At 38.1% G+C, this 72,089-nt stretch overlaps 4 protein-coding genes across 5 annotated transcripts in view; 3 read left to right on the plus strand and 1 right to left on the minus strand.

Moving 5' to 3' along the window:
- The window catches only part of sgpp2 (sphingosine-1-phosphate phosphatase 2), an 11,170-nt gene extending 7,552 nt beyond the window's left edge, over positions 1 to 3,618 (minus strand). The window contains exons 1-2 of the mRNA XM_067365700.1: positions 3,339 to 3,618; positions 2,622 to 2,783 (exon numbers count right to left, since the gene is read on the minus strand). Of these exons, the coding sequence (XP_067221801.1) occupies positions 2,622 to 2,783; positions 3,339 to 3,584 (408 nt within the window). The 5' untranslated portion in view covers positions 3,585 to 3,618. The remainder of the gene's footprint in view (positions 1 to 2,621; positions 2,784 to 3,338) is intronic.
- On the plus strand, positions 3,583 to 8,007 carry LOC137005221 (RING finger protein 228). Its single transcript, XM_067366037.1, has 2 exons — positions 3,583 to 3,670; positions 7,112 to 8,007. The coding sequence occupies exons 1-2, from the start codon at positions 3,583 to 3,585 to the stop codon at positions 7,888 to 7,890; spliced, it is 867 nt and encodes a 288-aa protein (XP_067222138.1). The 3' UTR covers positions 7,891 to 8,007.
- Positions 8,008 to 17,947: 9,940 nt separating this feature from the next.
- pax3b (paired box 3b) lies at positions 17,948 to 41,939 on the plus strand. Of its 2 annotated transcripts, none has more exons than XM_067364655.1 (9): positions 17,948 to 18,227; positions 19,020 to 19,255; positions 19,427 to 19,553; positions 20,024 to 20,179; positions 33,319 to 33,518; positions 33,598 to 33,763; positions 33,855 to 34,045; positions 40,250 to 40,495; positions 41,155 to 41,939. In XM_067364655.1, exons 1-9 carry the CDS (start codon positions 18,143 to 18,145, stop codon positions 41,170 to 41,172), a joined length of 1,425 nt encoding a protein of 474 aa, XP_067220756.1. In that variant the 5' UTR covers positions 17,948 to 18,142; the 3' UTR covers positions 41,173 to 41,939. The 2 variants fall into 2 exon arrangements, with proteins under 2 accessions (XP_067220756.1, XP_067220755.1); XM_067364654.1 differs by having other exon boundaries at positions 40,250 to 40,490.
- An 8,178-nt stretch (positions 41,940 to 50,117) lies between these two features.
- Positions 50,118 to 51,464, plus strand: LOC137005101 (uncharacterized). Its single transcript, XM_067365884.1, has 3 exons — positions 50,118 to 50,231; positions 50,420 to 50,544; positions 50,709 to 51,464. Exons 1-3 carry the CDS (start codon positions 50,229 to 50,231, stop codon positions 51,313 to 51,315), a joined length of 735 nt encoding a protein of 244 aa, XP_067221985.1. The 5' UTR covers positions 50,118 to 50,228; the 3' UTR covers positions 51,316 to 51,464.
- The last annotated feature ends 20,625 nt before the right edge of the window (positions 51,465 to 72,089 follow it).

A 72,089-nucleotide genomic window follows, 5' to 3' on the forward strand; every position in this document is an offset into this window, starting at 1 on the left:
ATATTAAAGCACACTAGTGTTAAAAACAGTGCCATTTTTTCCAATATTTTGTTGAATATTGACAAATTTATCCACAAATTATGCTTTTTTCACTCAAAAACAAGATCAATGAGGCCGACGATCGATCAGTTACAGAAAGAAATACAAAACCTGTCCTAACTGAAAGCAAACAAGTTGATAGAAAGATTGAATCCAATATTCTCTGATAATACAGCATTAAGAGAGATTTACAAGCCATTTTTAAAAGGCTGGTCTTTTTTTGACCTTGAACACAAAAGATGCTAGAGGGTTTTAACACAGCATAAAAGTCAATTTTAGGTAAAATTTCAGGCACTGTATCGTGTTTTTTTTTTTTTTTTTTTTTTTTTTTTTAATAGTTTTTAATGGTGCTTGCCATAGGCAAAGCTCCATTCTTATTATTGCTCATACTTATTATTATAATTATTTTTCTGGACAAAAGTTTGGCGCGCTACTCCTCCCACAGTTTTTGTCCTAGACCAATGAATCAGGTGTCAAATCGACCGGCTTATTGAGGAGACCTGTGCTATGACTTTTATAAGCGATCGGGTGTACGATGTTCGTCCAGCGGGCGAAAAAGTAGCGAAAAAAATCCCATAGACTTTGCATTGCGACAAATTTTGACGAGTTATTGCTCCGAGTGAGAATTTCGTAGAAACATGTGGGTTACCACGTTTGAAGAGGCTAGCAAGCTCTGTCAGGCCATACCTCAAAACTGGGTGTAAGTTGTACCCCTGGGGCGCAAGAGCTGCCCAAAGTTGCCCCATAGACATACTATGGTGAAGCCGTGCCCATGAACCAGGAAGTACTGTGTTTTTCCTACTATGGGAAATTACATAGGGATTTTGTATTGAACATAACTCTGGATCACAATGTCTTAGAGACAAGGGGGTGGGCTCATTTTACTCAGGCAACCAATCAGTCTCTCAGGATCATTGTGAAGCTATCAAGCCACGCCCTAGCAACCATATAGAGCACCATAGCAACAAGTTCCATAGACTTCCATTGAAAAAGATCAAATGAATATCTTTGGATAGGAGTGTCATAGAAACATGAGGGTGGGCTCATTTGACTCGGGGCAGCAAACGGCCAATCACGAATCACCTTCAACACTTCATAGCCACGCCCTAGCAACCATTTAGAGCACCCTAGCAACCCAAAGCATAGAGGGGATATCTTCAAATCTGAATATCATACAGGCATGGGGGTTGGTTTATATCATTCATACTGGCAAGCAGCCTTTGATGTATCATCATTGGCAGCTGCCAAGCCACTCCCTAGCAACCAAACAGAGTACCCTAGCAACCGTTTTTCAAGATGTATATCTCTGCATCAGAACATCGTACAGACATGGGGGTTGGTTTATATTGTCAAGCAGCCTTTGGAGTATCATCATTGGCAGCTGCCAAGCCACTCCCTAGCAACCAAACAGAGTACCCTAGCAACTGTTTAGCAAGACCTATATCTCTGCATCAGAGCATCATAGAGACATGGCGGTTGGCTCTTTTGACTCATGCTAGCAATCTGGACTTCCAACATGATACACATGCTAGCAGTGAATAGCTACATGCTAATAGTGATTAGCTTAGGGTTTAAACATGACACAAACTAGTGAAAATGTGTTAGCATGATGATAGTAGCATGCTAATCATGTTAGCAAACATGCTAATCATGTTAGCATGTTGTTAACATTATGCTAACATGGTTAGCATCTTGCTAAAAACATGTTAACAGTATGCTACGGGTGTTAACATCATGGTGGCAACATGCTAATCATGTTAGCATGTTGCTAGCATTATGCTAACATGATTAGCATCTTGGTAAACACATCCTAGCAATATGCTAAGGGTGTTAGCATCATGCTACCATCATGCTAATCAAGAGTGCCGAGTTTTGCCACTGCAAGCACCATTCACATTTTCTTCAGGAAATGTACATTCTAGTTTAGTATTACTATTTAGCTTTTTTTAAAATGTGTATATAGTTTTTATTATTATTGTTTTTTTTGGTATTTAAAGTTACACTAAACAAAACATAAATATGTTGCTTTGGCAACTAGCTAAAATAAAATAAGTTCAAGTTTTTCAGTTAAATGCTTTAATGGTTCAGGTTTTAGTTCACAATAATAACCCTGGTTCAGTAGTGTCAGGAGTTGCAAAACAACTCCAAATGAAGCTTCTTTGAATGTTACTTTGAAAACATGAATAACTTCACCTCTCATGTTAAATTTAGTTCATTATAAATAGCTACATTGATTCCAGAGGTGAACCAATCAAATGCAGTTTGATGCTGTTGCTGTGGAAACTATATGTAAACAGCATGAATATGGAACCTATATGGAAATAGCATAAAGTGATCAGGAACACTGAGAAAATGAGCAAGAGAAATGATGTGCGTTATACTATGTGGTTTCAGCCGTCCAATTCAAATGTTGTCAAGGACATTTTATTTCTATTGTGTATAAAGTCTATGCACACAATATCATTTTAATCACAGGGCGTGTATGTGTGTGTGTGTGTGTGTGTGTGTGTGTGTGTGTGTGTGTGTGTGTGTGTGTGTGTGTGTGTGTGTGTGTGTGTGTGTGTGTGTTCTCAGCCACTCACAGCCCACACATTGACGAGTCTCCTGCACAGGAAGGGGTCGAGGTTCCAGTGGATGCAGGGCAGGAAGGTGATGTAAAAGACCTCATGCCCCAAAGTGGCCGACGTCACAAACAGGAAGTAGAAAATCCAATTCCTCACCTCATAATGAGGTCTGGGATGCTCCTGTACACAGAGGAATCAAATAAACTGCTTCATCACATCAACAAACCACAAACAGGAATCACAAGCAGTTCGTAGCTGACCTCAATATTTAAGACGGAAATATAAAACTTTATTTTTAAATATTGTTTTAATATTTTGAGGGCTGTAGCAACATTTTTATCTGTGCACCATCAAATATCAAACAAAAGTTTAACTTTTTCATAGTTCACTCAAATTATGAAAATCCAAAATTTGAATCCACACTAACAACTGATATGGTATAAGCATTATTATTTGTTAAATCGTGTTATTAATGCAAGGTATGTCATAAAGATTTGAATGCAGATGTTTAATTTAAGTGATCTACCTTTCAGTTCATATTAGAAACAAAAATGTATTTTGAAAAACATGGTGAGATCAATGTGCTCAATAAACTTCTGATTTTCTAAACCAACCAGAGAAACAGGAAAATCTTGTCTGGCATTTGGTTTTTAAACACACTGTCCTTGAATTAGGAGAGACTCAAGTTTTCAATTCAGCTGAATGAAGAGCGTCTTTTAAATCTGATTTACTTACTTTGATTTCATATTGTGAACTGCATTTATAGTTGGAGTTACTGTCTTGAGCGCGTGACGTCCCGTTCGCCACCTGCTCCGCTTTGCGCCGGTGGATCGTGACCGGACCGTCCTTAAGGGATCCATTCCCGTTTATGCATCCGTTCTGAGGAGTAAACGAGCGAGTCTCTCTCAGAACCAGGCCGCAGCACCGCTGGAAGCCGACCACCAGCTCGGGGCTGTTCAGGTACGAGATGACCCCCCACATGGCCGCGCGAAGTTTGAGCTCTGGCACGCGCGCGCGCTACCGCACCCAGCCCAGCCCGCGTTCACAGGTGTGTTTAACAGCTGCAGGTGACTGAGCGTGAAAGTGTGCTGACGTAGAAGCTTATGGCTATTTTGATTGGCTGACATGTTTACACATGGAAAATGACCTGTCACAGGTTAGTCACTCCTGCCATGTCATTTTCTTTCCCACCCACCTTCATTTTCTCCTGCCCACATATAACACAAATCTCATCTCAGCACTTTTGGTGAATGGCTACGCTTGTCATTTCATCTGAATATCAACAAATGTGAGATTTAGTCAGTTTTGAGGTTAATTGATCTAATGTTGTGCTCCTGGAGAACAGTGTTATGACATTGTATTATGTTGAAAATCAAAGTTTTTTTATTGTGTCTATTTGTTAATGAGGGATTTGTGGACACATGAATGTTTTTAGTTTTGTGGAGTCAAATTAAAAGTTATTATTTTGAAGAAAAAATATATAATTAGACCCTTGGGGTAAGATGGGCCACCAGAATTGATCCGAGTGGCATGTTGCTAGTGTTATTATTTTTTTAATTTAATACTTTGTATTGTAATCAGTGGGGTTATTATTCAGTATTTCCATGAATTTGAAGTACAATTCTGAGTTACATACATTGATCAGGCATAACATTATGACATTCTGCTGCTCACGTGTCCACTGTTGGCTCTTTCGGCGGTGGACAGGGGTCAGCATGGGCACCCTGATTGATCTGCAGCTATGCAGCCCCAAACTGCGATGCACTGTGTATTCTGACACCTTTCTATCAGAACCAGCATTAACTTCTTGAGCAATTTGAGCTACAGTAGTTCGTCTGTTGGATCGGACCACACGGGCCAGCCTTTGCTCCCCATATGCATCAATGATCTTGGCCGTCCATGACCCTGTCACCAGTTCACCACTGTTTCTTCCTTGGGCCACTTTTGATAGATACTGACCACTGCAGACCAGGAACATCCCACAAGAGCTGCAGTTTTGGAGATGCTCTGATCCAGTCGTCTAGTCATCACAGTTTGGCCCTTGTTAAACTCACTCAAATCCTTATTCTTGCCCATTTGTCTATCACATCAACTTTGAGGACAAAATATTCACTTGCTGCCTAATATATCCACTAACAGCTGTGGTGAAGAGATAATTAGTGTTATTCACTTCACCTGTCAGTGCTCATAATGTTATGCCTCATTTGTGTATCTTCAATTAAAATATGGACAATTAAATATGTAAATATTCATAAGCATGAGCAGAATCATTTTACCTTTCAGAAAAATCTCTTTTAGGCTACTGAGATTCTGCTTTGTTTGTCATTTGTTATTCATTTATTCAACTAAATTGTCAAAATTTAATTTGAAATAAAATAGTATTATATTTGGTAAATTGTTTCATTACTGGATGAATCAGTGTTTTTGGACGAATCTTTTGAATGAATGATTCAATGACAATTACACGTTTTAACAGTCACTTGTCGCCACCTAGTGGCATAAGATGTAATTGAAACAACCCTTATTTGAAGCCCAAGTTAGTTTCAAACGGCGGTTTGCTCTTTTTTTTTTATTGCTATCGTAGACAAAAGTGTTTATATCTTAATTTTAAACTTTGATAATTTGATATTTGTAACAGAAATAATATAGTGTGGTTCAAAACTACTCTTTGGCTCAGCACGGCAGCACGAATTGAGATTGCGATCTTTTTATGATTAATCGTGCAGCTCTAATATATATATATATATATATATATATATATATATATATATATATACAGTGGCAAGAAAAAGTATGTGAACCCCTTGCAGAATCTGTGAAAATGGGAATAATTTTAATAAAATAAGAGAGATCATACAAAATGCATGTTATTTTTTGTTTAGTACTGTCCTGAGGAAGATATTTTACATAAAAGATGTTTGCATTTAGTTCACAAGACAAAACAATAGCTGAATTTATTAAAATAACCCCATTCATAAGTGTGAACCATTGATTCTCAATACTGTGTGTGGTTACCTGATGATCTACGACTGTTTTTGTGTTTTGTGATGGTTGTTCATGAGTCTCTTGTTTGTCCTGAGCAGTTAAACTGAGCTCTGTTCTTCAGAAAAATCCTCCAGCTCCTGCAGATTCATGCAGTTTTCAAGCATTTTTGCATATTTGAACCCTTTCCAGCAGTGACTGTATGATTTTGAGATTCATCTTTTCACACTGAGGACAACTGAGGGACTCAAACACAACTATTAAAAAAGGTTCAAACATTCACTGATGCTCCAGAAGGAAACACGATGCATTAAGAGCCGAGGGGTGAAAACTTTTGAATTCAAATATCAAGGTAAATTGTACTTAATTTTTCTGCTTGGAAACATGCAAGTATCTTCTGTTGCTTCCGAAGGGCAGTACTAAATGAAAAACAACGATATTTAAACAAAATAAGAAAAATTGTGACATCTTCATCCTGTTCAAAAGTTTTCACCCCCCGGCTCTTAATGCATCGTGTTTCCTTCTGGAGCATCAGTGAATGTTTGAACCTTTTTTAATAGTTGTGCTTGAGTCCCTCAGTTGTCCTCAGTGTGAAAAGATGAATCTCAAAATCATACAGCCACTGCTGGAAAGGGTTCAAATATGCAAAAATGCTTGAAAACTGATGAATCTGCAGGAGCTGGAGGATTTTTCTGAAGAACAGAGCTCAGTTTAACTGCTCAGAACAAACAAGAGACTCATGAACAACCATCACAAAAACACAAAAACAGTCGTGGATCATCAGGTAACCACACACAGTATTGAGAATCAATGGTTCACACTTATGAATGGGGTCATTTTAATAAATTCAGCTATTGTTTTGTCTTGTGAACTAAATGTAAACATTTGGAAAATGTAAACATTGAAAAAAAAAAAAAAGAGAGAAAAGAGAGAACATGTTTATTTGATTGAATGGAGGGTGTATGTGAACTGTGAATGAATGAACCTGAAATAGTGGGCAAGTCACCTGTTTCTGGGTTATTAGTTTCCATGACAACAACTTGAGCAAACAGGTAAATGACTCACAATGGGGAATAATCACGGTTAAATGACCAGCTTTCATTTCCAGTCAGGAATGTTTTATTGGAAGAAAACCCAGAGACAGCAAAAAAGGAGTTAAATCTACTGACGTAAACAGCATCCTTTAGCAGAAATGCTCGTGCCGTTTGACCCAGACGCGTGTCTGATGCTTTGATTGAGGTGCGATTCCCGCGTCCCGCATCTTTCCGGGCTCGGCGGGGTCGCAGCCACACATCGGTTCTGGATGAGAGGCGGCATTACATCACCTCCCTTCCGCACTGGAACGATACGGTTAATTATTCAGGCTACTCAGCGTGCTCGGAGACTAAAAGAACCGTTCTAAAAAAAGGCCTTACACAAAAATGTCCGGGTTTAACGGGAGCACGGGCTTTCGCTGACAGGATAAAGAGAAGAAAAGGCGGCTCGCGTGACTGCCTCGCGCCCATTGTGTCGAGGATGTGAGGCAGCGCGAGATGCCATGGCAGCGGATGCAGCAGCTAACGGGTCGGAGCCGCCTGGTCTCCCGGCACCAAAGGCGTTTCCCTACGAGGAGTACGAGTGCAAAATCTGCTACAACTATTTCGACCTCGACCGTCGCGCGCCCAAGATCTTGGAGTGTCTGCACACCTTCTGCGAGGAGTGTCTGCACGCGCTGCAGCTGTGCGAGGAGCGGCCGTGGCGCATCAGCTGCCCCGTGTGCCGCCACCGCACGCCCGTACCGGACTATCGGATCCAGAACCTGCCCAACAACACCAAGGTCACAGAGGACTTCCCTCTGTACATCGACTCGGACCCCGTGCCTCAAGATGCTCTGCCGCCCCACCCGCCTCCGCTGCACCCAGCGCTCGTGGCGCTCAGGCGCGAGGAGGACGCGTCCGCGGCGTCCATGGCGGGTCACGCGACACCATCCACCACGACGGTCTCCACCGCGACCACACTGTCCCAGGACTCAGTCTCGCGCTATGAGAGCTGTCGCAACTGCAGGCGGCTCGCGCTGACCACCGGATGCGTGTGCGTCATCTTCTCCTTGCTGTCCATGCTCGTGCTGCTCTTCATGGGCCTCATATTTGTGCACAGCCACGGCGGGCCGCCCTCGCCCGCGGGGCCACTCTGTCTGTCGGTCGCGAGCATCCTCGCCATGGTGTCGGCGATGGTAACGTGGCTGCTCTACTGGCTCAAAGACAGACCGGAGCACGAGACGGGCCGCTCCTCTGCCACCACTAATGCGACCCGGAGAAACGCGTGACAGAAGATCTGCATCGTATGACAAGCCCTTTCAGCTTTTATTCCTTAATAGGCAACCAAATAGTACCTTTTTAAGTTAGTATCAGTATCTTTTATACTAGTAGGCAGTATAATTACAGTAAATCCCAACAGTTTTCACTAAGAAATTGCTAGTAAATTAATTAAGCATTGAATTACACATGAAATTTTGACGTAGAAAGACTGAAATAGTATTTTCTTGTAAAACACTCCAATATTTTTTGTTTTTATTTACAACTTTGAAAAATAATTTTTTACAGTAGGCTATACTTACTAGTAACATTTCTTATCTCACTATTACAATTGTTTATATTTGTGTAGAATAGCTACATCAAGGTCCTTTTAGTTAACGTTAGTTTATGCATTAACTAACCATGAGCAATACATTTTTACAGTATTTATTAATATTTGTTAACATTAGTTCATAAAAATGCACCTGTTGTTAGTTCATGCTAGCTTAGGTCCATTAAAAATGGTAACACTTTACAATAAGGTTCATTTGTAAACAATAGATAATGTATTAACTAACATGAACTAACAATGAGCAATACATTTGTTACTGTATTTATTATTCTTTGTTAATAAAAATCCAGCTGTTCATTGTTTGTTCATGTTAGTGCATTAACTAATGTAAACAACTTTTGATTTTAATAATGTATTAATAAATGTTAAAATAAATTCTGTATAAGTATTGTTCATTAACTAAATTAATGAAACCTTATTGTAAAGTGTTACCAAAAACATTATCAGAAACAACTTTAGATTTTAACAATGCATTAGTAAATGTAGAAATGAACATTTACGAAGATTAATAAATGCTTTAGATGTTTTTTTTTTTCATTCTTAGTTCATGTTAACTAATGTAGTTAACTAATGTTAACAAATCGAACCTTACTTTAAAAGGTTACTAAAAATTCACATTGGCTTCTGTTCAGTTAGTACTAGGAAAACTGGAAAATATACTAGTTACCACTTGAATAGCACACTTCAATAACTAAAGAAGGACTAGTATTTATTTAATGAGTTACTGCGGGATCACTTACCAGTACAGGCCGTCGTTTCCCTACGAGGAGTACGAGTGCTAGTATTTCGGCCCAAAGTCTTGCCGTGCAAGGATTGTCTGCACACGCGAGTAGCTGTGGCACATCAGATACCGTTCGTACCAAACTACTGGATACTTAACCTGCCCGACGACGTCCACTACAACCACACTGTCCCAGAACAGCTGAAACAGGCGTTTATGTGTGCATTACCCTCTCCTTCCTGTCCATTCTTGTGCTACTCTTCATGGGCCTTATATTCGTGCACAGCCACCTGTAGATTGTCTGCTAGGACACCTTAAGAAGAACTGACTTCATGCATCCACTAATACACCAGTTGGTTAAACATTATTGCAAAAATGGTTCTGTGAAAAACTGTGCAGCATTGATGCAGTGACATTCAGACTTTGGTTTTAGAGCCACAATATACAGTGGGGTTCAAAGGTCTATGGAACACAAGTGAAAATGCCTCTATTTTGTATGATTTTATAATTTAACATTTTCATTACTTAAAGGTTTTGTATTTGGCAGATGCTACAATTTAATGGTCCACTTTAGACATTCTACTAACTAAGAGTAACTTTGCAACTACATGTCAACTAACTCTCATTAGATTTTAGTAGACTGCTTGCTTAACATCTGCTAACTTTATTTTGATGCTCTCCCAACAGACATTCTGCCGACTATAAGTAATTTTGCAACTGCGTAAACTTATTCTACTAACCCGAACTCTTAAGGACCATTCACACCGAAGATGATAACTATAACAATAAAGATATTGTTCTAAAAATAGTTCTAAATATAAAAGAATAGCAGAGCTCACACTACAACTGTAACGATAACAGCACAAAGAAACAATATTGTTGGAATCACTTTCAGAACAATTTTTTTTCCAGCTGATGAACGATAAAAAACAGTCAATCGGAATCCATCCTGCTTTAAAGAGCTCAAGCATTTAAAGCAGCAGACGAAAAAACTGCAGCACACGCTTTGAATAAACAGAAAATTGTCATCCGCTTGTGTGGACGCTGATAGTTATCGTTATAGTTATCTATCTCAATCTCAAGAGACCTGTTTCAAATAAACAGTCGGACAGACAAAAAACATTGTGCAATGCGACTGCAATTACCTTATCTCAGTTATATTTTCAATGTTAACTCATATTTCATCCCTCAGTCCCTCAGCTAAAATGAAATGATACTAAAAAAACACCAGTAGGTGGCGGCAAATCATTGTCTTAATGAATTAGTCATTGAATCATTCAGTCAAATGATTTGTCTAAAATGGCTGATTCGTTCAGGCATAAAGCAGAAGTGACTGAGTGAGTCATTGAATCATTCATTAGAATGATTTGTTCAAAAAAGCAGATTCATTCAGTAAGGAAACTGAAACATGTTGCTCAGAGACAGAATGGCTCTACTGTTTGAAACTATTTTTGTCACCAAAATAGAAGAATAGTGTCTAAAATGTAATCACCCAGTAACCTTACTTGTTTATTGAATTGTTGTATAAAATCAACATCACATTTGCAAACGTGCTGATATTCGGGAAAACAGCACTTTTGCTTGTGTTGTTAATATTGTTAATTAAATATGAAAAACAAAAACTTACATGGAGAATTTTTGTGCTATATCTTGGTTTTTGGAGGCATTTTTATTAATTTTGGTGGCATTTTTGCCCCAAGCCCCCCTTAATTTTCGCCCTGGTGTTTGTGCCTTGGTTAGGGCGGGGCTCTTTTTGAACACGAGTGCTGGCCTCTTCTGTTGCGAGGCCCGTTTCAAGTGAAACAAGTGAAACATAACAAAGGCTGCTAATGCAGTCTACTAACAGTCTACTAATACTCTAATGAGTTTTAGTTGAAATGTAGTTGCAGAGTAACTTATAGTTAGTAGAATGTCTATAATTGACTATGGAAATCCAAATATTATTATCCAAATTATCCAAAGCATCTTAGATTACATTGCTATCCATTTTATTAGTTGATAATACTTTCCTTGGGAATTGAACCATGACCATGGCGTTGCTGACATGCTCTACTGTATAAGCAACAGAGATGAACTACTTGATTTATATTATCAGCAAAAGTGAGCACAAAGTTTAATCGAAAAATTGGTCAGTGTCACAAATCCGCTTAGTGACCTAGAATTAGCACAGCATTTTTAATATTTCTTCTCTATAACCTTTTTTTTTCTCTCCAAATCTTTTTGTTTACGTCACATTTTCAGTGTGGTCTCAGACTTTTGGACCCAATTTCATCACAGCAAGTGAGATGTACATTTGACATTTTATTTATTGAAAATCCACTACTAAAATCTGGTAGATAAGTAACATTTCTGTGAATCGGCCAAGCAGATACAGTTATCGGACGATAATCTCAAAATCGCCACTGGGTGTTGTCATCAACTCGCTTTATCCGTCTTTGAAAAAAGTAGGCCTCTTTGTTCTTATGGATCAATAGCTTTACTATGGAAATTGTGAATTTTATACCACCTCTTTGTTCTCGCTTCACCTATGCATCGATCACGGTGAAACCGTGTTATTTGACGACTAACTGACAATCTCTTTTTGCTATCGTCTGTGTGCTTTTAATGTGCGTAGCATCACAATGCATTTACCTTAGTACTCACTTTATCAAGTCAGTCATCTGATTTTTGTACCACAAAAACCTGTGATGCGCAGTACCAATGTACCTAGTTTAGAAGAAAACAAGCTGCATGATGTTAAACAAAAACTAGATACTTGGAAAAGCCTTCTTCGCTTGACAAAAGCTTCCTTGTTAATCAAATCAGTAGCTACTGCCGATTTCCCATTTATACATTACGCAATGACAAATCAGTCGTTTATAAAGGGTATTTGATATGATGATGATATTTCATGTAAAAAGTGTTGGTGAAAAGCTCTATCTCTGTGTAAGATGTGTTAGAAAAGACGTGCACAGTGGATGAAGCAACCAGGAATCTGACACCTGAGGAGCAGCTAGAGTTTTGCGGTGTCCTTGCAGTGACAGGATGCAGCTATTGAGAAATCAATGATAAAGACTCACACACTGGGACTGCAGCCAAGAGGTGCTTTCGAGTGTTTACTGGCCCACTTATGAAATTTTGCATCTCTCCCATAGGTCATTTGTCTTGACACAAACTGATATATTCATCCAGGTAACTGTGGCTTGTTAACTTCTGTGTAAAACACATTCTAACTAGCCAGCTTTGGCATTATATAGCCCTACTGAATATCGTTCTGATCGTTTTAGACTTAATGGTTTTATGAGGACGATAAACGACACTTGATGCCCTAAACATCGGTATTTATTTATATTAAGTGCGACCACGTTTACCGTTGCTCGCAAAATTGCGGAGTCCACGCGATTGTTTCGCGTGAGGGCGAAAATGTTAAATTCGCTCGTTCAAACTGCCACCAGAAAGCTGCTCGGTTTCAAGATGACTTCTGTGTGAGCTGTGCTTCAGACATCTTTCTTTGTGATATTGACACTTAAATTTTTTTTTTTTTCCCACGCGAAATTTCGCTAGTGTGACCGCACCTTTAAAGTTAACGCCATCCACTTTAGGATAGTAAACAAATCATATTCTCTTTAAGGGGAAAGTTTACCCAAAAAATACAATTCTACCACTTACTCACCCTCATGTTATTCCTGAATCCTGTCACTTTATCTGTGGAACACAAAAGGACAAATACTAAAAAACTTTAAAGCTCCAAAAAGGACAACAACAAACATGAGGGTGGGTAGCTAAATAATTTTCATTGAACTATTTCTTTAAATTAGCTCTTATGTGCCTTTCCTTTTTATTTATTTTTTTATTTATTGAAGGAATAGAACACTTTAATAGGAATTACCAAGTGAATTTTATATAAACTTACTCTTTGATATTCGATAAAGTTGTGCTGTTGTTGTAGGCAAATGTGATGGATCAAACCAGGTCTGCCCTCTGCTGGTGGACAAGTGTAGTGATGCAGTCATTTGTGTGTAGTAATATGAGGTTTTGCTTACATTTTTTGTAAGGAAGGTTTATAAAATGAATTTGGTGGGTATTTGAATTATTGCAGCAGTGATTTAGACGTGCAAAGGTTATGTTCTTGAGTGTTAAAGAAGTAAACAGTCGTTAGCTGCTGTAAACTGTGCTGTTCAATTCAACACTTGTACAGGAAGTAGTGTAGTGCAGTAATGTTATGTAGTCACCAGCTTCTCAGCTCCTCCTGCCATTCTATTGGGCAATATAGGCTTTACACAATGACCTTGATTTACTTCTTTTACTGACTTTTAATCCCTACTGAGAAGACAAAACTACTCATTGTTCAAAAGTTGGGGGTCAGTAAGTTATTTATTTATTGTGAAAGAAAAAGTAATACTTTTATCCAGCAAGGATGCATTAAATTGATCAAATGTGAGAGTAAAGACATTTTAATGTTACATAGATATCTATTACAAATATATGCTGTTCTTGAACATTATATTAATCAAAGAATCCTGAAAAAATGCAACAAATCAGCATTCAAATTATTTCTGAAGGATCATGTGACACTGAAGACTGGAGTAATGATGCTGAAATGAATCACAGGAATAAATTGCATTTTAAAATATATTCAAATAGAAAACAGTTTCACAATATTACTGTTTTTACTGTATTTTTGATTAAATAAATGCACCCTTGGTGAACATGAGAGACTTTTTTTCAAAAACAAATCTCACCAACCCCAAACTTTTGAACAGTAGAATAAGATAATGATAAACCGCTGGTTAGTGCTGGTCTATCTGGAAAAATTCAGAGTTTTTGTGAAGCTGGTGGACCAAGAATGTCTTGCTAGTTAAGAAGCCTGGAAGGGACACATCAGCATCCCATAACTGGGAACCAAAACTCAATCCATGCTGGTCTTTGCTCTTATACTCTGTCCTGGTCCAGATGCTTCATTGATGTAAGCCTGAAAAGGAAACAGAATTGAAGTTTGCGTAAACTTGGTCTCACTGACTAACCAAAATGAGGACCAAACTGTAAAGAATGATATTGATGATCAAAATGTATAAAATGAATTTCCATACTATCGAGTGTGAGCTCCCCTCGTTCTCATGGTACCGCTATCGCTGTGACTGTCTGAACCATCAGGCCCGATGTGCACTCATAATATATGTCCGTTTGTCCTGCACACACTGGCCCAGTGACTGCACAGCACTTACCTGAACCCAGTGTTACTGCCTGGGACGACTATACTTCCCTTAATGCACTCCAGCCCTCTTAGTAACACTACGTAGGGTCATGGGCTTTGTACACAGCCCTTATATACTCTGTGATATGTTTATTAGAGATTAGAAAATGTGTGTTTTTACTATTAAGCCTCAATAATTGTTGTGAAACCTGTTTGAATTGTATTTGCACATTGAAATCGTTCTGTTTACATACAAGAACTCACCTCTCGGTTGGCTAATAAATGAGAAAAATGAAGAAAATTGATGTTGTCTTGAAAATGATTTTATTTTATATAGATATTGTGAAATTTCTGCATGTGTGTGCATGTATATAAATTAAACATTTTATTCCCAGTAACATTTACATGTTACGTCGGTATATAGGTAACATTGTCATACATGTAACATTTACATGTTACTGTAAATAAAATATTGAACCTTTTCTTTGTCATGTAAACAAAGGATAAAATTGATGTGTTTTTAGACAACTATTCACCAGCGTAACTTTATTCAATACATTGAGGAGTGTTGGGGAAAGTTTCAAAGTAATGCATTACAATATTGCGTTACTCCCAAAAAGTAACTAATTGAGTTACTCAGTTGCTTTCTATGGAAAGTAATGTGTTACATTACGTTTGCAATTCTTTTTCTCATCTGGGCTGGGTTTGCATGTTTGTTTCATAATAACAAAAAAAATTGTAAAGGCCCTTTCACGTGAAAAGTTTCACACGAAATGTTTCTGCCGCAAGATAATAAACTTCAACACTCTTACTTCAGCAATGACAAATAAATAGATAAAATAGCAAATAAAAATGCTGATATTTTTATGAAGTAATTTTTTGCTTATTAGTATGGCTGAAGTGGATCACTGAAGGTCAAAAACAAAGACATTGTTTTACCATCTGGTGCTGTTTGGTCATTTTTGACCAAAATTTTTTATTTATTTATTTATTTATTTTTTTTTTAGAATTTTTTTTACTTCATCGGAATGCCACAAAACTTGGTAAAGGTTTTGGCATTTGCTGTTCGTGGTCAAAAATGACTGCATTGGAAATGAATGGGAGACTAATTTCATCTAGTGGAAATATTTACTGCGCCCAAACAAAATCTTACTGAAAGCTCATTTTTTGAGATATCAACTTCAAATTTGGAACACATATTGTTTAGATTTATGGCTTTGATTTTAGAGTAAAAGGTGTTTTGGAAAAAATATATTTCATATACAAATTGAAAATTGTATTTTTGTGCATTTTTCATAACAATAAATGTACAATTTTATAACTTATTTCAAGTTCACTTTTTAAAACTTTTTCACTTCACAAATAATCTGTCAAGCGTCATCTTTAAAAAGAGACCAAACTTCAGTCTGTGCTCCAAAGCATTCAAGATTTATGACCGCTGAAGCTGGAAATTTCATTTTCAGGTCCACGCTCAAAAAGTGAATAAATGGATTATAACTACTGCATAAATAAAACTTAGTACCATAAAATCCCCTGAAAATACAAAATGAATAAAAAATATATATATCAAACTAAAATGTAGTGCAACCATTTCATTGAAATAAAAAAACTGTCATCTTTGACTGACACACGAACAATACCAGAGGGTTAATAAAGTGAGATAGAATACATAACGTATATTTGTGTATTTAACATTGAATTATTGCAGGTTTACGTAATATTCGGAATTTGCATTTCAATGTTTTTATTCATTTTAAGGAAGAATGAATCTGTTTTGTGCAAGTGAGATGAGTAAATGCATGTTCACATTTAGTCTAGAACTTCAATAACCATCATGTCGCACACAATGCCTCTGCACTTTAGATTTCTCTCAACATTACCAGTAACACCAGTTACATAATCAGATTTCGAGTAATCTGATTATGTAACTTGTGTTATTGGTTATGTGTAACCCCCAACACTGACAGTGATGTTGACCTGTATCTTGTTTCAATGAATGATAAATGTTTCCAGTACCTGGCTAAATGTCTCAGTAGGGTATCTCAACGACGTTGCCCTCCATGCTGCGTTCCCTATAAGCCTGGAGCTTCGGGATGCTTGTGGCAGTAAATGCAGGACAGATGATTTTATTCTAAAGTTGTCTTTGGGGAGGATTTACGTTTTCTCTCAGTGAACCCCATCTAATTGAGGTTAATAGGGTGGTGACCTTCCCTAGGCTGGACAAGACAGATCACAAGACAAATGACACAAACAACATATGCACTGTTCAAGAAGTTCATTGTATGGTCAAATGGTATGTGTGTACATTCTTGTACAGGTTTATACTTTTTTCATTCATTTTTGACCAGCATAGTCACATCAGGATGTTGTATAGGTTGATCTCAGTATACATAAAACTATTCAGATTTCTTTGTCTTTCATTATACAAACTATCTAACTCTAAAACCGATTCAAATTATTTTGACACTATTTGCTAAGAGAATATTGATATTTGACCCTTGATAATATAACTAATTAAGCTCTCATCAGAGCGCACTTCTGCTCGAGATCTTTTGTCCAAAAATGGATTCGACACGCGGATCCGGTGTTTCAAAAGGCTGAAACATTCATCATATATCCCTGCCTGTTCCCCACGCTCTCCTTTCCAACCAGTCACCTTAATTCTGTTTTTGACGTTTAATGCTGAATAAACCCTTAAAAAGAACCCAACATGTATTATAATGAAATAAAGATTTAGCCTACTTTTTTTATATAGGACTATATATCATATTAATTTATTAGACTTTTCCAAAAGAATGTAAAAAATAAAATGCACAGTGTTATTTATGTTTCAAACATTCTCCTACGAATCCGTTTGGTTCTATTTGGAACCTTCATATTTTCAGAGACAAAGAAACGTCATGACGTTCTATGAATTCTCCACGTTTAGGGAATTTCTGTTCTGCTTCATGTAGAAATATATGATGATTTACAGCAGATATAACAGATATATATAAAAATATATGAATCTGACAGGAAAATAGTGCAAAGGGAATAATGCAATTAATGCATCGAATAGAAACTCATTTACAAACACGCATTCATTGTTAACTTCTCCATTAAATAGTAGGGTCGGTGTCCCCAGGGTCCAGGCTATTTGGCGTTGATTTAACTTTTTAAGTAAGAGAGAATAATCGAGTGTTTTGCACGTGAAAGGACCCCCGTTTCCCAGCGTGTTTCCCTCCCGCGTGCGCCCCATTGTCCCCGCGCGCAGGCAGAAAGAAAACATTTGAAGTTTCTTTTTAGTCCAACAAAAGAGCCACATGTCATTGAAGTCAGTGTGTGTGTGTGTGTGTGTGTGTGTGTGTGAGTGTCAGAACTGAGAGAGTTAAATCACTGAGTCAATCATCTTAAGTAAATAACTTATTTTGTTCATTTAAATGGCTTCAATTCCTGTCAAGTTTCTATCTTTGATTTGGCATTGTAGGCTACTGCCACTAAACACGTTATATATAGACCTAAACATGTTTTTTTTTTTTTAAGTAGCTTAATATTTTTCACTATAATTTAGCCATAAACCTACATATTAGCATTAGCTAAGTCGGTAACACATGTCAGTTGATGAAATATCTTCGATGTCCACATCTGAACGCTCATGAAAGCAAAAGTGTACTTCTTCGACCAATCAGCTCTCGCTTACGGGATCCTGTGGGCCAATCAGAACGCGCTGTTCGAGTAATAGACAAGGAGGTCTCTGCAAACTCAGAAATGTCTCAGTAGTTTGAGAACTCGCGCTCATCCTAAACGTCTGCTGATAACAATAACGCGGCGGTTATAATTCCCCTCATATAATGAGAACAACAACGAAGGAGCACAAATGAAGAGAGATTGCATCTGACTGACAACTTTTCCTTTCATAATCTACTTTCTATTTTCCTTGAGGGATACAAAAAGACAATCGGAGATAATATTTTTTGATCGTGGAATATTTACATGCATTTTCTAAGCCCTGGTGGTTTGTCTGAAGCGCACTTTTAGTCAACGCGCTGCCCTGGAGCTATGAGCGGCTTGGCAGGGACCGTTCCCAGGATGATGCGTCCATCTCTCCCTCAAAACTATCCCCGCAGTGGCTTCCCTATGGAGGGTAAAATATATTAGGCTACTTTAAAAATATACACATTAAAATATTTTAATTTAATAGCACAAATGTGAGGCCAAATGTAGACTACACTTATTTTGGAATTTGGTTTGCAAGAGTGCCGAAAAAGTTGATGTTATTTTCTTAAAATTTAGCCATGTAAACTAATGCTAACATACAATATTAAAAGTCTATATTGTATTATTTAATTATAGAAAACTAATATGAAATAAAAAAATATATGTTCTTTGGTGGTTAATTGGATTAGAAAAACCTTCTTATTAAGAAACAACAACTATTTCACTGTGTTTGGTGCTTGAGGTTCAAAGTGCTTGATTTTAGATTAGGTTCAGATCAATGTGTTGGTTTCTCTTTTTCTAAAAAAACATAAATGTTCTACTGTAAAAGCTAAAGTTCAGGCTATGAAGATGTTTATTCGGAATCCTTGTTTTTATTTGTTTTCATCGCTAACAACAGATTTGTTTCCATTTAACTCTTCCGCATGATTCCTGACATTTCTAAATTATAACTAAATTCAAAATAGCATTGAAAACTGGAGATTGGAGAACTTTGAGCTTTTGCACTTTAAAGCAGCGACTACACTGATGTTTTAAGGCAACACGATTTATGTCAAGGAATTAAATTCAAATTCAAGGAGCCTACCTTACCCCTTCCTTAAGATCACTTCACTTGTTTAGGTAGCCTATAAATAAACGCACCATGATTTTTTCATTCTTTTATGTTTCTACTTCGATGACTGTCTCTCCACTGACATCATTTGAGTTTGCTTCAATGCAGTTTCAACTCCGATGGGTCAGGGTCGAGTCAACCAGCTTGGAGGAGTTTTCATCAACGGCCGGCCTCTACCGAACCACATTCGGCATAAGATAGTGGAGATGGCCCATCACGGGATCCGGCCCTGCGTGATATCCCGCCAGCTCAGAGTCTCTCACGGATGCGTCTCCAAAATCCTGTGTCGATATCAGGAGACTGGATCCATCCGGCCTGGAGCCATCGGCGGGAGTAAATCCAAGGTGAGGCCCTGAAGTGCGGATTCATCTATCGCAGGCGTGCAGGAATTTTGTGAGCAAACTCAAAGCAACAGGTCGACCGAAAGCGCTGACTGTCTGCTGACATTATGAATGTGAAATATTTTGAACTGAATCAGGAACCTTGTTGACTGATTTTTATATTATTTTTAACAGACTACATCTCCAGATGTGGAGAAGCGCGTTGAGGAATATAAACGGGAAAATCCCGGAATATTCAGTTGGGAAATTCGGGATAAATTGCTCAAAGAGGGAATTTGTGACCGGAACAACGTACCATCAGGTAGGCTATGAGATAAACATAATAAAATACACGAAGGATAGTATGCGAAGTAGGCTATTTGATATGTTTTTTTTTTGTTTTTTTTTTAATTTATTTTTTATTAATTTTAATAGCCTATAGATTTTATTTCCCCAAGCTGTCAATATCTTAAATAGCCTAAACAAAAACACTATTTTATAATTTTTTAACAATTTTCTTGTGATATGTATAATCTATAGATAATACAGAGATAAACAATGACAACATTTATTTTTTGTCGGTGCATATGCTCGAACACGATTTCTGTTCGCGCGCTTACAAGCCCTGAAGTTAGAGTGTTTTCAACCAAAAATCTTTAATCACGCACATTATTAATTTGTTATCTAACTTTTGTGGTTATATGAAGAGTTTGTGAGCGTTGTTAAAATGTTTACTTCTATATAAAAAGAAAACATAAAAGCACTTACACATTTGGTTCGACTCTTATTCAGTGAGTTCATTAAGCCGCATCATGAGAGGCCGAAACGGCGCGAGAGGCGACGAGGAAGAGGAGGATGAAGAGGATGAAGAGGACATCGAAAAGCGCGAGCAGGAAGAACACGCCCGCAAGAGCGGACACAGTATCGAGGGGATTCTAGCAGACAGATGTGAGTGGATCCTACAAACTCTTTATAGCCTCTTTATTTACCCAAAAATGAAAATTCTGTCATAATTTACTCACCTTCATGTCGTTACAAACCCTTAATACTTTCGTTCATCTTCGGAACACAAACGAAGCTATTTGTAATGAAATCTGAGAGATTTTTGTCCCTTCATTGACAGTCTATCACAGCTACACATTTACACTTCAAAAAATTCATAAAGAGATCGTAAAACTAATCCATATGAATTGAGCAGTCCAGTCCAAATTTTCTGAAGAGACTCTATTGCTTTATATGATGAACAGACTGAATTTAGGCTTTTATTCACATGTAAACATTGATCAACGAACATAAACAGAAGCTCAACTGAACATGCTTGATGCGCGAGAAACCTCATTGGTTCCCGCAGAAGCTCAAACATGCTTATTTACCATAACTGATGTGGGAGATGAATGTTTATATGTGAATATAAACTTTTACCAACAGACAGATTTCAGACAGAACTGGCAGAATCATAATTGATCTGGAGTTGCTGGAAAGATGTGCCTCTAACAAATTGAATAAGAATGATATTTATTATATTTAATAAATGGCTTGAACAGTTTATGGCCTAATGGGGATTCTGACTTATTCCCATAACTTGGCAATGCAACGGAAGAATAAAATTACAATACCAGTCTAAAGTTTTTATTTGTTTGTTTTTTGTTTTTTATGTGCTTGAGCATGCTTGAAAAGTTTTGTTCATTTTTTTTTTAAATAGACAGACACAAGTGTCCAAAATACACGTGAAACACTTTAATAGTGTTAAAAGCATTCCAGAATGCTCCTCATGAAGTTAGTTGAGAGAATGTCCAGGTGGATTCTATACAATTTCATTCCTTGAACAATGCATAATTCACATTTCCATTTGTGTTGTTTCATAGTATTTATGACTTTACTAAAATGTGGAACATATTCATAATAAGCATTAAATAGTTCAAACATTTGATTGGTAGTGTATATAAAAAGCAGACATTTAAATAACAGAAATGTGTATTCATTTGTAATAATTCTTATAATTAATTAAATAATTAATTTCTTAAATTAGTTAAATTAAGTAGGTAATAATTCATAAGTTGGGCATGTCAGAGGGGAGTGGGATACTGAAACCACAAAATGAGTTAAACATTGGAAATCTTGAAAGAGAAGGTTTAATTCTGTAATGACAATGAGGATCTTAGCTGAAGTTCTGCATTTCACTTAAAATGATAAAATATAAAATCTATATATACTAAAAAAAAGGGTTGTATTTGAAAAAAAAAACACAAAAAAAAACAAAATGGTCATAATTTACTCACCCTCATGTCATTGCAAACTTATGACTTTTGTCTTCTGTGGAACTCTGAAGGAGAAATGATTTATCATAAACAGGCTATTAAAATATGACAACATATGAATTGTTAAGAGGACAGGACAGCTGTACCATTTACTGTGCAAAGAGGCCTCAGATAAAAGTTGATGAAAAATAGTGTAAAAGAGTCTATTTTTGCCTTCTCGCTGCCTATTGGCCAACAGCTGAAGTAAGTGACTGATGTTTTGCTGTTCCATAATGATATTTAATGAGCTAACAGCCTGTCCCTGCGTGACTAATTAAGGTGAACGTTATTTGACTGCCACCAATGCCCTGCTAACACCACTTCAGCTCCCTAAATAATACTGATTGGGATGCAGTGTCACACTTAATGGCGACGGGAGTTTATTAAAGACTATTTCGGTCAATAGGGACCAGTGTTCTCCTCGGCTGTTCCTTCATGGCCCGGAGCGTCAGTCACAATGGGGGCGAGCCTCTCGTCATGCGCACTGCCACAAAGCCCGTCCGTCACGCTCTGCCCGTCTCGCGAGTTGCCCGAGCCGATTAAATCAGGCTCTTTATTTGAACTTCACTTTCATCTAGCCAATGAGTCAAACACGCCTTGCTCTTTTTCTCCTCCATCCTCCTCATGCCCCGTTCTACCTCTCTTGGCCTGCGGCACATTTTCGGTTTAATATCTGTGGGCCGTTGTCTGTCCGTTCCATTCCCACCATCGCCCCTCCTTCTCTGGGAGACACAGACAGGCAAGTTGAGTTCAGTATTTACACCCTTCTTTTGAACAGATGACAGCTTGATTCCTGAACCCTTTCCTTCATACTGTCTCCATATTTCATCTTAAAGACTCAAAGATGTTGGCGTGAGATTTCATAAGTTTGAAGCTTATGAAATCTCACTGTTTTCCATCCTCAATAAAACAAAAAAGAACGTTCTGCTAACCTTCCTATTAAGTTTAATACTTATGAATGTTCAAAAACTACTCTTTTTTTTTTGGATTATGTGGTTATGTGAACATTAAAGGTAAAGTTCACCTTAAAATTAAAATGTTGTCATCATTTACCCTCAAGTTGTTTTAAACCTGTACAAGTGTCTTTCCTCTGTCGATACAAGATGTAATATAAGTCTCTGGTGTCTCCAGAATGTGTCTGTGAAGTTTCAGCTCAAAATACCCCACAGATCATTTATTATATCTTGTCAAATTTGCCCCAATTGGGTGTGAGCAAAAACATGGTGTTTCTGTGTGTCCCTTTAAATGCAAATGAGCTGCTGCTCCCTGCCCCCGTTCCAGAAGAGGGCGGAGCTTTAACAGCTCAACAACAACAAAACTGGAGAATCTCACACAGCCAAAATGAGGATTGTCAGTAACGGTGTTCAGCCTTACATTGTTCAAACCGGAGTCGACACTGATGGAGAGACTCAGGAAGAAGTTACAACTTTTAGACGTTTCTGAATGGTTAGTGGATAAATTTATGTAGTTGCTGTGGAGTTGATTCAACTCATCCACTAGCATGTGCCGTCATGTTTATCTTTTGTGCAAAACCCATATGGACCCGATTATAGCACTTAAACATGGAAAAACTCAGATTTTCATGATATGTCCCCTTTTAAAGAATGTTGGTAACCCGACAGTTGTCACTAGCCATTGACTTCCATATTATTTTTGGAAGTCAATGGCTACCATCAACTGTCTGGATGCTGACATTCTTCAAAATATCTTCTTTTGTGTTCAATAGAAGAAAGAACTTCATATAGGCTTGGAAAAACTTGAGGCTGACTAAGTGATGACAGAATTTTCATTTTTGGGTGAACTGTCCATTTAAGGAATGTTCCGTTTCATGTCCCATTTTGATTGTTCCATTTTGCAAAAATTCTGCGAATGTTACTTTTGAATGTTCTTGGAACCATCTAGTAACGTTTAAAAAAGTGCAACTAAAATGTTTCAGAAAAATGCTCCATGAATTATGTTAATAATGTTTTGATTACATTATTTATGACCAGATAACTTGGAACGAAAGTTCTATTAACATTACTGGAAGAATGTTTGTTCATAACTTTGAGTGAACCTTGCCAGAACATTAACTCTGTTTGCTGGGATAAATTATTGTGTTGTAGATGCATTTAAACATGCCCAGAAAAGAAAATGCTACCGCAAAATGCATTTTAAAAAGTCAAAAATGATAGACGCTCCTATAATACGCACATATGCACACGCCGCCAAGCATATGCGCATGCACATGCAAACACATGCATGGATGCACACACGTACACATGCATTCACAAATAGTGCCAACTGGCCCAATGCGGGATGGTTTGTGTGGCACCATGGAGTGTGCAGTCAGCGGCTCGTAATTTACTCTGAAAGCCAAAGCAAACACAAACACATGCACACAAGAACAAAAACACAAATGCTCCACCAGGAAGCTAAAAAAGGAAACTTCGTCAATACCAAATCTGCTAGACAAAGCCTGGCTTGAAAGTTGAAAACAGCACTGAAATGTGACGTTTATTTTGTTTTGAGTACTTAAGAAGTGGTTGCTAGACAGTTGCTATGGTGTTCTGTGTGGTCCACCTGTGTACAAACAACATAATGCAATACTATATAGCAAATCTTGGCTGCATGGTTATCGCACAGCTCTACATATATGCCCAGGTTCACAGTCAAGGCTTAAACCTATTCCCAGACTAAGATGCATGTTTGAGCTGTTTTATTTGACAGCAACTCTAATACATCTGAAAATATGTCAGAGCCATTGTTTTGTCTCAAGATGCTGTTTTTTTAAAGGCACGTTTATAAAAGATACGTAAATGTCCTAATTTAACTAAAGCCTAATCCTGGATTAATCTAATCCCTGTCTGTGAAACCAGGCCATAAAGTTATATTATATCTATATAATATAATATCCACTATACTCGTATGGGGTGATATATACTATATAGCAAATCTGTACCTGATTTATTTATTTTTTGTTTATTTTGTTGCAAAATTATATTATTGCCCAGCTCTTAATATAAAGTTATATATATATATATATATATCCATAAAGATATTAAGATATTATAAATATTACCATCATGATTTCCTGTAAATCTGCTTTGAAACAATGTGCATTGTAAAAAACAAAACAAAAAAACAAACAAACAAAACCCCCCCCCCCCCCGCTATATACAGTACAGTCCAAAAGATTTTTAATGTTTTTAAAAGAAGTTTCATCTGCTCACCAAGGCTACATTTATTTAATTAAAAATACAGTAAAAACAGTAATATTGTGAAATATTGTTACAATTTAAAATAACTGTTTTCTATTTGAATATATTTCACAAAGTAATTTATTCCTGTGATCAAAGCTGAATTTTCAGCATCGTTACTCCAGTCTTCAGTGTCACATGATCCTTCAGAAATCATTCTGATATGCTGATCTGCTGCTCAAGAAACATTTAATGTGTACAATTGTACAAAATATTTGTGTACAATATTTTTTTTCATTTTTGTTTATCTGAAATCTAATCTTTTGTAACATTATAAATGTCTTTACTGCCACTTTTGATTGATTTAATGCATCCTTGCTTAATAAAAGTATTAATTTCTTTAATTTCTTTTCAAAAAATAAAAATAAAAATTCTTACTGACCCCAAACTTTTGAACGGTAGTGTATAATGCTACAGAAGCTTTGTATTTCAGATAAATGCTGTTCTTTTGAACTTTCTATTCATCAAGGAATCCTGAAAAAAAAAGTACACAACTGTTTTCAACATTGAAAATAATCATAAATGTTTCTTGAGCAGCAGATCAGCATATTAGAATGATTTCTGAAGGATCATGTGACACTGAAGACTGGGGTAACGATGCTGAAAATTCAGCTTTGATCACAGGAATAAATTACTTTGTCAAATATATTTAAATAGTACACAGTTATTTTAAATTGTTATAATATTTCACAATATTACTGTTTTTTATTGTATTTTTAATTAAATAAATGTAGCCTTGGTGAGCAGACGAAACTTCTTTTAAAAACATTAAAAATCTTAGTGGTTCCAAACTTTTGGACTGTACTGTATATAAAAAAATTTACCACCACACATCTAAGGTGTCCAGGCTGGGTGGTTTCTAAGGTGTTCTGGATGGTGCTAGATAGAATCTAAGTGGTTGCTAAGGAATCTTCAATGGGATTTTTTTTAGTCTGATCAGAAAGGAAAGGCTGAAGCTGTAGCTTGAAATCTCTAGGAGAAGTTACAGGTGAAAAATTTGGTCTTGGGTTAGGAATAAGAAACAACAAGTGAAATGATAGAGTACAGAGTAACATTTTTATCTTATATAAATTATTATAGCATACACTGATTCTTTCTCTGATCAAAAGAGAGACAGACAGTGAACGGAGTACAGTGGGATGGACAATGTGGGGAAACCCCCAAACAAAACTGTCTCCATTGTGTCCAGTGTCAGGGTCAGCAGACTTAGGAATCCGTGTCTGCTTGTGTTCAGACCCTGAAGCCAAAATTACAGTGTGTGTGTGTGTGACTTATAACACAGCACGAAAACAACAGAGTTCAGGATGGCTGCTATTATTGAATAGTTGATAACTGAACCTATAGGACTTATTAAATACGAATCAATTCACCCAAAACTTGTTTAGGTAGTAAAATCTTATAGGCGACAGTCAGCAAACACTTGTCTGAATATGTGTTTTCAATTGTTAAACAGAGCAGTCTGAGGTCACTGGTGTTTGACCTCCAGGGAGCAAAGGTTGCATTGGTGTATGTTTAGAGAGGCAGGTGACTACTTCCTTTATCAGAAATCGAATAATTCCCTACTAAATAGTATGTCAAAAGAGCAGTATGCCTAAATACATAGAATTAGAAAAACAGTTGGCAAAAAGTCTCTTGATGTCCTACTATTTCCGGCGAGGTTCTGAAGTGCACATTTGACGGACACTTTACTATCCGACGAGGCCAATTCAATTCAAATTCCCTACTCGGTACGTGGTTTCGGAGGCAGGAACTATGTTTGCGATAGCATACTAATCTTACACCATGTGCAAATTTTTATTATCAATTTTGAAAACAGTTCAAAAGAACAGCATTTATTTGAAATAGAAACCTTTTGTAACATTATAAATGTTTTTACTGTCGATTTTGATAGATTTTTCTCAATATCCATCCTTGCTTTTGAACGGTAGTCAATGCATTTCTACACAAACTTGGATTCAAAATGCAAAATAATCATCTGTAACTGATAACTTTATGCGAGTCAGCAAATTAAACGTGCTATGCGATGAGGCCACAGCATGCTCCATACTACTGTTTGAAATGTTTATAGTTGCGTACACACTAACTTCTTTCACAAAAGTCACACAGCCAAAAAAGCAAAGAAAAAGAGGCTAAACAGACGAAGAGCACATTTGGCGCAGAGCTGAAACGTGTGGTTGTTTGAGGGCAGCTGCGAGGGTCACAGTTGCTCTTTAGCAAGTCAAGTCCTCCCTCTGTTTCTCTCTGTTCCTAAACGCTGGGGGGCAGATGGGCCCACGAGCTGTCACTCATCCTTTCTGTCTCCGGCATCTGTTAGTTCTCTATGTACTGCTTAATGTAGTCGGGCAGTCACTCAGCCAACCTCGGCGCTGAAAAGGACCCGCCTCGCTCTCCCCTCTTCGAGACGCTGCATTTGTTCCCAAGCTTTCTTTTGTTCCCCTCTTTGTCTTTCTTGTTTGGCTGTTTTTGATGGCGAGGGGGCATGTCATTGGCTCAATTAGCCCTCTTCATTACCTGCCCCCAAGAGAATCAGAACACACACCAAAACACAAACTCAGAGTGCTGCACACGCACATATGGTTTTGTCTTGGACTTCTGCCGCTTGGCCCAGTCCAAAGCTAAGCGCAATACTGAAAAGAAAAGAGATTTTCTTCCTCAGTATTTTTGTCTTGTTTTCCATTACAAAAATCTAAACATTCTTAAAGCGATAGTTCACCCAAAAATGAAAATTCTGTCATCATTTTCTCACCCTCAAGTTGTTCCAAACCTGTTTGAGTTTATTTGTTCCGTTGAACACAGAAGAAGATATTTTGAAGAATGTTGGAAACCAAACAGTTGGTGGCATGCATAGTAGGAAAAAAGTCAATGACTACCGTCAACTGTCTGATTACCAAACATTCGTCTGTGTTCAACAGAACGAAGAAACTCAAACAGGTTTGGAACAACTTGAGGGTGAGTAAATGATGACAGAATTTTCATTTTTGGGTGAACTATCCCTTTAAATCAAGATACATTTACTTTTAAAGGGTTTAGTCCGCCCAAAAATGGAAATTATCCCATAATTTACTCACCCTCAAGCCATCCTTGGTGTATATGACTTTCTTCTTTCAGATGAACATCTGAGTTATGTTAAGAAAATATTCTGGCTCTTCCAAGCTTTATAATCTGAGTCAATACTAACCATGATTTTGAAGCCCAAAAAAGCACATCCATCCATCATAAAAGTAATCCATATGGCTCCAGGGACTTAATAAAGGCCTTCTGAAGTGAAGCGATATGGTTTTTGTAAAAAAATATGTGTATGATGTAGGATGTAGTAGTAGTGTTCAAACAAATAGGCCTGGGCAACAAACTCAAGCTCCTCCGACATTTCTCTTTAAAAATTCTCGTTTTAAACTTCTAATTCAAGACCGGTGTTTTGTTTTGCTCTATCCTCTGTGCTTCCGCGGAAGCTAGTGATTACAGTTTATAAAGTTATAAATATGGATATTTTTCCAAAATGCATCGCTTCACTTCAGAAGGCCTTTATTAACCCCCTGGGCCCGGTTTTCAAAAGGTTTAATCCGGATAAAATTGATCCGGATTTAGTAATCCTTTTTTTGCGATCCGTGATCACGTAATCCATCTTACTTTTGGAGCCAGTTTTTTAAAGCAACATCGGATTGGATAAATCTGATCCGGATAGGAACTTTTCAGGATCACCAAATCTGGATTTCCAGTGCTCTACGGAGACCCTAAAGGGACATGTTGATAGAAAGAATATGGGTTTTGAATTAAATATATTTTTGTTGGATATTTACAGCTGTTTAGAGATTGTTTTATGGCACCAAAATTTATTTTTACTTTAGAGTAGGTTACCGAAAGGCAAAAATGTAGACTAATGTCTGCATTTAATTTATTACTTTAACAGTTAAACTAATCAAGATAAAAATGTGTATGTATATTACATGATAAAAATGTATTTTTTGACTAGTTTTTAAGTTTTACTACATTTTCCTCCTGGAATCCACCTTGAAATCCTACCCCCTGTTGGGATCAGGATAACCCTGTTTTTTTGGATCAAAGTGATCCAAATCCTACAAAAAAGTTCTGAAAAACCCAAACTAAAGGTTTGATCCGGATCAAAACCAAGATTGGATTACGTGATCTAATCCGATTATGTAATTTCTTTTGAAAAACACATTTTCAAGATTTGATCCAATCCGTTATCCAAAATCCTAGTGGATTACTTTTGAAAAACCGGGCCCTGGAGTCATATGGATTACTCTAATGATGGATGGATGTGCTTTTTTGGGATTCAAAATCTTACTATTCACTAGGGGGCCATTCACACAGAGCACGTTTTTCTATTCCAATGAACTACTTTTACATTGTTTTTCTATGTAAACACGTAAAAGCTGGACGTGAATGACCGTTAAGCTCACATCTTTTGCGTCTTGCGTACGAGCGCTGTGTTTTTAAGACGCCGTGTCAAGTTAGAAGAATTTCAACTTTTACACGCAGCGCCGCTCATCAATGTCAGTTCCAAAACAGTGGACCAATCAGAAGAACTCCGAGGCGGGGCAAGCGTTGCGAGCTTCTGTTTACAGTAGCAAGTTGGCGTGGCAACTGTTTTATTTGTTCGTTATTGCATCACCTCTCAAAAGTGCGTCTTGAGACCCTTGCGCTCTGTGCTGTGCAGACGCAAAGACGCGTTCTGTGTGAACAAGCCCTAACATTATAAAGCTTGGAAGAGTCAGGATATTTTAACTTTGATTGTGTTTGACTGAAAGAAGATAGCCATGTACTCTTAGGATGGCTTGAGGGTGAGTAAATTATGGGATAATTTTCATTTTTGGTTGAACTAACCCTTTAAGTCTTATGTTTTTATAAAAGTTTAAAAAAAAAAGATTTTTTTTCTGCTGGATATGCTCTCACCATACCGCAGTATTAACAAAACTTCTTAGTTGGATTTTGTGTACATGAACGCACAAGGTATATGTGCCTGGGGTGATATTTCGCCTCCAAATATTGAATTTAAGCAACGAGGGCCCAGAGCTGAAAAGAAACTTTGGAGATGCTTTTAGTGACCGCACCGTTTACATAGCGGAGAGCTAAAATATCTAAGCAAGACCTTAAAACACATACTCATGTGCACTACACACTAACTTTACATGCCAAAGACCTAAAAACACACACACACATACAAAGGCACACGCACTCTGTGTATTTACAGAAGGCAGAATATCTCTAGATTGTCCAGTGGTTCCATTTCCATGACGTTTGGGTTTTGGTTCTGTGTGTTTAGACGCTTGCGGTCTGTATTCTTCTGCCTCAATTAAACCTGTGTTTACTGTTTGCTCTTTCCTTCTGTTGATTCTTGTTCAGTCAGCAGAAATATAAAAATGCAAGTGCTTAAGTATTTGCAACCAGATGATCAGATGTCAAACATTTTAACACCATTTTACTTGTGTTCCGATCCTGTATTTTCTTTCTTTTCCACACATCTGTCAAGCTTCTAAAATGACAAAAAGCACCATAGAAGTATAATTAAAGCAGTCTATGTAACTTGTGCACTGTATTTCAAGTCTTACAATAGATTAGTGTGAGAAAGCGATCAAAATTTAAGTCGTTATTCACTGATAATCTTCCCTTCCAGTGTCAAATCTCATTTGAGATGGCATTTTTCCAATTTACCACATTGCAATCACTACATGACATGAGAAAGCTGTTTGATATTGATAATGTCTAGAGCATATTTATATAGACAAACATAATAAAAATGAAATTAAAAACAGCACAGAAGAACACAGCCTGTTTGATCACCACCTAGTGCTGCTTTTTTGTGGAGCTTATTAACTGAAAATGTGGCAACATCTAACTTATGTAACTTTATGACTTTGAGAACTTTGATGAACTTAAACCATTTAAGGCAATCGGTTTCCTCAAATCATTTAAGTAGCTATATAGTTGTTAAGACTTTTATTTGTTACCTGAATTCAAACTGAATGAGTCGAATAAACTTAAAATCTTTAAGTTGAGTTTACTAAACTAACACTAAAATTTAAGAGAATTTAACTCAATGTATATGAGTTTACAGTACTCATGCTTATTGGTTTTAAAACTTAAATGGTTTAAAGGGTTAGTTCACCCAAAAATGAATAATAATGTCATTAATTACTCACCCGTAAGACCTTCGTTTATCTTCGGAACACAAATTAAGTTATTTTTGATGAAATCCGATGGCTCAGCTCTATAGACAGCAAATCCATTGAACTTCTCAAGATCAAGAAAGGTTTTAAAACATATTTAAAACAGTTCATGTGAGTTCAGTGGTTCAATATTAATATTATAAAGTGATGAGAAAACCTTTTGTGTGCCAAAAAACAAAATAACGACTTTTCAATGATATCTAGTGATGGCCAATTTCAAAGTACTGCTTCGAATCAGTGATTCGATGTGATTTCAGCTGTTTGGCATTTTGACATGCGATCCGAATCACTGATTCGAAGCAAAAGAGTCAAAGCAGTGTTTTGACATCGAACTTGAAAAGTCGTTATGTTTTCGTTTGCTACACTGCTCCTGTTGCTGTTGATTATTGCTGCTGTAGAGCAAGTATGGACTTGCTACTGCTAAAAGATACACAGAAACACTACTGTGAGCATGTAAGATATGCTGCTGCTACATAAATAAATGTACATAAATCCCATAGCAGATCTAGGCAGGTGGAGCTGGGGACGTGGAGGGGTTCAGAGGAACTCTGATAGGGAGCTGCAGGACTAGCTTACAGCAAACAATGAATCAGACTGTTTAAATGTTGAGCAAGCAATTTCCTCAAGGCATATGCCATGTGGTAATGATGTGAGTGCTTGCAGATTGCCTGTAAAGGATCTATCAGCCTGTGCCAGAGGTTCATGACTGAACTAGATATTCTCGCTAGATTTGCAAGTGCACAGAAAACCTATATAAGACTCATTGTTCAGCTCTCATAGAATGGTTCAGAATTAGATTTGAATGGTTTTTTGATCTTTAAATTTGATCTGCAACCAGATCTGAATTTCCAGGTGCTTCTTCGCTTTTTGTGAATGGGTTTTTGAAGAGAATTAGCACTTGAACTACTCCTGCCCACCCCTTTCACTTTTTGCCCCCCCACACACCCACCTTTGGCCTTCTGTATGCCCCTTCCACCCCCTCCAGGGCAGGTGACGGCCTCCGCTGAGAGCCCTGGCCGTCGCGACGGATTCCACAGATGGAGCGTGCAAATCAATCCAACAAAGACTGAAGGGAAGAGAGAATGAGAGAGAGATTCACTAATAGCTCAATGTCTGTAGAATATAAATTAAATAAATATGAATCTCCTTTAATTCCAGCCCCATGAATATATAGTTACCAGCTTCTCCTTTTGGCATGTTTTTGTGAAGTCATTCCAGGCTGATGAACAGTTTTCCACATGGTTCAGTGTTCCCTCTACCAAATCCCTGTGAAATTGTAGGAATTTCCCATAGTACTCAAAGAGTCCTCAGGTACAATGGCTGATTTCTGTTTGAAACAAGAAAAACAATTCCACTTTAACTTTTTTTTAAGAAATGTATCGTGTTTTGATTCAATATGTTTTTCAGTTATAGTTTCTTCTTTTTTTCCATTTAATAATCTGATCATCCAGAACATTGCTTCTTCCTTTTCTAGTCCACTGTTCTGAAGCCTTTCAAGAAAAGATGAAGAAGCTCATTAAATTCTCCCTCACAAAAACACTACTATTAATTACTACTAATATAGCATTAAAATTGAGAAAAAGCTGCTTTATATATATATATATATATATATATATATATATATATATATATATATATATATATATATATATATATATATATATGTATGTGTGTGTGTGTGTGTGTGTGTGTGTGTGTAATTTTAGACAATTTTAGAAAAATATTTATGGTTTAAAACATTTACCATTTACTTTAACCTCCAAAATACTAAACCCAGTCCAATTTAAATGTATATGTATATGTTTAATTTGTTTTTATTATACATTACAAAATTGTACATATAAATATGAAATATGTGCATGAAGTCCTTATATATATAATGTTATATATATAATCGTTATATATATACTGTATATGAAATATTAAAATCATTAAATTATATATATATATATATAAACATCACATGACAAAAATGATATACTTTAAATTATATACTATAATATATATATATATATATATATATATATATATATATATATATATATATATATATATATATATATATATATATATATATATATATATATAATTTATAGTATATAATTTAAAGTATATCATTTTTGTCATGTGATGTTTATGTTTACATATAATACATTAACAAATATAAAAATATATAATTTATATATTATTAAAAATGTATTATAATGTATAAAATGTATAAAAATAATAATATTATATAATAAAATATTATATTACACCACAATATGATAATAATATTAAAATATTTACATTATACATACATTTTCTAAATAACTATTATAGATTGAAACATTCTCTATTCTTTGCTTTTGTGTGTGTTTCAGCGAGTCCTTCTGATGAAGGTTCAGAAGTGGAATCTGAGCCTGATCTGCCGCTGAAAAGGAAACAGCGGCGCAGTCGAACAACATTCACAGCCGAACAGCTGGAGGAGCTGGAGAGAGCTTTTGAACGCACACATTACCCTGATATCTACACCAGAGAAGAGCTCGCTCAGAGAGCTAAACTCACAGAGGCACGAGTTCAGGTACAAAAAACACAGAGACAGCGCAACAAGAATAGACAGAATTTCATATGAACTGTTTCCTATGTTTGTCTTTTCTCAGGTGTGGTTCAGTAATAGACGAGCTCGTTGGAGGAAGCAAGCGGGAGCCAATCAGCTCATGGCGTTCAATCACCTGATCCCTGGTGGTTTTTCACATCCTGCTATGTCCAGTCTCTCCCCATATCAGCTGTCAGAGAGCCCGTACCCACCTGCTAGCCTTTCTCAAGGTATATATATATTATATGTAAAATCCAATGTTACATAAAATATATCCTGATGTATTCTGTAACCATTACTGGCGACTGTATCTGTTCTCAGATTCAAGTACTGTACACAGACCTCAGCCGCTGCCGCCGCCCTCGAGTCATCAGAGTTCTGGAGGGGCGGGGCAGGACGGCGGGGCTTCCTACTGTCTCTCTAGTCGGCATGGTTACACAGGATATTCAGATACCTTTGGACCTCATAACAGTCATGCTAACTCTTCCATCAGTAATGGACTGTCATCTCAGGTAAGAACTGAGTGTAATTTCTAGCAATTCCAAACCAGATGTTGGCCTGATGTTGATTACCATAGAAAATAAAGTCCCATAATTTGCATACAGTAACACACTTATCATGGAAGTCCACTAGGCAAGTGTGTGTGTGTGTGTGTGTATATAAACATATATATATATATAAAAAATCTGTAAAATTATACAAAATATAATAAATTCATATTATCTAAATTATCACTAATTACTAATATATAATATAATATTATTATACTTATAATTCTCCTATAATATTTAATAATATATGGCAGTAATTAAATAATGAAAAAAAGTACATATATATATATATATATATATATATATATCAGTGAAAAATATACAAAATATAATATTTAGTAAATGCATATTATTTAAATTATCATACTAATATATAATATATTATTATACTTATAATTCTCCTATAATATTATAATATTTAATAATATATGGCAGTAATTAAATAATGAAAAAAAGTATTTATATATATATATATATATATATATATATATATATATATATATATATATATATATATATATATATTTCAGTGAAAAATATATAAAATATAATATTTAGTAAATTCATATTATTTAAATTATCATACTAATATATATTATTATACTTATAATTCTGCTATAATATATAATATTTAATATCCATAACATGAATGTTCATTATATAATATTATATATTATTCATATAATAATATTCATATTATTTAAATGATCATATTAAAATGTAATATATTAATATAATTATATTTATATTTTGTATAACTTTTATAATATTTAATTTAATACTATTTATAAATATTTATTTATAATATATTTATTAAAAAAATGCAAAAGTTAGTTGTTCATTTGTGTATTCAGTTCATGATTTTTAATTACTGCCAAACACACACACACACACACACACACACACACACACACACACACACACACACACACACACACACATATATATATATATATATTTAGAATTTTTGTTTTTGTTTTTGATGAAAGATTTGTTTTATTAACATTTAATATACTTCATAAGAGTGCAATAAAAATCTGTAAAGCACTTCATCTGTAATGTATTATCAGAAGTTCATCAACCCAGAAAAGTAGTCCCACCTCAAAAGGACAATTTAGACACTTCACCTCAAATATAAAACGTTTTTACTCACAAATTCATGTATGCACAAAACTATGAGCTAGAATCAATCTAATTCACTTCCTGTGGTAATTGACAGCCTGATAGAGCTTACATCTGGAATATATTTTTGGGGGATTTTAAAACATGGCATAAAAAAGCGATAAATGGTATTCATATTTTTGGTTAAGCCCTTAAATCTTAAAAACATCCAGTTGAAAGTGACTCAGTGAAAGGTGTAGTCGACCCCACCTGTTGAGTGTCAGTTTAATGGGCTCTTCTGGCTTCTGTAGAAACTATTACACACTTCAAGACGAGTTACGCAGATAAATTCCACCATCGGAGGGTCATCCACGGGCCATTTTTCATTCGGTTATCTTTAGCTGTTCACTGAACCGTGCAAAGCAATGCATAGAACACACAGCAACTCTGACACCCCCTCTGTGTGATAGATAGGACGCCTGACCCGCACATGTTTCTCATTTGTAAAGGAGCGCACCAATGCCTCACCGGGGGGTGTCTGTCAAGAACACTGAGAGACCGCTATGAATTACAGGTCTGACGGGTGTGAATGTGGCGTGGAGCGAGTGTAGTACAGTCTCACAATCTCGCTGTCATCATCTCTACGTGAAAAATGTTGTTAAGATTCAAAGCATCCCAACGTAATACTGAGATGGATGTTTCAATCTGTGCTCTGTCCTACACATATTTTCTGAAAGAAATGAATACTTTTATTCAGTAAGGAGTGACAGTAAAGATATTTATAATGTTATTTCTATTTCAAATAAACTCTTTCTGTACATCATAGAATCACAGTTTCCACAAAAATATGAAGCAGCACAACTGTTTTCAACATTGATAATAATCAGAAATGTATCTTGAGCAGAAAATCATCATATTAGAATGATTTCTGAAGGATCACGTGACACTGAAGACTGGAATAATGATGCTGAAAATTCAGCTTTGATCACAGGAATAAATTACATTTTAAAGGGGACCTATACTGCCCCTTTTACAAGATGTAATATAAGTCTCTGGTGATGTGTCTGTGAATTTTCAGCTCAAAATACCCCACAGATCATTTATTATAGCTTGTTAAATTTGCCCCTTTTTGGGTGTGAGCAAAAACATGACGTTTCTGTGTGTCCCTTTAAATGCAAATGAGCAGCCGGCCCCCTTTCCAGAAGAGGGCGGAGCTTTAACAGCTCGCGCTTCGGTCGCTCAACAACAACAAAGCTGGAGAATCTCACGCAGCCAAAATGAGGATTGTCAGTAACGGTGTTCAGCCTTACATTGTTCAAACCGGTCGGTCAGTCGACACTGATGGAGAGACTGAGGAAGAAGTTACAACTTTTAGAATGAGACTGGATGTTTCTGAATGGTTAGTGGATAAACTTATGTAGTTGATTCAACTCATCCACTAGCATGTGCCATCATGTTCATCTTTTGTGCAAATCCAGCGTTGAATTGATCCTCGTTTGTGAAGCAGTTCGGCGTAAAATGACGGCATGTCAACAACACTCTACTACAACAACTCTTCCTCTTCTCTAAAGCAGCCCAACATGGCCTCACACCCTTTCTTGTGTGTTCCTGGGGGCGGGGTTTATGTAAATTTTAGGGTTAGTGATGTCACTAACCCAGGAAAAAGCTTGTTGTAGTCCCTACCAGCCTGCAGAGAATAAAAATATCTTCCTTTGCATTGAACTTTGAGCGTAACATTTGGGTTCTTTTGGGCCATTTATTTGTAAGCCGTCCGCCATATTGGGACAGTCAAAGCCTGTTGATGAACACTTGAGAGCAAGTTGACTGGGCATCTGCACATATGAATATGAATATCTATATCTGTCATAGACTTCAGCAAATGATTTTTCAACCAAATGTTGTGGCATTTTGGAAAAATCATTGATTTTTACTGTGAGTGACATGAAATGTTGACAAATGCAAGTGTCTGGAGTGGTCCAATGTGTATCTATGTGTACACATCTATGATCACACTGCCCGGACTCCCACTCAGAATTTCTATGGAAAATGTTAAAAAGTATTAGCTTTTTGGTTCTGTTGCCTGCTAAATTTTTCAAAACTGACAGAGAAAATCTTCCAGAGCTTCAGAAACAGAATTCCATCCTGGATTCGGCACACGTCACTCCCTGCTCCACTATGGGAAATGGTTTAAGCGAGACCATGTGCGTGACCGTGTGTGTGTTGTACTGCTTTGACTGTATCCACTGATGTAACAGGATCCTGTAGCCTGGGAGACATGCTTTTCTCTTTCTGTTTCTATGTAAAGGTGCTTATTTGGTGCAGCAACTGGAGTATGTGTTTATTTTGGCCATAATTCTGGTGGTAGATTCAATTATGCTTCAGGAACTTTTATTCCCCAGAGCACACATGCAACATTCCTGAAATGCAGCACAGTGTTTTCTAAGTTAAAAAGTAATGAGTACACACACACACACACACACACACACACACACACACACACACACACACACACACACACACACACACACACACTGTATCACCCTCTGGCTCTGTTCTAGTCTTAGAATCAGATTAAACAATCCCCAAATTCAATTATTTGTTTGCCTGATCAATTTCAGGTCACAGAGATCTATCCAGATATCTGCATGCAAGTGTGTGTGTGTGTGTTATTTAAACCGGCTAAAGGCGCAACACACAGCGTCTCAAGGCTCTTATTGCTTTTAAACCCATTTTTTGTAACCCAAGGGATTGTGGGCAATAAGGCAATTGTATCTTATAAAAAAACATGCACACTTCAAATATTCACCAAATGTTTGGAATGCACCAAACAATTATTCACTGATCAGAATTTATATATATATAAATTCTGTTAGTGGATATATTAGGCAGCAAGTGAATATTTTGTCCTCAAAGTTGATGTGATAGAAAATGTGGCCAAGCGTAAGGATTTGAGTGAGTTTCACAAGGGCCAAACTGTGATGGCTAGACGACTGGGTCAGAGCATCTCCAAAACTGCAGCTCTTGTAGGGTGTTCCCGGTCTGCAGTGGTCAGTATCTATCAAAAGTGCTCCAAGGAAGGAACAGTGGTGAACCGGTGACCGGGTCATGGACGGTCGAGGCTCATTGATGCACGTGGGGAGCGAAGGCTGGCCCGTGTGGTCCAATCCAACAGACGAGCTACTGTAGCTCAAATTGCTCAAGAAGTTAATGCTGGTTCTGATAGAAAGGTGTCAGAATACACAGTGCTTCACAGTTTGTTGCGTATGGAGCTGCATAGCTGCAGACCAGTCAGGGTGCCCATGCAAAAATGGTTCAGGAATGGTTTGAGGAGCACAACACCGAGTTTGAGGTGTTGACTTGGCCTCCAAATTCCCCAGATCTCAATCCAATCGAGCATCTGTGGGACATGCTGAACAAACAAATCCGATCCATGGAGGCTCCACCTCACAACTTACAGGACTTAAAGCAGTGGTCGCCAACCTGTCGATCGCGATCGACCGGTCGATCTTTATCACTGTTCCAGTAACTCGCGAAAATAACAGAAATATGAGTACAAAAATACAGTCTCAATTTCTCCAGTCTTTGTACTGTATATTTGTTTTTATTTTTCTGTTATTTTCGGGAGCTACTGGGACAGTGATAAAGGTAAATAGCCCACATCATGTCAAGTCTGTAAACGGCCGTAAACAAGAGGCCAGAAACACTGAAGACGGACGCGAAGAGGAGACAATTCTGTAGCAGGCAGAGCAGCTCACTGTTCACGATGCTCAAAATATAGGAAGAAAATATAAATATTGAATTGGTTGTGAGGGGTTATATGAATGCATCTCTAAAAGGAATTACTGTCTTCAGAAAACTTTCGATGGCAATGGCATTTTACTTTCCTCTTACCTCCGAATAAAGTAGCCAATTATTAGCGCAGTTCAGCTTTGTTTACAGCGGTAACCAAGGAAACGTATCTCTGCTGCTCCATAAGAGCCACCTGCTGTCAGAGAGTGAATCTGCGTCTCATTCAGCCTGCTGTTTTTGTTTCAAGCTTTTTTGTGTGTAGCATATCATTTCACAAAGATAAAGTCAGACCGTTCTGGTTTTGCTTTAAATCTTGAAATTAAATCTCAATTAATTCAAATAAAAAACAACTGCTCATACAATGTGATAGCATCTTTGTTTGGATTGTGATTAAAAAGCAGTGGTTCCCTCTAATTTGAAATGGCTATGTATTTTTGTTTATAATAATAATAAAAATAATAATAAATATCTGCAACCAGTATAAGAATCGGCCAATTTGCTTGTAAAAATAAATACATGAATAAATCAGAATCTAAATTGGCCATGAAAAAAATACTAAATACAATCTGGGCTGTCTTTTTCAAGTCTTTCATAAAGGTCAAGGTCAGGGATCTTAAAAAGGTTGGTGACCACTGACTTATAGGATCTGCTGCTAACATCTTGGTGCAGATACCACAGCACACCTTCAGGGGTCTAGTGGAGTCCATGCTTTGATGAATCAGGACTGTTTTGGCAGCAAAAGTGGGTCCAACACAATATTAGGAAGGTGGTCATAATGTTATGCCTGATCAGTGTATATCCTATAAAATACTAAATAATACACTGAAAATTGAAATTACTGTATGTAAAATAAAAATAATCATAATTTAATAATAATAAATATTCATCATGTAATTATATCCATGGGTTGTATTTAATGTCTTTAATGTACTATATTTTTACTTTACACTTAGTGTAATTTCTTAGTGTAGGGCCCATTGAACCATGTTAAAATGACTTTTCCGCACTGAATTTTCTGTATTGATTTTTTTTACAGGTGTTTTCCCTATATTTTGAATTATGCATTGCACTGTGTTGTATTTTAGGGTTAAAGGAAATGTTTGATAATATCATGGCTGAAAATGACCAGCACCTTTCCTGTTTTTCTACAGTGCATGACAAAAATTGGCCTGGGGGATATTTTCTACGCTCTAATCCCAACTTACTATTTAGAACAGACAGTGTGTGAAAACAGATGGATTGAGGGTGAACTCTGATCGGTCTCTTTCTCTGTAGGTTATGGGACTAATAACCCCAGCTGGAGTTGCACATCAGACCCAGGCTGAGTTTTCTCTGTCGTCTCTCAGCGGCGCTCTGGAGTCGGGTGGATCCGTCAGCAGCACCTGCTCTCAGCGCATCGAGCCCCTGTCGACTCTACCTGCCCTCTCCAACCTGCCCAGTCCACAGTCTTACGGCCCGGCCTCCTTCTACAGCATGGAGCACAGCGCCCCCTACCAGTACAGCCAGTATGGACAAAGTAAGGTCATTATTACTGTCTGCCTTCTTTATCCTTCTAATTTGATTTACAGGCTGCTAGTTTGAGTCTTTGCGCACATCCTCTAATATCTGTAGTGTCTGTAAACTGAAAGAATAACTCCAAAATGTGATCGTCTCTCCCAGTACTCGCAGTTTGTTCGTGACCTGAGATTTTGAACCTGAACATGTAATAATAGGGTAAAAGGCTTCACGCTCGTATCAGATGTTTGTATATAGCTCTATGTGATCTGCAGAGGTCCGATTCTGTAATATCTGGACTGTGTTTGCGTGTGTGTGAATGTCATGGTTGGATGCTAATCTCCTGTGGCAGTATCATGATGAGAAGCAGCTGCTCTTGTCTAACTCACTATCCCGGCTCACAGTCAGCTCGTACAGTTACGCTCTGATGAAATGGTTGCCGCACAAATACGGCAGCTCTTTAATGAAGGGGAGGGTCAGCGTTTGCCAGCCTGATTGCTGTGTCAAATGGACAGCACATGCTTTCTTTTGGAGTCCGGCGGCTGGAATAACTCATGCAAACATTATCAGACCAAATATTACAAAAGCTGCATGTCATATGGGAAATCATTTAACAATACTGAAACATTTTCATTGTGCTCTTTATATTTGAATTCATATCAAATCCTCTTTTTCTTTTCTTCCAGATTCCTTTCATTATCTGAGGCCTGAAATTGCCTGAACGGGTCGTGCAACTCAACTGTCCCAAAGTCCTGCATTTTCAAAGACGGAATTAGGTTTTTTTGATTCATTGACTTGGCAATAAAAATAAAACTGTTACGCCACCGGATGGCACAGCCACACACACACACACACACACACATCCGGCAGATCAAAAGAGCTTTTTCTGTCTAAAACATTCCCTTGAACTCTTCTTCAAAAGCCTTCCAACAGAATTATCCACAATCCCTGAAAACAAAACAAGACAAGCTGAATCAGAACGAAAAAGGAGACATTTGTGTATGATTTTACTGCAAAACATGTTTAAGTGCAATATGAGAAATAGAAATGCAAGGCCACATTCAAACAAGACATTCGCAGCCACTGAGGTCTTTGCAACCAGCAGGCGTCCAAAGCAAGAGCCTGGAACGAGATCAGCCGTTTTTATGATGCCAGACACATCGCTCTCTGCCCATGTTGTAAATAAAAGACAAATATTTTAGAGCGGACAATGAACTTTTTCTCACACATTCCTTGACAATGAATGCTAATTTTTTATTTTATTTTTTTAAATGAGGGATGATTAGAAAATTATACAGTATTTGGGAACTATTTTGCTTAAAGGTACACTATGTAACTTTTGGCCCTCTTTGCATCTTAACATTTGGTTGTGCGTGACTGTGCGGATGAATATGGTTATTCTACTGCTCATAAAACATTCACTACTAAGCTTAAGAGCAATCTGATTTCATGGAAAAACATAAAATATGTACATATCACTGCAGTTTCCAACAGAAATGAACACTAGAGTCAGTAAAACAGCAAGCACTTTTAATCATTTTCATACACAGCTATGATTACAGGGTCAGATTATGGATCAATAAAGACTTGTTTTCACGTCTCCTTGCACAATATTATGTTATAACCTCAAAACACTTTTTACCAAAGTGCATGATTTGTAAACAAATATATTTTGGACTTTGCATCGCTTAAACCAGCTCCATATGTTTCGCTTTTCTGACGTGGCTTGCTCGGTATCTCAGCTGGTACAGGATTTGTACTTAGGATTGCGTAAGCCTTGGGTACGAATCCCGTGAAAACATGATGCATGATAAAAGAGCTTGCAGATGAGAGATCAAAAACAAGCTAATACGGCATGATTACGATGGGGTTTTATGCCACATTTGCTTTTGTTAAAGGATTATTTCACTATCAAATGAAAATTACTACAAGCTTTACTCACCCTCAAGCCATTCTAGGTGTATATGACTTTCTTTTTTTCTGATGAACACAATTGGAGAAATATTAATAAATATCCTGACGCATCCGAGCTTTATAATAGCAGTCAGCAGGATCAATGAGTATGAGCTGAAGAAAGTGCCTCCATCCACATCCATCCATCTATCCATCCATCATATACATACTTCACACAGCTCCAGGGCATTAATAAAGGTCTTCTGAAGGGAAGCGATGCGTTTGTGTAAGAAAAATATCCATATTTAACAAGTTATGAAGTAAAATATCTAGCTTCCACCAGACCGCCTTCCATATTCAACTTACGAAGAAAGAGTAAAACTCTTGCAGTTCAAAAGATTACGCTACGTCCTACGCCTTCCCTATTGAACTAAGTGACATGACACCTGTTTACACTTTGTCCGTAACTTGAATACGGAAGGCGGTCTGGCGGAAGCTAGATATTTTACTTCATAACTTGTTAAATATGGATATTTTTCTTACACAAAAGCATCGCTTCAGAAGTCCTTTATGTACCCCTCGGACCCGTGTGGATTACACGTTTACGATGGATGGAGGAATTTTTTTTCATCTTATACTCGTTGATCCCACTTACTGCCGTTATAAAGCTTGGATGCGTCAGGATATTTATTAATATTTCTCAGATTATGTTCATCAGAAAGAAGAAAGCCGTAGATGTCTTGATGGTGAGTAAAGCTTGGGTAGCCTAATTTTCATTTGAAATAATCCTTTAACACTATCGGGCAGGTTTAGGTGTAGTGTTGATGGTTATTTTAAAACGTAATGGAGCATTACACTTTTAGCGTCACTAAACAGACATTTTAAATCAGAACTGCGGTGATATGTACAGATCCATTGTAATATAAAATGTAGGCCTACCATATTTACGTTCATCTGTTTCAGAAAAAAACTAAACACGCTTTTAGCGCCACTCAGTGGACATTTTCACATTGAAACATACATGGCGCTACATATTTGCAAAAAGGTTCCCTCAGGTACATTTTTCTAAAGCGCCTGGGCTGCTTGAGAGATATAACCAGTGATGGAAAGGATCCCAAGCTGACTAGCTGAAGACCGTACTGCTTTACCCATTAACAGACACGGTATTTCCTTGAAAATAAATTCCAGCACAGCTGTACAACAACCCTAAAGATAATGCTTTAAGCCTACAATTGACCCTTCGCCGGGAGTTTGATTGACAGGTAATTGAACCAATCGTAACACCAAATCCGCCAGGGGAGTTAAGGCAGGAACACACCAAGCCGACGGTCGGCCGTCTGGCAGTTTTTGTTCGTCGGCCAACTACGTTTTCTCAGTGTGTTCCGCAACGTCGGCTGAAGTTGGTCCTCGTCGCCTTTTTTTTCGGCCGATTCGAAATGTTGAATCAGCGTCGGAGCTCATCGGTCCTTCGGGGCATGTGGTCATTCTGATTGGCTGTTCAGCTACTGCCACCTGCTGGTTCAGAAAGGCATTTCATCTCACGCAGGCACAGAACTGACGTGCTATTTGGACGTTGGCTTTCGAGTGTTGGGCCCTGTCCCAAATGGCGCACTTCATGTGGACTTTCGGTCTCGTGGACTTAAAATGCGCGTGCTCGCCGAGTGTACGAGTCCATAGGCCGTCCCATTCAGCATTTTAACGCTCTGAAGTGTGCTCAGCAGTGCCTCCTTTGTACCCTTGAAGCGGTCTTCAGGGAAGCCTGCATAGATGCAGGCTCCGCACACTTTAACTACCCAGGAATTCTTGCGAAATGCCAATCAGACAACGGATGGGAGGAGATTGATGACATGGATGAGAAGAAAATATTTAAGTGTAGGTATTATTACGTTTTTTATGACCTAGGTGTACATTTTACCAGTTGTTACCTACAGTTTATACAAACATTATGGTCATTGACCAGTGGTTGATATCTGAAACATAATAATAGCGCGTTTAATAATACGATCGCATTACGATTCATTAAATAAATAGAACAGAATTTCAAGGGATTTACTGAGTCATATGCAAACTTAGTATTTATATTTAAACCTGTAAAATCATCTGAAACTCACGCACATGTTTATTATGTGTTAAAATTGTAATCTTAGTTCAAATGGAACATTATGTATTATTACAACTGTATACATTATTTAAATAAGCATTTATATATTAAGCAAAAGCAGGCTGTGTAGTTGACATGGAGATATGTTGCAAAACAAAAGAAACCTGTTCTCAATGTTAAATATTATATTTGTATAAGATATTTGTGATATTTATCTAATAAAGTGACTGATGAGATGATCTTTCAGTTTATTCGGCTCTGTATGGAGAGGTAAAATGGTAAAAACAACAACAACAATAGGCAGCATACTCCCCGAACCTGCAGTTCCTGTCAAAAAACAACCAGACCGTTATTTCCGGCGTGACGATCGAGTCTGTCCCAAAAATACCTCTCAATGCGCCCTGTAGACTCATGCCAAGGGCCCTATAGGTTTGCACTACATGACGTCACCAAAGTGTGGACTCTGAGGAAGTCCACAAGTCCGGAGTGTGCCATTTGGGACAGGGCCTTGGTTTGGTGTGTCAGGCCAACTTTGGACACAGATGCTGCCGACATGAGCCAACCCCACAGTCTGCTTTAGTCGCCTCTATTCGTCGGCGTCGGCTTGGTGTGTTCCTGCTTTTAGTAGATTAACGTTGGTGGACTTGAACTTGAAAACTGATATGTACTGACGTCTTTCTGTGGTTGAAATGTGGTTCATTCATGTTTATTTGATGATATTAATTAACTTTTAAGAAGATATGATCGGTTCATGAGCCGCTTGATCTGAGGCACTACAGCAATCTATCATGACACATTAAAGAGCCACATAAAGGTATTTATTGTTTAAATTTCTTTAAAAATACAAAATTTGAAATTTGAGACTTTGTATATCAAAAGTACCTGTCTGTCGACGCGTTGTCAGCTTCCTCTTTGCTCCGTGTTGTATTTTTCACTGCGTGAGAACATGTGACAGCGCCATGGCTTGTCGGACATATCAACAGTAACTATAGGGGGCGGGTCTTCGCGAACTGTCAATTAAACCCGTTAAAGAGATACATATGGCAATATATCTGCTCAATGAAATACCTTACTCACCTGTTCAGTAAAGAAACGCCATCTCCACGTCACTTTTACCACACTTATGTTTCTGTTGACTCTCGTTTGTTCGGCGTTTGTTTAAAATGGGTGATTCCCCGGAGAGAGAGATTTAGCTGCTCCATTTCAACCTTTCTCGCTCGTTGTGACAACTAGCCACTTTCACACTAGTCACAAGTCAAAGTAGCCGGAGCAACTTTTCTTTTACAGATATAAGACACGCACGGGCGAGTGACGTATGCACACAATTTCCCGCTAAAAGCATCCCGTCAGGTCTAAGATAGAAACAGCTTTTCATAGTGAATCAGGGTAAGACAAAAACATTTTGGAAGACGGATGTATTGACTTAATTTTGAACTAAAAGAAATTTAGTCTACATAGTATACCTTCTAAGTGAGTTAGAAACCATGTGTTTTATTATAGCCTAGCGGTGCTGTTATTCGTGGTGTTGCAAAGATGCAGTGTGAAAAATGACTTTTTTTATTTTTAATAAATATATTTCTACTGATTTGATATTATCTGATATGCTTAAGATTGCTATATAAAATGTGCTCATGCATCCATTCCCCACACTAAACTGTTGTTTTTCTTCTGCTAAAAACTAAAAATGCTCAATAATAAGACAATACAGCCACAAAAACTCTGAATGTTTTTTTATTAATTTATTTTGTATGTGTGTGTGATTGCATATCTTTATCCTCCAGACATTTTGCCTAATTAAATCATTCACTGTATGACAATAAACCCTGTCTGTGCGTGCACCAATGGATATTGTCAATTGCAAAATAGATTCATAAAGCTAATATGGCTTTTCATAAAAGCAAAAAGTTTAGGATTTTAAATTAGTCTGTATATTGTCATCACAATTCACTCAAATTGTCATTATAATACACAAAACAAAGTTATACATCTCTCAAACATCTGTTTGCATTCATAACTGATGTTTCACACTTTCCAGGATGATTCATGTCTCTGTTCTTCCTCAGCTGATCAAACACTTCACCTGAAAACCTCCTCAAAACACCTCCAGAATAACGGACAGGGAGACAGATGCTATTTTATGTCAAACTCATGCATCTTTCTTTCTTTCACTGGCTCTCTCAGAAGCTTCCTTTGTCCCGCTGTCTTCCCCTGTAAATGCCAACCTTCAAACAGAGACCTCTCCTTCACCCTGCTCCATCATCTGAGAGGTCAAAGTGTAAAGTTCACAGGTCTAGCACATGTTCATCACAGAGAGAGAGGACGAGCTCAGGCAGATGAAAATAAAACTACAGTCTGTTTTTCATCCGATCCTCAAACATGTGCCTTGACTTGATTACGCTCTCATATGGGAAATGCATTTGTTGTTGATTCTTCTATAATTAGAGGGAAATACCTTTTTTATTAAAATAATAATGAGCATGAAAGTCATTTGATATGCTCTACAATTTGTTGTGCTTCAGTTTGGTTTAACATTTTCAAAATCATATGACACAATGCTGTTTTTTTTGCAGGCAAGAGAGCTGTTGAAACAGCAGTGATTGTGAGTGATACTGTTTTCATATAACAGTTAAATAAGAAGCTAATATCATTTAGCTCATCTTTCAAGGTAAATCTGACCAGGTAGCTTGTGAATTTCTTCTCCAACAACAAAAATGGATTCAAAGCAAAGCTCCACTGGCTCTGCACTATTTAGTACAGTTAAATACTTCCTTAAACTGTTCACATGTATACTGGTCTAAATTTCTAGTTTTCCCCTCTCTCATTATCTATTTCATATTTATGCACACTGTTGCACAACTGTTGCGTTTCCCCAGATACCTGCTGATTTATTTCTATTGCAATGCTGCCCCCTACTGGTGTGTGATTACACCTGCGACTCTACCACCAAATCAACTCTAAAATAATGCTACTTCATCTTTTCAAGTTTGATCGCGGAGACATTAAGTCCATTAACATTCTGAAATAACAGTTTTCTACAGCCTGGAAAACAACTAATTAAGAAATGGCAAAGAAAAAAAAGTTGAACATTGCTATGCACACCATAAAAATCTTCAAAGTATATAGTCTTATGATGATAATTAGGGTGTCAACAATGTCCTGTCTATTTGCGGAATACACACAAACATACATGTTATTTTCTCTACCACACATCAATATCAAAATTTTCTTTAAAAAAAAAAAAGTAGTCGTTGGTGCCATAGTATGGTGATCATGTCAGATTAGACTGCTTTGAAATATACTATGTTCATTTTCAGCAGTATTTACCTTGTACACCAAGATATTTCAAAGAAACCATGGTGGCTTGACAAATATAATGTCAAGCTGTGGTTAATGTCATGGTATACACAATAGGATGGATTTGCAGGTTTGGTTGGATTAGGCCTACAGGTAAATATTTTATTCCTGTTTCTACTTTTTCCGAGGCCACTTGAGGTTTCTTTTAACTTTATTTTTTAACCAGGACACCTCGCACCTTAAAGGGTTAGTTCACCCAAAAATGAAAACGATGTCCTTTATTACTCACCCTCAAGTCGTTCCACACCTGTAAGACCATCTTCAGAACACAAATTAAGATATTTTTGATGAAATTCAACGGCTCAGCGAGGCCTCTATTGACAGCAAGATAATGAACACTTTCAGATGCCTAGAAAGTTACTAAAGATATATTTAAAACAGTTCATGTGACTAAAGTGGTTCAACCTTAATGTTATGAAGTGACGAGAATACTTTTTGTGCGCCAAAAAAAAAAAAAAAAGCCTTTATTCAACAATATCTAGTGATGGGCGATTTCAAAACACTGCTTCATGAAGCTTCAAAGCTTTAATTACACAGAACGAAAAAGTAAATATTCAATAGTATAGCAAATATCAATTTTGTGAACAAAATTTGATGTTGGCTTGAGAAACCTCGAGCCGGGTCGCCTGAAGCACAGCTGCGCCATATGACGTACCGCTGAATGTGTTGCCAAGTCCACTGTTTTCCCCCAGAATTGGGCTACTTTTTACACTGTTGCCGTGAGTTTAAGTGAACAGTCTGAGGTCTGAGCTGTGCACGACTAGAAAGAGCGCAAAGAGCGTTCCTTTATAATTACTAAAAAGCTGTCACTCATCTCAATTCATCGCAATCTCACAAAGATCCGCTATAATTAATGAAGCTGACTGAATTTCTACACTTAGTGTGTTACAAGTTAACTTATAATGAGAGGATTTGCGAGCATGCAGAACTGGACAAAAACTGGTGTTTTGAGTGGTGAGTAGATACTAACTTAAACATGTCTGATTGGCCATTGCGTTCAAGAAATCATATTTGTTTGTGATTTGCTACACTGCTTAAAGGTACAATATGTAAGATTTTTGCAGTAAAATATCCAAAAACCACTAGGCTAGTGTTATATATTTTGTCCAGCTGATTACTAACAATATATTTAATGTTTTCAACTACTTGTAAATCATGAGAAAATTCCCATTCTAAACAGTGACACGGGGCAGTGTAGTCGCCTGTCAATGACGTCAGTTACCGCCTTTGTTACCGCCTTTACTGACGTAGAAACCACATTACTACAGTGCCGTGGACAAAATATCACAAATTGTACCTTTAATGCTGCAAAACACATTGTAAATAGAAACCTTTTATGCTCTCAAAAGCACAACCTCCTAATCTGCTATTATTATGGGAAAACTGATCCTAGACCAGCATAGACAGCTTTTCCCCCTAAAAGCAGCAGCAGTCAGTGTTTGAGTGAGAAACTTCGACACTAGTCTTAAAGGATTATTTCACTTTCAAATGAAATTTTTCTGATAATTTACTGACCCCATGTCATCCAAGATGTTCATGTCTTTCTTTCTTCAGTTGAAAAGAAATTAAGGTTTTTGATGAAAACATTCCAGGATTTTTCTCTTTATAGTGGACTTCAATGGGCACCAAACGGTTGAAGGTCAAAATTACAGTTTCAGTGCAGCTTCAAAAGTTCCCAGGCGAGGAATAAGGGTCTTATCTAAAGAAAATCGCTAATTTTCTAAAATAAAAATTTTAAATTATATACGTTTTAACCATAGAAGCTCTCTTCTTCTTCTTTTCTATTAGAATTCCGGCAGTGTAGACACTGTTAAGTGTATTACTGCCCTCCTCAGGTCAAAGTTTGAACTAATTGATATATACTTGCACTAGCATATTGTATATGACAATTTAGTTCAAACTTTGACCTGTGGAGGGCAGTGATACACTTAATTCTAAAAGAGAAGAAGAGAGCTAGTTTAAGATGAGCATTTATGGTTAAAATGTATACAATTTTTCTTTCTTTTTTTTTTTTGAAAATGACCGATCTTTTCACTAGATAAGACCATCATTCCTCGTCATATCGTTTAAAGCCTTTTGAAGCTGCACTGAAATTAAATTATCAGGAAATTTTAATTTGAAAGTGAACTAATCCTTTAAGTCCATGGCTAAGCCTTGCCCAGCCTTACACACACTCCGCCTATGTTACTGAGCCATACAAACAAAAAAGGCCAATGACATTGTTCAAGAATGTGAAAGTCAGTGAGTAAGGCAGTTTTCTTAGAAATGTTATGTTTTGTTTTTTTTTTTCCAAGAAGAGGGCTGGTCCTGACTCAGAATAAATCCCATTCCCTTCCTCTTTCACTCTTATCAATCCTTTTTCTTTGAAGACTCACACATCATCTCTGGGCTTGAAGATTTGGAACAACAAACATGGTCAGTCACATTCAGGATTTACTAGCAATTATTATTAATAGATAGTGGTGTTGGTGAGAGGTAATATGTGCAGGTCACTTTGAATGGGCTTGTTTTTCTACTATAATGAACTATGCACATGATATTTATCAATTTATTTTGTTTTTCTCTGTGTGTGTGTGTGTGTGTGTGCTGTTTTGTGACTTTAGAAGTTCACTGTGTTTCTGAGTGGACTCCTGTTGCTCTTTCTGCTTCCCAACTGGACAGAAAGTGTTGAAGATGACACTGTGGACATCAATACTCTCGGCCGTATTATCAACTTCTTTGAGCAGAAGTAAGTCTGTCTCCAATGTCTACTAAAAATGAAAAGTTTACAGTTAAGCAAAGAGGAAACAGAAATGAGAAGCACTCGGTCAAATGGCCATGGATTCAAAACATGGGAGTGTGTCATCATTAGTCACCTTAAATACTTGATTTTAGTACTTTACTGTTTTCCAGCTATAAGAGAGTCGATAAAGATGGACATGCTCGTCAGTACGGTGCAGCCATCAATGTGCCGAAGCATCAGTGTCAACAGAACTTCTTTCCTGCGCAGAACAACTTCCTGACTCAGGAGAATGCTCTGAACGTGAAAAATGCAATTACTGATGAAACAAACGCACTTTACCAAGGTTCAGAGCTCATCGCTGCAGGAACTAGGAAGGTTGTAATTAGTAAAAAGAAGCAATACAACATGCATTCAGAGTCTCTCCTGCTGAATCCTGCTGACAACTCGCCTATGACCAAACTTTTGAATAAAAGAAAAGACGGCTGCTCTGTTTTCTACACATTTGATTCTCCCTGTGTTGACACGTGTCTAAGTGCTACAGGCAGTCACAGCATTATAGAGGCTCTGAAGAACTGGAAAGATCATGATGGTATTAAAGCTTTTGTCTTCAAGGATTTCTGGAAGTTTGACAAAGAAAAAGATCTTCAGACTAAGTTTAAGCAGATTGTGGCTCATGTTCCTCTTTTCCGCTGTGTGAGTGAGAATGAGTGTTATGCTTGTAAAGGGGAAGGAAACACTCCCATAGATGCAAAATGTTTGCCTCCAAAAGAGATCTAACAGTTATGTTAGTAACATTCATTTCTTTCACATGTGATTCTGTGTTAAGATCTACTATCCTTTGTTTTGAAATTCAGCATGCTTAGATGAAGTAAAATGCATTTCAAAAATAATCTTGCTTCCTACTTCAACAAATAAAATTCTTCTGCTTGGCACCTTTGTGTTTGAGTTTTATTTCAAGATGAAAGTATAAAGCACATAAACACACCCATGTGTGTCATAAAAAGTCAAAAGGGAGGATATAAGAAGGCCTTTCATATAGGCAAATTGCAAAAGGTGGTTTATTGTGAACAGTGCAGATGTATGAGTGTTTGTATTTATTTGAGAACTCTGGTACATTGTTAACATAAATGACAAGAAAAAAAACAAGCTTAATGCAGCTGTTGGGGTGAACGAAGACAGACACAGTGGGTGCCGACGTAAGGTCTCTGAGATTAATCTATTTTAAACAAACAAAGAAATTGCAGAAATTGCTTTCTGGGTAACACACTGGAAAAAAAAAATGGAAAATGAGGCTAAGTGTAATACAGAAAATAAAGACAGACTATTCCATAGACACAACTATGAGAAAAAGCAGATATACAAATTGATGATGATTGCAACAGCTTTCAGTGATGTTTCAGTTTTAGACAGTAAGGGTTACACATGACTGTATCGACTGGTATAGACAGTGTTGCCACATCTCGCCATGAGAAAAATTTGATCTAACAGACAGCTCTCCTGTGATAGGAAAATACTGGAAACTTTATTAGGTACACATTGCTAGTACTGGGTTGGACCCCATTTTGCCTTCAAAGCATGTGTAAGGTTAAATATATATAATTATAGTAATGGGAGATAGTGGGTTAAAGTCTGGAATCTGTGTTCTTGTTCAAAAAGCTTGATTTACTTCAGTGTTCATCTTTGTGTTCCCTGATTGGCTGAATTACAAGTTGGTGTTGTTTTTCTCAGCGCTGAGCATGTGAGTGAAAAAACAGACGACTGTTCACGAGCTGCTTCTCTCCGGTGATTTATATTATTCTTTTGAATGTGTGCCACGCAAAGTTTACGAACCCAACTTTACATTTGGTGGCAGCTGGGTCATTATTTTGCGTTTGTGGCGCTTTATGTGGAGTTTTATGAACTTTTTCGGCACGCGATAGTGACGCCATTTTCACTCTTATTGTCACCGGCTGTGTAAAAGAACTATTGCGCAAGAACTAAACGAAACAACGCAACGCAGTACGATGCAAGGGTGAGCTAAAATGACTACTGGGATGTCTGAGAATGATGATGGTGCTGCGTTTGCTGATGCTGCTGCTGATCCGCCTGGCGCTATAGCGGCAATGCAAATAGGACGCTGCCTCTTGCACTCACTGTCGCGGGCAATCTGCATATCGAGCTTCCAGCAGCTTTTAAAGGTGATGGCACTGAATCATTCTCCAGCTGGGCCCTTCGTTTTGAGGTAGCGGTGCAAGCAATGACACCACAAGGTACAGACTTTATGAACATGTTAGCTTCAGTGTTGCCAACACGGCTCTCAGATGCTGCTTTTTTGTATTGGGACAGTCTTCCTACCTCTGTAAAGGCTAACTACAATGCAGTTAAAGACAAACTAAGGCATGTCTTTGGGCTTCAACATTCATTACCGTTCTTCCAAACTCATGTGAATGCTCGCCCCCGCAAGATTGGTGAAAGTTTAGAAGTTTATAGTGCTGATATTACTCGTCTTGTCCTGGAGGCTTTTCCTGATGATGATCGTACTGCCCAGGAGGGTGAGAAATTCAGACGTTTTGTGGCTGGCTTAGATCCAGTTTTGCAAGCGAAGATTCATGAACAAGGAGCGGTGTATATTGACGAGGCTCTTCTTGTTGCATGCCGCTGTGAAAGGGCCCGTGCAGCTATGCAACTTCATGGGGGTTCAACTCCAGTGCCCCAAACCCAAAATCAAGTGGCTATGGTGCATTCCGATCACACTGATGAGAAATTACTTCAGGCAGTGGAACAGTTAACATTGACCATGAAGTAGCTGAAGAATGATGTGCGCCAGTTACAAGACAAAAATGCTCATCTTACAGAATGTTTAGAGTTCTGGGAAAGGAACAGAATTTCTTTACTTAAAGAGCAGCCCAGGACAGCCCATAGCCCTTCTCCAACATACCACAGTTCACGATATCAACCTGATAATACCCGTACACCTAATAGACAGCACAAGGATGTTGAAAGGTTGCATGACTGGCAGCACACAATGCCACGTGACAGCGATAACGCGTGGGGAGATGACAGAGCTGGGCCCTATTATCCTCCAGGAGGTGCCCCTCGCTCTCAAGACCGTAGGTATCATACTGATGACTACAGACCCGCAGCCCTAGTCCTGTCCAGCAGTAGAGAAGAGATGGCAGCCCTCAGAGCCGACGCAGTGTGCTTTTTAGGTCCCCTGACAGCCAGCAGTCATTCAAACAACAGGGAAACTTCCATTAGCTGATGTTGAGGGGCAAACATCAGCTTCAACCTCCCGGCCCCACACTGATTTTACAGCATTTAATACAAATGCGGAGCACACACAACCCCCTAACAAGGTGTCAGCCAATGTTTTGGCAATTGTGGAAGGGGTGGAGGTTTCTGCTCTGGTGGACACAGGCTCTACTATCTCCATTGTGGGGGAAGATTTTCGACATTCTCATCCAATGTTAAAAAAACGGCCTATGAAAACTTCCATGGTACTTGCACGTTCTGTCACTGGGCAATGTCTGGACACTTTAGGTGTCTTAGTTCTTGGTATGAGACTTGGTAAAGAGTTGCTGCATCATGATTTCCAGGTGGTTAGAGGTGCACACCATCCAGTCATCCTTGGGTGGGACTTCCTACAAAAACACCATGCTGTCCTTGATGCCGAAAATCAGAAATTGTCTTTATGGAATGTTGAGCTCCCTCTGCTCCCGACAGGACATAAAGCTGCAGCTTGTTGTAATGTTTCTGTGCTTACATCTACCAAATTACCGGCATGGAGTGAAACAATTATCACAGCGTGTGTGGCAGGAGCGATGGCTGTATCTCCTGTGCCAACTGACTACACGGGTATCCTGGAGCCCAACCCAGCTAGTAATGTGGCCATAGCACACACCCTCAGTGAGGTCCAAAATGGCCTGACTGTAGTACAAGTTCTGAACACCACAGAAGAAGACATCAAACTCCATGCAGGTCAACATCTTGGTGAGTTTTACTTTCTTTCTTCTACTGACACAACAGTTTTGGAGGGAGAATGTTGTAATGTCCTGTTTGATCCCTGTAACACAGCCCCACCCGTATCCATTGATAATTCTAACCTGTCTACATCTCAAGTTGAATCCTTGCAACACGGCTATTGGCAAGTGGAGCTGGCAAAAGAGGATCGTGAGAAAACTGCTTTCACCACAGGTAGTGGGCTGTACCATTTTAAAGTTATGCCCATGGGTCTGACAAATGCTCCAGCAACTTTTCAAAGGTTAATGGAGATGGTACTTTGTGGGCTGCCTCGCAAAACTTGCTTGGTGTATTTGGATGATGTCTTAATTTTCAGTAAGACTTTTAAGGATCACCTTCAGCATTTGGAGGAAATTTTTTCCAGAATCAAATCTTGTGGATTAAAGCTCAATCCCTCCAAATGCTCGCTTGCTAAGAGTGAGGTTCAGCTCTTGGGTCATATTGTATCTAAAGATGGCGTTCAACCTGATCCAAGAAATGTTCAGAGTGTTCAGGACTGGCCTATTCCATGCTCACCTACGGAAGTGAGGGCATTCTTAGGATTGTGTTCCTACTATAGGAAATTCATTAAGAACTTTGCTCACCATGCAGTCCCTCTCCATAGATTGACAGAGAAAAATGTTGGGTTCCGTTGGACTGCTGAATGTCATGATGCATTTGCTTATTTGAAACATGCCCTATCTCATCCACCTATTGTCTCTTTCCCAGATTTTCACCGACCGTTCCATTTGTATACAGATGCCTCTGCATCAGCTATAGGTGCTGTCCTTGCCCAGGAAAAAGGGACTCGAGAAACAGTGGTAGCTTATGCCAGCCATGTCCTCACGAAGGCTGAAAGGAAGTGGTCCACGTACGATAGAGAGCTTTGGGCTATTGTGTGGGTTGTCCGACATTTCCGCCACTATTTGTACAAGCAGTCTTTTTTCATCATTACGGACCACCAACCCCTCTTGGGCCTTAGAAAAAATCCCTATTGACAGTGATCGCACTGATCGGCGAGCACGCTGGGCCCTTGAATTAGATCCATTTGAATGGACGGTCATACACAGAAAAGGACAAAGTCACGCCAATGCCGACGCCCTATCACGTCGTCAAGACTCAGACTCAGAATTTGGAATCATAGCCTCGTCATCTGATCGACCCGATCAGAGTGCACCACTGTCAAATGGCAGCTGTCAATTAGCAAACATTCAGGGACTGAAAGACCAGGTTCAGTCAGTCGGCATGACCCATGGTATACCAACATCAACTGCCTGTGTTGAGAAAGAAACTGAGAGAACCTCCTCTTTCATTCTGCAGTTGGCCACCTCTGAATTGAGTTTCAAAGAGCAGCAACGACAGGATCCAGTTTTAAAGGAAGTTGTGAGTTGGAAACTTAAAGGCCGCAAACCACCATATAGGAACATGAACAGACGGTCGCCAGAGGAGAGAATTCTGTGGAAAGAATACTTCAGGCTAACACTACACAATGGGCTCCTCTGTCGTGAAATTGTTAGTCCAGGCACCAAATCTGTGATTTTTCAGGTCATTGTACCTCAAACTTTAAGGGAGCAGGTCCTTCAGTTCCTCCAAGGCAACCCTGTTGCTGGTCATCTATCGGCCGAAAAAGTCTTGCAACAGGCACAGCAACTCTGCTTCTGGCCTTTTATGTCCCGGGACATACGTGAGTGGTGCAAGAAGTGTGTTCCTTGTGATGCCAGGCGCACTCCAATCCCTGGTCATAAAGCACCCATGAAGACCGTGGCAGCGACAGCACCGCTTCAGAAAGTGGCTGCAGATATACTGGAACTTCCTGTTACAAGTCGAGGAAACAGGTATGTTTTTGTTGTTCAGGACTATTTTTCCAAATATGTTAACCTGTATGCTATTCAAGACCAGAAGGCTACAACAGTGGCTGTCTTTTTGAGAATTTTGTCTGCGAGCATGGCATTCCAGAGGTCTTACATACAGACCAAGGGCGGCAATTTGAGTCAGACCTTGTTAAACATCTCTGTCAAATGTTGGGTTTTCATAAGACCAGAACCAGCCCCTACCATCCACAAAGTGATGTATGGTTGAACGTTTCAATAGAACCCTCATTGATCAGCTGGCCAAGGTCCTGCAGCAACAACAAGGGGAATGGGATGGTTCTCTTAGCCAGGTGGCTTTAGCATACAATACTAGTCCCCATTCGTCGACTGGCTTTACCCCCTTTTTCCTTACCCATGGTAGAGAAGCCAGATTACCGACTAACCTGCTGTTACCAAATTGTGTACTGCGTTCTCCATCTAATTCACCAGCAGACTATGCTGCAGACCTGATGTGTAAGCTTCAAGATGTATTCACTGGTGCAACCCAAAACAGGGAACATGCATATCATCAACAAAAGCGACACTATGATAAGGGACTGAAGTTTACCCCTTATCAACAGGGGGACCTTGTGTGGCTGCACGACCCTACCACAAACAGGCAGAAACTTGCTCCCCACTGGAAAGGGCCGTTTGAAATAGAGGACTGTTTGGAGTCAGAGAATGATGTGGGTGTCACTTACAGAATACATTATCTGTTAGATGAATCAGACAAATGTCAAATTGTCCATTATAACCGACTGAGACCATACCATGCACCTGTCCCTCCAAAAGAGAAACAAAATACCCCCTCAACTCTTTCCCCATCCTTGACTGCTCTATCAGGTGCCATACCTTTCAAACCACCATAAATTACACTGTGCACTTCTAGGGGAACATTTAAGGACTCCATCCTGCCATAGACACCACTTGCTCCTGGACTTCCCCCTTTACAGGCAGACCCGCTGCCTGCTAGCCCTCCTCATATTCAGGGTTCAAGCTCTGGTCCGGTTGCATGCCTAGGTCGACGTCAGGTTAAATTACCTAGGTATTTAAAGGACTATGTTTTGACGTATAAAGTCTAAATGTCTGTGGACATGGTATGACTTGTATTTTACTTTTTTTATTTTTCTTCTTCTCTCTCATTCCTTTGTTTCTGTTTCCTTAGCACTTATTTGCCCTTTTTAATGGATGTAACTGTAAAGAAACGGGGACGTTTCTTAAGTGGGTGGGGGAAGAAATGTAAGGTTAAATATATATAATTATAGTAATGGGAGATAGTGGGTTAAAGTCTGGAATCTGTGTTCTTGTTCAAAAAGCTTGATTTACTTCAGTGTTCATCTTTGTGTTCCCTGATTGGCTGAATTACAAGTTGGTGTTGTTTTTCTCAGCGCTGAGCATGTGAGTGAAAAAACAGATGACTGTTCACGAGCTGCTTCTCTCCGGTTATTTATTTTATTCTTTTGAGTGTGTGTCACGCAAAGTTTACGAACCCAACTTTACACATGGAAAAGATTCAACAAGGTGCTGGAAACAGATTGAGATTTTGGTCCATATTGTCATGAGAGCATCACGCAGTTGCTGCAGATTTGTCAGCTGCACATCCATGATGCGAATCTCCCATTCCTCCACATCCCAAAGCTGTTCTATTGGATTGAGATTGCATTGGATTGTGACTGTGGAGGACGTTTGAGTTTAGTGAACTCATTGTCATATTCAAGAAACATGTTTGAGATGATTAAGATGACTGAGCTTTGTGACATGGCATGTTATCCTGTTGGAAGTAGCCATTTGAAGATGGTACACAGGGGTCATAATGAGATGGACATGGTCAGCAACAATACTCAGGTGGGCTGTGGCATTTAAACGATGCTCAGTTGTATAAGAGGCCCAAAGTGTGCTAAGAAAAATCCCCCACACCATCACCACCAGTAGCTTGAACTGTTGATACAAGGCAGGATGGATCCTTGATTTTATGTTGTTTACACCAAATTCTGACCCTCTAATCTGAATGTCGCACCACAAATTGAGACTCATCAAACAGGCAATGTATTTCCAATCTTGTATTGTTAAATTTTGGTGAGTCTGTGTGAATTGTCGCCTTAGTTTGCTGTTCTCAGCTGACAGGAGTGTCACTGGCATGTTTTCTGCTGCTGTAGATCATCTGCTTCAAGGTTTGATGCATTCAGAGATGCCCTTCTGCAGTCCTCGATCGTAACTCAGCAAGGGTGCTGTTGTTCTTCAGGTAGGCCAACACCAGTCTCTCAAATGACATCATGACCATAGACGTGAGAGCGACAGGTTGGTAGTCATTGAGTCCAGTCGCATATTGCAAAAACAACACCCATATCCCTCTCAGAATATTGTAGAGACATGGGGGTGAGCTTTTTTGCCTCAAGACAGTGTAGTTGTGCACAGCAAGTACCACTCACATTTTCTTCAGTCAATGTACATATCTAGTTTCTGGTTATTCATTATATATATATATACTGTACATTATATATAAATATATATATATATATATATCTATCTCTATATATATCGATATATATATATATATATATATATATAATTTATTAAATATTCTAATCAATGTTAAGACTAATCTTCACCTTTTTTAGGTTTTATTTACTATAACTGACATTGTTTCATTCTGTTTTCTAAATTCTATTGAGAGTTTGTGTTTAACAAAAAACAAAACTGTAATCTACAAACATATAAAACAGCATTATTTATGAGGATGAGGGTTCACAAAATGAAAGGTTAGGATATTCATTATGTTTCCCAGTCACATCTTTTAAAGAGCGTTATTTCAAAGGCGGTGGAGCAAAGGAGAACAAAAGGGAGTGCTTGGTTGTTGTACATCACCTGATTATGAGAGCCAATCAGACAGACAGTCATGACATAGTCACAGCAGTCATAACTGACTCTCCTCAGATAGGAAAATGCATTTGTATAAGGCTTTTACATAGCAGCTAACCAAATAAAATATAATCTTTCAGATTAAAATGTAAAATGTTCTTTTTGCACATATGTATCAAAAGCATTTTCAATTTACTTAGCTTTCATGAACTGAAAATGTGTAAATATTTCTGTATAGATAATTCTACTTATAAATTCCAAAAGTATTGTGTGTGTGTATGTATATATATATATATATATATATATATATATATATATATATAGACCTTATTCTTGATGAGCCTGCATTTCAAATTATGGGTTGCACTTCCGGTTTGGGGAACTTCCATTCAAAAAGACTGAAATGAATAATTTCAAATCATAAGGTTTCCCTACAAATAAAGTTTATCCGCCAGTTTGACTGAATGAGCTGTCAATGTTACTTTCATGTTTTATTTTCAGTTTAGAATCTTTTTATTAGGGAATCCAACAATTCAACAATCATTATACATAGCTTTTATGATTCCTCATTATAAACATAAGGAAGAAACAAACACAAAATAACAATACATAAAAAACAACAAAGCAAAACAATCCCCATACCACCCTAGGGACTTTTATCACATTAATGGGACAATCAATGCTATATAGTTGCTCAAGCTACGCTATCAAGGTAATGGAGAAGGGGAAACCAAATTTTATCAAATTGATCCAGCTTGTTTAACAGAGAAAAACGAATTCTTTCCAGATGTAATAACCTTATCATTTCATCAAACCACAATTTAACAGTAGGGGCTTTGGAGTTCTTCCAAAACTTTAGTATTAGTTTCTTTGCAATAATAAGCCCATAGGACAACAACTGTTGTTGAGATTTTTGAAAAGATGTGAGGTTATTTAAGATTCCAAATATCACCATAAGTGGATCAGGCTCTAATTCAACTTGTAACATTTCTGACAGAATTTGAAAAATATTAGTCCAAAATGGAATTAACTTGGAGCAGAGAGCATAACTATGCAGGAGAGTGGCTTCCTCTGTCTGACATTTATCACATATTGGGGAAACATCTGAAAAAAATCTATTCAGTTTTGTTTTAGAGTAGTGAAGTCGATGAATAATCTTAAATTGAATAAGGCAATGACGAGAGTTAACAGAGCATTTATGAATATTATCTAATGCATTAACCCATAGCTCGTCACTAATCTCCCCACTTACTTCCTGCTCCCACTGTGATCTTATATACTGTGTAGAAGGTGAAGTTGTGGATAGTAGTGAGTTATACAGTAGAGAAATCAAGTGACGAACCCCATTTCCAAGCCTTAAGAGCTCATCAAGCTTCACAGAAACAGCCTCACTAAGACAAGGCAAATGCTTTCTTACATAATCCCTGAGCTGCAAATATCGGAAAAAATTGTTTTTATGCAAACCGTATTTGGCCTGTAGTTGACTAAAGGAGGCAAAAGAACCGTCAATAAATAGATCACTAATATTTTGAATACCCAAGTCTCTCCACTTTGTGAAAGCAGAGTCCATGGTAGAAGGAGTAAATGAGGGGTTCCCTCCAATTGGTAAGAGGAAAGATAAGGACTGTGACGAGCAGGGCGGGCGAGAGCCGTGAGGGAACGGCGCGAGGCCGGTGACACGAGTGATAATGAGCGTCACCTGCGAGGCGTACCGGCCTCGAGTCTCTCACGGAGGAGCTCCGGAGGCATAAAAGGAGGAGCGACTACGGTGAAGGACGAGAGAGGACCAGGCCTGGACTTTATTTTATGTTTTGTTATGTTTGTGTTAGTGCATTACTTTCGTTTTGTTTGTTTATTTTATATTAAAGTTTTATTGAACGTTCGCCGGTTCCCGCCTCCTTCTTTCCCCAACTACTAACCGTGTTACATTGGTGCCGAAACCCGGGAGGAAGGAGGGACATGCTGTCGGAGAGCCCTCGCTGCTGAGGGGGATCGCGGTGCTGCGGAGTTCGGGCAGCGCGGGAGTGAAGACCGCGAGAGGCTGCCCGAGCCCGTGGTGCTGGAGCCTAGTGAAAGGTGGGACGGAGACCCGGATGCCGTGCTCCTGGGACGAGGTGGGGTGGCTGCCGTCCAGGAGGGAGCGGAGGAGTCGCCGCCATCCGCCATGAAGGGGAGGAGCAGGGGACGGGGGACTCGCTGCCGGCTGCCCTCAGCCGGAGGAGCCATCGCCGGCCGCCAGGAGGCGGTCGAGGTTCGGGCCGTCCACCACGCGTCCAGTGCCATCGCATGTGGCACCGCGAGAAAGAGCCTCTTGGCAGGCTGAGGACCGAGCGGCAGTGTGTCGGGGAACCGGACCGAGAATTTTTTTTTTTCTCTTTCTTTTTCCTCTCTCCCCTCTCTCGTTCTGTCGCTCCCCTTGCTTCCGTCTCCTTTCTCTCGTCTCGTCTGTCCTTACCCCCAGGTGCTGCGGCCGCCGAGACAGGCCCCGGGGGGGAGTAAGCGCAGTCGCGGGAGTACCCCCCGGCCTGCGAGGGGCGTTGGGGGTATGTGACGAGCAGGGCGGGCGAGAGCCGTGAGGGAACGGCGCGAGGCCGGTGAGGCGAGTGATAATGAGCGTCACCTGCGAGGCGTACCGGCCTCGAGTCTCTCACGGAGGAGCTCCGGAGGCATAAAAGGAGGAGCGACTACGGTGAAGGACGAGAGAGGACCAGGCCTGGACTTTATTTTATGTTTTGTTATGTTTGTGTGGCCGGCAGACGTCCGCGAGGGTCTGCCGGCATTACTTTCGTTTCGTTTGTTTATTTTATATTAAAGTTTTATTGAACGTTTGCCGGTTCCCGCCTCCTTCTTTCCCCAACTACTAACCGTGTTACAAGGACTTTATTGCAAATGTTGATCTAATCTGCTTCCAAATGCGAATAGTACTATGGATTATACAATTATTATTATAGGCCAGCTTAGCTATTTTTGTATTTTTACTTAGCATGCTTCTCTTTCCATTTGGATCCAAGTGGAGTGTGTAAAGCTGTGATCTAACCACATTATGATAGTACGAAGAGCACAAGAATAGTAATACAGAGAGATATTAGGGAGTGCCAATCCGCCTACAGCTTTGGGTTTACAAAGGTGAGCTTTGCTTATTCTATGAGCTTTAAAATCCCACAAAAAAGGAATAATGATTGAATCCAGTTGCTTGAAAAAAATCTTAGGTAAAAATACAGGAATGTTTTGAAAAAGATAGAGAATTTGAGGTAGAAAAATCATTTTAATAATATTAACCCTTCCTACTAAGGAGATAGGAAGAAGGAAACTGAATATTATTTTTCAATTTGGACACTAGTGGGGGGAAGTTGGCTTTGAATAATGATTGAAAATCTTTCGTAACCTCAATTCCTAAATAAGTAAATTTATGATGTGTCAATTTAAAAGGAAAGTTTTGCGCAACAGAAAGATCTCGTACCTTTATAGGCATTAATTCGCTCTTAGACCAGTTTATCCTGTACCCTGAGAACGTACCAAAATGAGAGATAACTTCTAAGATTCTTGCAATAGTAACCTGAGGTTTAGTAATATATAACAGAATATCATCAGCATATAATGAAATTTTACTTACTGTATTCTTTGTGTTATATCCATGGATATTGGGATCGGATCGAATAACGTGTGCTAAGGGCTCAAGTGCCAAAGCAAAGAGTAAGGGAGATAAAGCACAACCTTGTCTAGAACCCCTATGTAGTTGAAACATTGAAGAGAGCATCTTATTAGTAAGAATTCTTGCACAGGGCTTGTGATAAAGAATTTTTATCCACTTTTCAAAACTATCACCAATATCAAATTTTTTCAAAACTGCAAACAGATAAGGCCACTCTAATTGATCAAAAGCCTTCTCTGCGTCAAGAGAAATAATAACAAGATCCTCTGTGTGTGTGTTGTGGGAGTACATTATATTAAAAAGACGTCTAAGATTGGAAAACGAGTGCCTATTTGGTATAAAACCTGTCTGATCAGGGTGAATGAGTATATCAATTACAGACCCAAGCCTGACGGATAAAACTTTAGCCAGAATTTTTTGATCACATGTCAGGAGTGAAATTGGCCTGTAACTACCTACTTCTTCTGAATCTTTACCCTTTTTAAGTAATACAGTTATGGTAGCCTCAATTAAAGAAGGAGGCAAAATGCCCACAATATATGCATGGGTATACATACAAAATAAATAAGGTGATAAAAGATCACTGAATTCTTTGTAGAATTCACTAGGGTACCCATCGGGGCCCGGGGCCTTTCCACACTTCATTGACCCAATTGTATTTTGTATTTCAGAGACTGAAAGTTCAGCATTGAGGAAGTCGTGATCTTTCTGAACTAGAGTAGGGAGGTCACAACGATCCAAGAAGTTTTTTTATAGCCAAGTCATCGATTAAGGCCCTAGAGGAATATAATTCCTCATAGAATTGTTTGAATCTGCTATTAATGTCCTTATGAGACGTTAATATAACACCATTTTTTGACTTAACTTTGCTTATAGTATGATCACTTTCCATTTTCCTAATTTGTCGAGACAATAATTTATGAGGTTTTTCACCCAATTAAAAAAAATTTTGTTGTGTAAATAAAAATCCCCTAGTTATGCGATCCGAAAGAATCTGATTGTATTTAAACCTTAATAAAAGGATCTTCTTATAGATCTCCATGGATGGGAATGCCGCATTTTCTTTATCCAATCTATTAATTTGTTGTTCCAGATCTGCCAACTCAGCCCTTTTTCTTTTCTTTCTAGTAGCCTGAAAAGAAATAATGCAACCACTGATATAAGCTTTCATGGTTTCCCACAATATTGAGGGGGACGTTCCAGGAAGATCATTCATCTCGAAGAAAAAAGAAATTTGTTTTCTTATAAAATTACAAAACTGTGGTTCCTTTAAAAGCTGTGGGTCCAGTTTCCATATCCTGTCACAATGAGGCAAATTAGCTAGATTTAAAGAGAATGAAAGAGGAGCATGATCTGAGATCACTATATCATGATATGCAACCTTACTAGCAAGTGACACCAATTTAGCATCAGCCAAGATATAATCAATTCTAGTATATACATTATGAACATTGGAATGAAAAGAGTATGCTCTGTTTTGAGGGTTAAAAATTCTCCAAATATCAAACAAATTAGAATTACTACAATATTCCTTCATAAAAATGCTGGAATTAGAAGGAGGTGCTCTACGGGACGATGATCTATCCAGATATGGATCCAAAACTAAATTCAAGTCACCTGCAATGAGTAGGTTTGTTTGCGAGATGTCAGGGATTTGAGCGAAAACATGCTTAAACAATGAAGGTGAGTCTGAATTAGGGCCATAAATATTAACCAGTGTTATGGGTAACGAATATAAATCTCCAATAACAATTAAATACCTTCCCTCCTTATCTGCGATAGTTGTCTTATGAGTGAATGGAGTGCCCTTCCTGAAGAGTATGGCCACCCCTCTTAATCTAACTGCACATGTAGAATGATAAGTTTGACCAGTCCATCTACATCTTAGCTTTATGTATTCATTTTTGTTTAGGTGCGTTTCTTGGAGAAAAATTATATCACTAGATAACATCTTTAGATGTGCCAATACCTTGCCCCTTATAACTGGGTGATTTAATCCTTTAACGTTCCAAGTAACTACAGTAAATTGTCTCCCCTTATCCTGCTGCATTAAATTATCCTGCGTGGCGTAGGCTCATTCAGTTTGTTTATAAACCCCATCAGTGTGAAATGCATGGTCAAATCCTGAGTATAAATGTCCCAAAACAACCCTCCCTTTAACATACTCTTGCCTATACTGAGAGAAAGCTTCAGAGTAAGGCGCGACCCCACTAAGGAAGTTACAAAATAAAAAACAAAAAAGAACATAGAACAGCAATAACAAGATATTGAGAAATAGACATTCACCATGCTAACTTCCCTCATTAAACCCTTCTAATAATAGAAGTTTAGAACAGCCCAGCAACAGGCAGATATTGTGTGCTCAAAAAAATCAAGACTTGACAAAATTTAAAACTTATGAAAAGAGATAATAAAATAAAGAATAAAAATTCTGTACGGTTAATCATACCGTATTTGCTGCAAAATGAACTAGAAGACAGTTTCAAAAGAGAACATAACTAAAGACAGTCCGTAAACCTAAACATTAGACCGCTCTACATTAGACCGTTCTGCAGTTATTAGTTACCCAGCACGAAAAAGCATTTGTCAGCGGTCTACAGATCCCCAGCATCCTTCCTGCCCTTACCAAAGTGAAGCTCTGCAAACTCTTCGGCTTTCCTTGCATCCGTGAACACTGTCTCAGTGCCATTAAAGGTCACTCTCAGCTTCGCTGGAAATATTGTCCCATACCGTACCCCTGGCTTATCTCGAAGCATTGTTCTGGCTTTGTTGAACGCAGCTCTGCGCTTTGCCACCTCAGGAGTGAAGTCCGGGAAAACACGGTTCTTCTGACCATTATAAGTAAGATCCTTTCGTTCAGCAGCTTTCTTGAGGACTGTTGTCACATCCCGAAAATAATGAAGTCGTACTATAAGAGATCGCGGCGGTTCGGTGTCTTCCGGGCGCCTTCGCAGAGCCCTGTGGGCACGATCCACTAGTGGACAATCTTCTAGATACAGCGCGCATTTCAAAAGTTCTGAAACAAATGTGCTGATTTCTTTGCCCCTCTCAGATCCTTCTTTCAGTCCGGCTATTCGCACATTTTGTCGTCTAGATCGCCCCTCTAAATCCATACACTTGTCAGTAAGAAGATTCACTTCAGCACATAAGCGTTTCACCTCCGACTGAAGCTTGGTTATAGCATCCGAAGAATGCGTTGCTGAGTGTTCTAGATCGGCAAGAGTAGAACTGTGTTGCGCGGTCGTATTTTGCAAGGCCAGAATAGCGACCTGAGTTTCACATTTGAGAGCAGAAATTTCACCTCTGATAGTTGTGGCCATCTCTTCAATACGAGTGTCAATAGTATGGCAGATTTCATCTTTAGTAGCGCGTAGATCAGAACGTAGCGAGTTAATGGCTTCCAGGACTGTAGCATCTGCCGACCGTTGCGAAGCTTCGCCCGATGGAACATCTTCGTCAGGGGAGGCCGTTGCGATAGGGCCTACCTCACTCTGCTTTTTGTTTTTTGAGGATTGTGTCTCCGAGCTCGCTTTCATCTTGTAGCTAAATAGTATAAAGGAAACTTGATCTAATCCAACTTGCAATAAAAAACGTATTATGTAGGAATTATTGTGAAAGATGTCAATTTATTAATAATTTTGCGGGAGCTGCAGGGGAATGCGACTTACCGACCCATAGCTCACTAGCGCCCTCATGTTTTATTTTCAGACATCATGAGAATAACATAACGCTTAGAATTTTAACATAACATGTTATTATAACAAGAATATCTATGGCAAGAGCTCTTTTCAGTCGCTGCTTTCTATCCTTGTGATTATTCTCTTTTCTCCCTTTGCATACCGCTGTAATAGTATGAAAAAGGACAACAGATACTGCACATTTGGTCTGTTCTCCCGATATACTTTATGATATATCCCATTAATAATTCACTGGATTGCAGAAAGAATCTCTTGTTTTTCTCTTCAAATCCTCACGTCTATTTCCAGGTTGTTTTCACAGGTAAATACAATTTATTATCTGTAAAATTACGGAAATCACTTTGAAATATTATCAGGCAATGCTGAAGTTTATGAACATTTTTATTAAGGCATATTACATATTACAGATATATATCACTGTAGTTATATGTAACCCGTCCGTTATTGCTGTGGAAAGAATTGTGCTTTTTCATGGTCTGTTAAAAAGTACCTTGTTTATGCTTTTACACTTTTAAATGTCCTTTCAGTGTTCGTTGGTTGAAGGGTGAGAAGAATAATGTCATCTCATTGTACCCAGTTTAAAAATAAAATGTATTACTGCGTTCATAGAGCGAGTCTTTCACTGACTGTTTACAGCTTAACAGAAGTTACTCCCATAATTCGTGCAAAGCGTCATGGGGCGTTGGAATAAGGTGGATAGACCCTGGGCCACAAAACCAGTCATAAGTCGCACAGGTATATTTGTAGCAATAGCCAACAATAAATTGTATGGGTCAAAATTATCGATTTTTCTTTTATTCCAAAAATTATTATGTTATTAAGTAAAGATCATGTTCCATAAAGATATTTAGTAAATTTCCTACCATAAATGTATCAAAAATGTATTTTTGTGAGTGGATATGCATTGCTAAGGACTTAATTTGGACAACTTTAAAGGCGATTTTCTCAATATTTAGATTTGTTTTTGCTACCTCAGATTCCAAATTTTCAATTGTGTGGGCCCAATATTGTCCTATCCTAACAAACCATACATCAAAGGAAAGATTATTTATTCAGCTTTCAGATGATGTATATATCTCAATTTAAAAAAAATGTCCCTTATGTTGACCCTTATGTTTTGTGGTCCAGGGTCTCACACACACATTTTGTGAATTGTGGGGACATTCCATAGGCGTAATGGTTTTTATACTGTACAAACTGTATTTTCTATTGCCCTACACTACCCCTAACCCTAAACCTAACCATCACAGGAAACTGTGCACATTTTTACTTTCTCACAAAAACTCATTCTGTATGATTTAAGCCTTTTGAAAAATGGGGACATGGGGTAATGTCCTCATAAGTCACCCTCTCCTTGTAATATACGTCATTATACAAATTTGTGTCCTGATATGTCACTAAACGCAAGCGCACACACACACACACACACACACACACACACACACACACACACAGTTGAGCTAGAAAAATAAAATTAGCGTCTGAAAGTTGTGGTTTCTGGTCAGTTTGTGTGTAAATGTATGTTTTTGACCAATGTTTTCAACTTTTGATATGCCTAAGTTTTCAGATGTAGCCAAGTTCTCTCATAATTTTTCCCCTCCAGTAATGCGTATGAACAAATTTCACTTTCACTGATTAATGTCTTAATTTAACTAGTGTTTATAAGAGCCTTTTTTTTAGAAGTGCATATGAATGAATTTCACTAATATTGATCATGCTTCATTCACTAGTATTTGTAAGAGGCTTTTCAAAAATAATGGCCTGTACAGCCCCTCATACTTATACTACACTATCAATAATTAAAGTCAAGCAAATATTTATATAAGAAGAAAGATTATCAGTGCTTTATTGCCTTTTTTTCATAATGTCCAAGAGCAGAATAAATACATTTGCTGCTCACTATACTTCAACACATCATCTCAGAAAACCTCAGGAGCATCTCTACATCTTCACTAAGACCCACAACATCCATCATGGTACGTAAAACTATTATTTAGTATTGTCTGGATGTTAATTTCTATTTTGAGCTCATTATAAAACTGAGACTGCACCAGTGGCAAGTAGCCTACATTGTGCAAAGTTTAGTATCAAGTGGTGCTTCAATGAAAAATAATCATTAATGGAATAATTTATACTGGAATCATTTAGTGAAATGAACGTAGTGCATTCTCATAACAAATTGTTTTTCTGTTATGAGGAACTATATGCACATATTTATACATTTATTCTGTGTTTCTCTCTGTGCTGTTTTGTGCTTTCAGAAGTTCACTGTGTTTCTGAGTGGACTCTTGCTGCTCTTTCTGTTTCCCGACTGGACAGAAGGTGATGACACTGTGGACATCAATACTCTCGCCCGTATTATAAACTTCTTTGAGCAGAAGTAAGTCTGTCTCCAGAGTCTATGAAAAATTAAAAGTTTAAAGTTTAACTTTTAATGTAAATTATAATATAAAGTAAGTAATGAGCAAATAGAGCAATGAGAAGCAGTCTGTCAAACGGTCATGGATTCAAAACATGTTAATGTGTCATTAGTCACCATATACTTGATTTGTCTACTGCTTTCCAGCTATAAGAGTCAATAATGATGGAGTTGAACGTCAGTACGCTGCAGCCATCAATGTGCCGAAGCATCAGTGTCAACAGAACTTCATTCCTGAACAGAACAACTTCCTGACTCAGGAGAATGCGGAGAACGTGAAAAATGCAATTACTGATGAAACAAACGCACTTTACCAAGGTTCAGAGCTCATCGCTGCAGGAACTTTGAAAAAGAATACATACAACAGGCATTCAGAGTCTCTCCTGTTAATTTCTGTTGACACCTCACCGATGACCAATCTTTTGAATAAAAGAAAAGATGGCTGCTCTATTTTTTACACCTTAAATTCTCCCTGTGTTGACTCGTGTCTGGGCAGTGACAGTCACAGCATTATAAATGGTCTGGAGCAATGGAAAGAACATGATGGAATTAAAGCTTTTGTCTTCAGGGATTTCTGGAAGTTTGACATTAAAAAAGATCTTCAGACTAAGTTTAAGCAGATTGTGGCTCATGTTCCTCTCTTCCGCTGTGTGAATGAGAATCAGTGTTATGCTTGTAAAGGGGAAGGAAACACTCCCATAGACGAGCACTGTTTGCCTTCAAAAAAGAGATGACAACAGTTGTTTGTAACATTCAGTTTTTTCATATGTGATCCTGTATTAAAGCAGAACTAAGTAACTTTTTTTACCTTCATAAATAGTTTTCTAACAATGGTTAATTGACTTGTAGTGGTGTGTTTGAGGCAAGCACTAACCCCCTCTGGCACGTCTACGCCAGAATACAGCACTTGCAAGTTGAGCTGCACTGACCCGACACAATCTCGCCTCATGTTCACGCAAGAGTGACAATTTTTTTTACGGTAATTCAAAAACAATGTATATATTATGACTTTATAAGACAATTTCAGAATTACCCACCTCCATCAATATTTCTTGTACTGTATTTGCAAAACTACTGCGCTGGTGAGCGTTGTACTCATTGTAGTCCAGAGCTGCGCTTGGAGTATTTATAACAGTGTGATTCACTGAAGAAAACTGTAGGGGGAGCTTCTCAAATCTTACTGAGTTCCGCTTTAAGACCTACTATCCTTTGTTTCGAAATTCACTACTTCAACAAATAAAATTCTTCTGCTTGGCACCTTTGTGTTTGGGTTTTATTTCAAGATGAAGGTATAATGCACATGTAGCCCTCTCACCAATAAATATGGCTCAAAAATATGAGAATTATATCTAGGGGAACTAAATTAACAATAACCTGATAAGAGGCACATTTCTAAATTTACTCAATAAAAAAAACCCAGGTCTTCAGATATCACTATAAGTGTTAGTTTAGTGTTTTATAATTAGACAGTGGAAGTAGAAAAACAAACAAACAATCAAACAAAAAAAATTATCAGGATGTGAACTGAACAATAAACATGCATTTATTAAAACTGGAACTCTTTTGAGTCGTTGTTTTTTTCCTTTCTCTTCAAATGAAATTCAATTAATGAAATCACATAAACATAAATCCAGAAAATCACATTAAACCACAATAAACCCAAAGTAATGTATTCTACCCAGCTGGGATTTTAGTTTGTTCGTTGGCGCGCTATGTTGGAGCTCTTTGTAATTCGACACCACACTGAGTACTCACAGATCCAGAGAAAACGCGATTCCAGGAAATCGTTCCCGATCCCAAATCAGGAAGCACAAAGGAAAGAACAGCAGCAAACTGGTGGCATCCAGCGACGACGATCAACATGTCCAGACGAACTTCTCCATCCACGAATGAATCCCGATTTGCCACGGCAACACAGCAGCTTTGATCTCTCCTTCCGATCACTCTGTCATCAGTGCACACTTCTCAAACACTTTCGATCACTTTTGTTAGTTCAATCGCCTTTTCAAAAACCAAAGATAAATCACTTTCTGAACTCAAACTTTTTGGATATTCAGTTCTTACAGTCTCTTAACTGTTAAAATCGTTAAGTTCAGTCTTTTTGTGTTACTAATCCTCACTCAACTCTCTACCAACGACATTAAACTGTATTATTCTTCCTCCTTCTCCTGACTCCGCCCCTCAAACTCAAGGGGTCACCATGAGAGCACCTCATTGGTTAATCAGATTTCCAATGAAATAAAAATACATTTTCTGTAATTTTTCCCCAAATTTTAACAGCATTAAAACTTTGTACACAAACAAAATATGAATTACTTTGCAAATAACTTCACCTTCAAAATAAAAAAAATAATAATGGTTGTGATCCCAAATGTGAATCCACACTCAAATATTCAAATACACTTGATCACAAAAGCAAATAACTTTTATAACACTTTTCTTTTCAATAAAAAAAAAATAATAATAATAAATCTCCCATTAAGATCTTTTATAAAAAACAAAACCTTAAATTTAGAAGGGCTCTACATTCTCCCCCCACCAAGAATAGTTATGTCCTCATAACGAGGGGAAAACATAAAAGAAAACATATCCACTTACAATAATGAAATTTGTATCACCATAGCAACCACCTTTTGGTACGGTTACAATTCAATATTTTAAACAATTACATATGCACAGCACATATTTCCCAAAGTAAACAAACAAGATAAAATCCCTTATAAGTCAACCTTTGAACAGCAATTAATTTACTGTCTTGGACTTAAAGTAACTGCACAAGTACTCAACCTTTTTGAGGGCACATTCATCCACAAATATACAGTAGAACAGTATCTAACTGGGTTTACAGCCTTTGTTTGAGCGAGGACAGGCTCAAATTTAGGAACCCCAAGGGTATCATATGTAAACCTCTTCGGCACAATTCTCTCTCTTTGAGACTTCCTACCAGTTTCAGTTACATTATCAGAGATAGTTTGATTCACATCACTCTGATCCACACTCACTAGGTCTCGCACAGGACTTGTAACTGTATCACAGAGATCTGACACTCGACTCACATCTTGCAAATTGTCAGAATCATTTTCTGATAGAAGTCT

The sequence above is a fragment of the Chanodichthys erythropterus genome, chromosome 17 (genome assembly GCF_024489055.1).
Source record: "Chanodichthys erythropterus isolate Z2021 chromosome 17, ASM2448905v1, whole genome shotgun sequence".
Lineage (NCBI taxonomy): Eukaryota > Metazoa > Chordata > Actinopteri > Cypriniformes > Xenocyprididae > Chanodichthys > Chanodichthys erythropterus.

What these genes read in the sequence shown, in the direction of transcription:
- LOC137005221 (XM_067366037.1), top strand. Translation starts at nt 3,583, where the DNA reads ATGGCCGCGCGAAGTTTGAGCTCTGGCACGCGCGCGCGCTACCGCACC. An exon ending in GGTGTGTTTAACAGCTGCAG is followed by an intron (nt 3,671 to 7,111) that starts GTGACTGAGCGT and finishes GATGTGAGGCAG; the next exon opens with CGCGAGATGCCATGGCAGCG.
- LOC137005101 (XM_067365884.1), top strand. An exon ending in ATCAACTTCTTTGAGCAGAA is followed by an intron (nt 50,545 to 50,708) that starts GTAAGTCTGTCT and finishes ACTGTTTTCCAG; the next exon opens with CTATAAGAGAGTCGATAAAG.
- pax3b (XM_067364654.1), top strand. Translation starts at nt 18,143, where the DNA reads ATGAGCGGCTTGGCAGGGACCGTTCCCAGGATGATGCGTCCATCTCTC. An exon ending in TCGGCGGGAGTAAATCCAAG is followed by an intron (nt 19,256 to 19,426) that starts GTGAGGCCCTGA and finishes TATTTTTAACAG; the next exon opens with ACTACATCTCCAGATGTGGA. An exon ending in GTACAGCCAGTATGGACAAA is followed by an intron (nt 40,491 to 41,154) that starts GTAAGGTCATTA and finishes CTTTTCTTCCAG; the next exon opens with ATTCCTTTCATTATCTGAGG.